At 45.8% G+C, this 72,089-nt stretch overlaps 1 protein-coding gene, 1 non-coding gene and 1 pseudogene across 2 annotated transcripts; 1 reads left to right on the plus strand and 2 right to left on the minus strand.

The window, feature by feature from the left end:
• The window catches only part of LOC141023366 (uncharacterized), a 4,265-nt pseudogene extending 1,824 nt beyond the window's left edge, over positions 1-2,441 (minus strand).
• Positions 2,442-25,752: 23,311 nt separating this feature from the next.
• LOC109737066 (bax inhibitor 1-like) lies at positions 25,753-34,300 on the plus strand. The gene is made up of 6 exons (XM_020296290.1): positions 25,753-25,863; positions 26,421-26,564; positions 26,990-27,081; positions 27,303-27,513; positions 33,991-34,146; positions 34,181-34,300. Exons 1-6 carry the CDS (start codon positions 25,753-25,755, stop codon positions 34,298-34,300), a joined length of 834 nt encoding a protein of 277 aa, XP_020151879.1.
• Positions 34,301-42,710: 8,410 nt separating this feature from the next.
• On the minus strand, positions 42,711-44,616 carry LOC109737064 (uncharacterized). Its single transcript, XR_012200164.1, has 4 exons — positions 44,235-44,616; positions 43,528-44,144; positions 43,199-43,258; positions 42,711-43,075 (listed from the first exon to the last, which is right to left on the minus strand). It is a non-coding gene; the product is annotated as an uncharacterized protein (transcript).
• Between the last annotated feature and the right edge of the window lie 27,473 nt (positions 44,617-72,089).

The following is a 72,089-nucleotide window of genomic DNA, read 5'->3' on the forward strand; positions in this document are numbered from 1 at the left end:
TTCCTTTTCAACCTTATAAATCCCGCTAAGATGCTTAGCCCATCCACGCAGGACACTCCTCAAGTGCCTGATCTTATTCTGCCAGCGCTGAAGCGCAGTGATTCCTCCTGAATCCTTAGCCCACTATCTAGCTACAAGATCAAAGAAGCCTTCACGTTCAAACCAAGCCATCTCAAAGGAGAACACATTCTTGTTCCCCAAATGGGAGGGCTGACCAGAGTCCACAAAAAGCGGCGTGTGATCAGAAATACCACGGGATAAGGCCTGGACTGTTACCAGAGGAAACTTCTGTTCCCAATCGACACTAGCCAACACACGGTCCAACTTCTCATACGTCGGATTTGGCAGCGCATTAGCCCAGGTGAATTTTCTGCCCGAGAGCTCAATTTCTCTCAGGTTCAAACTCTCAATGATAGTATTGAACATGAACGACCATCTGCCGTCGAAGTTATCATTGTTCTTATCCTCACGCCTTCTAATAATATTGAAATCACCCCCACCAGGTACGGCAACTGCTCGGAACCACACATCCGAACTAGATCAGCCAAGAAATCGGGCTTGAGCTCGGGCTGCGCAGCCCCATAAACCGCAACCAGAGCCCAATTAAACCCATCTTCCTTCGACCGCACCCGGAACTTGACTGCAAAGTCTCCCATAACCACACTGCGAACCTCAAGCGTCTCACACCTAACGCCGAGTAAGATTCCACCCGATCTCCCTCTCGGCGGCAAGCAATGCCAATCAAATTCAACACCCCCCGACAAAGAATTTAGAAACTGAGGCGCAAAATTATCTCTCCCCGTCTCCAAAAGAGCAATAAAATCTAAGTGATGCTCGACAGACGCCTCAGCAAGAAACCTTCTTTTAGCCAAGTCTCTCAGACCTCTGCTATTCCAAAAGATTCCTTTCATAGTTCATCGTAATTTTTTTTTTGCCGAACGCATCCTAGCACTCCTACGCACTGCGGACGACGGGTATACCTTCCGTTTCCACTTGCGCTTTGGGATAGCTTGACTCTGCAACTGGTCCTCATACCCAGCGTCAGAGGGGCTTGCCAAGCCTATCTCAGTAGAGACATCCTCTACCCCCGCCTCAGAACTAGAAGGCAAAAGATCCGCACAAAAATTATCAAGCGCCCTGACCCCAAGCGCATCAACCTCCGAATCACACATGGGTTTAACAGCTGCAATATTGCGAATCATCTCTAAGGCCCGCTCAGCCTCTAGGTCAAGTAGATCATTAATAGAATTAGAAATTCCAGTTTCATTACTACCAAGAGAAACCCCTAGTTGATTTGCATTATCAAGAATCTCATCATTTGAAAAATGCAAAATGGAATTGGAAAAATTGACCGACATACCAGTAGTGACCTCGACCTCACGAAGCTTGGCCGCCCTCATGGCGCACCGTTGCTGGATGTCGTCCACATCCGGATGTGCCTGGAGACGGTCACTCACCCGACGCCCCTCAGACGAGGGATCCTGGATCCCGCCAAATGCAATGACCTCCTCCCGAGAGATCGCGGATGGGGTACGGCCTCCTGCCTCACCCCAACCCGCCGTCCGAGCGACCTGCATGGGCCGCCCCACAGTGGCACCAGTAGGAAGGGACGCCTGGCGCGCCCCACCAGACGAGGCCATCACCGATGGTGGTGGAGACATAGCCAGGACCGCCCGTCCTGGCTCCCCAACCTGCACCGGAGAGGGCACCACCATAGGAGAAAGCTCCGAAGCCGCCTGCCCCGAGCCCACTCCCGAAGGCGAAACCGGCACCATCCGGGAAGAAGACACCACGGGAGAAGAAGCATCTGAGTCCTCCTGACCTGGACCTCCTCCCAGCGAAGAAGAGGACACGGGAGCCACCTGCCCCGCATCCCTGTCCTCAGCACAAAAAGAACCCGAGACCGCCTGGCCTATGTCTCCGCCCTGCACATGAGGCCCTGTAAGCTGCGGCGTCTCCTGAGGGGGAACCACGCGCTGACCAGACGAGGGAGTGGCCACCTGCCGACTCACCTCCTCCGCCCCCCTGACCGCAAGTGATGAATCCCCAGAACCCGAGTCCACAGCATCCAGAAAATCCAAAGCAGGCAAAGCGAGCTCAAAGGCCTCCTCGGACTCCACCCGATCGCTCCACAACCTCGGCGGTGCAGAAAAAGGTTCGAAGGACCCAAATCTCAACGACTTCGAAGGCACCAAGGAGGGCTGAGCAGCCCCATCCCCGGTCGTCGCGGTGTCGGACCCCGGCCCCATGGACAGCTGTCGTCCAGAGTCCTCGGCCGGCGGTTCCTGAACTCCCGCGCCACCGTCACCCTCATGCATATCAACATCAGACACGTGAGCCGGTGCAGACAACAGGCTCTCGTCCTCAAACTCAATAACCAGATTATAAATCCTGCCTCGATAAGCCCACTTAACCACTTCCGGCACATACTCAACATTCATTCAGAATACTGACCAAAACCCGAGCAATCCCTTGAGCTCTGGTGAAAGTCATGTCCACACGCTCAGGCTTCCCCACAAGAATGCCCAAACTGGCCACAACCCGAGCATCCTGCAGTGGGGAGGAAGGTGCCCCGGAAAAGCGTAGCCACGCTTGCGTAAGCGGTATGCCCTGAGGCTCAACAAGCTTCCACTCCTGAAACTCAAGGATACCATCAGTACCCGGGACCTTACACATCCCAAAACTCAGCAACCGCTGCAGATCCTCCACAGACGGGCACTCGACCCTGAACATCTTATCAGCAAGACCGACAAGGTCCCACTGGAAATCCCCAGGAGCCAGCTCTCGAAGCCTCTGCACTATCTGTGCCTCAGACACCTCCCCTGTAGGGGAACGCAGCAGACAACAAAAATTTCCGACCTACGCACCAGCCCAGGACCACTATGGAGACTGCATACATGGTTTGATCTTTTTCGTTACCGACTCGTAGCGCAGCGGGAAGTAGAGTCGATGACGATCGGCGGTGCAGATCCCCGCAGCTAGGATTTACAACCTCCCAACCGCGAGGATGTATACCCTCATCTGCTCCTCAGACAGCCCTCCAGGAGGCGGTCGAACAGCCCCCCGGACGGTGTCGCGGACAGCCCTTCAGGAGGACCTTCGAAACTCGAACGGTCACTCGGACAGCCCTTCGGGAGGACCTTCGAAACTCGGACGGTCACACGGACAGCCCTTCGGGAGGCACTCACGAACTAAGACCGAAACTACGATCTCTCTACAGAGTTGCACACATACGGTGTCATCTATCCGGCAGGGCTTCGCCGTCCAGAACTAGTTCCTGCCGGAACCCAGACAGCCTTACGGCTCTACGAAACTCTTTTCGTGGGAGGGAGAGAAGAAGCCAGATAATGCATGGCATGTGTATGAGAGCAAGGGATGAGTGTGGAGGGCTTCCCCTCCACCTCTATTTATAGGAAATCCCAAGGGGGTAGGGTAGTTTCACAAAAAACCCAAAATGCACATGAATGAAGTCCTTCCACAAGGACCTAGGAGTGAAACCAAGGAACAAGAGGGTCCCCAAGGGGGGATACCCCATGTGGCCGGCCACACCCCCATGAGGGGCCCAAAAAATGGCTCCTATCCATCCATGTCATCCCCAAGATCTTTTGGAGCAAAGCCCCAAAAGGTGGCTTTCCATAAAGTAACCATAAAGCTGATTTTCACTATTCACGACGACATTTTTCAGCGTCTGATCGAACTGAAAATATTTATGTGGGCTAAGAACATTTCCAGTACCCACTAAAATGATTTTCAACGCGTTCCGAAACAATTCCGGTTTTAGTGATTTTCATCTGCGAAACGCATCTGAAGTGGCTCTGGCAGCTCCGGAACATTTCCGGTTTTTATCTCAGAAATTTCCAAAAAGCTTCCAGAATGATTCTGGCATCCTCCAAGAATTATCAGGCATGTGCCGAAACCAATTTGACTTAATGGTGTATCCCGAAACAACTTTTCGGTATCATCGAAACTTATCCGATGACCTCTCTCTGCGGTACGATTCCGCTGTCCGAAACTTTTCGGTGTCCGAAACTTTTTCGGTGATTTTCTCTCAGACTCCCTGTCTAGTATTCAGCAGATAGATGACCCTTAAGCGTGTGACCCTATAGGTTCGGTGAAGTATAGACATGACCCGGAACCCCTTCCGATCAATGATCAACATCGGAGCCGTGGACACCCATATTGACCCCTATACCCACACGAATAAATATTCGAGTGAACCTCCAGTTGCCGTGTGCTATTCCTGTTGCTTCGCGATATGTTACAAATACCCGAGGTGAGACATGTTGGCATTCCCGTGGATCAACAACTTGTCCACTATGCTAGTTACCTCGCTACCGGTATTGTTCTCTTTTCTCGTTATCGTGTTCCGGCATCCCCGTGATCAAATCACAAAGTGTCTGGCCAGACGATGATGGATACCGTAACACCGAGAGGGCCCAGAGATATCTCTCCATCGTCAGAGGAGCAAATCCCAATCTTGAGCTATCAAGTTACTTGACACACTTTTCCATGAACCCGTAAGCCGCCGTAATAGCCACCCATTTACGGATGACATTTAACAAACCCCAAAGTTCATGAAGCAAGCATGAAGAAACTCGATACTCTCATGGTCTAAGGAATCATGCAAACGTTAACCATCTCTGTGTTATGTACCAATAAACTTGTGACGAATGAATCTCATAGCATAACATCATGCCGGGTCAATTCAACACAAATGTTCTCTTAACATTATGCCCTCAAGGTTGCTGACATAGACATGCCCATGATCAGGAAAACATAACCATCATGCAACACTTGAGCTAGTCTTAGAGGCCAGACTAGGAATACATTTTACCGTTTATTATTCCACACGTGCATATGAGTCTTCCTCCGAGCCTCGTGGTTATTGCAGACTCGAGAACCATAGCAGTTATAGCATGGAACATAAACATAATTATGAACTCGGAGATAAATAATATCATTTATTATTGCCTCTAGGGCATATCTCCTACAGACTCCCACTTGCACTAGAGTCAATAATCTAGTTAATGCTAATGCACTTTACACCTGTGGCACACCGGTGTAAATATGCTTCGCTTGTGGTATAGCCTGATGTCCAACGGATCTGACGACTTCAGTTCCGTGTGTATCTTTGCATGTCCTCGCGTTTTCACGTTTTCACAAAATTCATATTTTGTGTGGACTTGGCTTTGTATGTATGTGAATCACAGGTTGAACCTGGATTCCTCAGACTGAGTTATGGAGCAACTACCTGCAGTAGTGTCCCATTGTCAAAAGCCATCTTGGAACTATACTAAGTTTATGAATGAACTATATGATTCAACATCTTCTTTGTCGCTTCTAAAGCGTCAACATACTTAGCCCTTGTTATAAAATTCGCCACAGTAACTAGTTTGAACAAATTCCAACTAACTGTGCCACCACATTGTGTGTTACACAAAACCCTTAACTTAAATCGAAAATCGCACGGTGAAAAGATGAAGACTATCGATGTAACATTTTACAACGAACTCTTCATGATCTCCGCTTGCAAAAAAACATATCATCAGTACTTACTCTAGTACTCAATGACATCTTTCACTGTTGTCCCACGGTCAGTACTTTGATCACTTTAGTATCCATACTCGCAACACCTTGGGAGTATCGGACATATCTGGTTGTTTTACATACCATGGAATACATGATTAATCCAAACACAAAAGTGTGTGGAATCTGCATCATGTATTTTACTCATCAGTGTTTTGGGACACCGAGTCTTGCAAAAACTCCTTCCATGTGACTTTGGCAAGAATCACTCCTTGGCGTTTTAAATGCTAAAAGGTTTTAGCATCTTGTCAATATGTATTCATTGCTTAGCCCCATTAGGTAAATCTATCTCCATAGATCATCATGCCTAATATTGAGGCTATTTAGCCTAAGCACTTCATCGAAAAACTATTTTCAAATGAAGTCCTAATTCGTGTCAAGAAATTTATTTCCAATTACCAATGTGCCAAGCACATAAGGTTTTTAGAAATATTATTACGCTCCCACTTACTTTCTTGAATTACAAGCATCTTCGTTACCCATTGATGAAGTCAAAACCCCTTTGACCATTTCATCAAAACACGAAGATTCCAACTCCATTTTGCTCTCTTCTGTCCATTGCTGGAACTCTGAAGTCTGCATACCTACTAGCATCCTCTGGATCGACAAATTACTTTGGACTGTATCATATACAAGTCCTAGCTTTCATTTCCATCAGATGGAAATCCTTTTATCATCCATGTTTCATATCTCATGATTGAAATATGTATTAATTGCTAGTTCAACCCGAACCGACTTTAAGCATCGCTACGATGAAAACAACCTCATCGTAGTCAACTCTTGAACTTGTTAGTTCAACAAGTCGAGCTTTATGGATAAAACATTTTTATCCATATCAGTTTTAAGTTCCATAAATATTCGTTAGACTCTAAGTCTTCTGAAAGGTGTATCAAGGTTTTAATCTTGAATCACTTATATCGAAACTAACTTGGGTTGTATTTGCATTTAGCCAATTCCGGAGTCAGGGCCCATCAACGCTTCCTTGTGTATCGTAGGTATAATGTTGTCTAACAACAATATCTCGTTTGCGCACCTGAGAGGTTTGCACGAGCCTTGCCTACGTGGTTCAGCTGCAAGTTCGACCGAAGTTCATACATTTTATTGTAGAGACTTCCGTATCAGTCGCAGTAGGAAACTCTGGAATTACTTCCAAGGTCTCTTTCCTTTGATCTGATGACTTAGATACTGTTTATCTCGTCGAGTTGCACTATTCTCCCACTCACCTTTTTGAAAGAACCATTCTCTTTAAAAGCACACCGTTTCGCGGCAAAACTATTTGCCTCGGTATAGTGAGGGAGGAATACCCAACATTTTGGTATAACCTACAAAGTAGCACTTGTCTGATTTGGAATAGGTTTGTAACCTTTTACACAAGCCCCATATTCCAAATGTTAAGAAAAGATATAACATGGTTGGGCGTACCATACCATGGCTTCATTTCAACAGACCCGATGTAGCTCTTTTCAGTGTAAAAGCCGCAGTCTCTAAAGCATCACTTTAAAAAGGATAATGGCAAATTTATTTATGTCATCTTTGACCTTACCATGTCATAAATGGTTAGATTACATCTCCACGGACTTTTCACTTGCAGTGGTGTTCCGGGAGGTGCAAGTTATGAAACCCCTTTCACAACTCATCAGACATTCGCTAAACATGTAACTCAAATATTCCTTTGTGCAATCAAATTGCAGAAACATAATTTTCTTGTTACAATAACTTCTACTTCATTTTTGAAAACCTTTAGAATGATTTCAAAAGATCCAGACTTACGTCTCATCAAGTAAATATCCATATATCTACTTGAGTCATTTCTGAAGATAAATAAATCCACCACTAACAACACTTATCGGACTACACACATCAAATGTATGATCACTAATAAGTTTGTTGTTCGTTCCTTATTGCCTGTGAACGGTATTTTAGTCACTTCACTTTTCGGAGGAAAGTTGCAAGTGTCAGATGATTCAAAATCAAAAAGACTTCAAAATCCATCATAATGGAATTTTCCATGCGGGTTTCTCCAATGTGACCAAATGTAGTGCCACACTTGTGTGGTATTCTTTTAGTCTTGCGACATTTAGCGTCAGTGTTATGGATGTATCATATTACCCTCAATATTCATAACATACGTCCCATCTTGGATGGAAGCATGGCCCTTCATGTTATTCAGAATACTTAACAACAATTGTTGTTTTTATGAACAACTCTTTTGCAACAAACATTGTGCAATGGGCTAGAGTGTATGAAACTCTAAAATGAATTATGAAAGTAAACCCAGAGGTATTGTATTATTATCAATATTCATAACATACATCTCATTCATAATGAAAGTATGGCCCTTGTGTTATTCATAACATCGAACATAAAAGGTTCTCTTATGAACAACCTTCTTGCAAGATACCTTATGCAATGGGCTAGAGTTTGTAAAACTCTAAATGAATTATGAAAATAAATACAGACGGCAATACACCGATGGAAGGTATAGTAACATTTACTATGTTCCCTGTGTATACCTTAACCTCATTTCTGGCTAGTCTTTTTAGGCCACAGTAGCTCTTACAGTGATTCGCAATTGAATGCAATCGAGCGGGTATCTTTGTGATTAACTCACAATACCCAAGAATTAGTGATTAACATGTTTAACCATAATTCCCAAGAACTATATCTTTGACCAGCCTACTATACAACAAAAACTTGTATGACATTCATACATGAGCTGGATATTCCAGTCATCTTTCTTTCTGCCTTTTTACTTCTAACAATTTAACTTTTAGTATTTCTCCTACTCGCAAAAGAAGCACCCAACTTAAGAGTGGCGTTAGCCCCGGACTTCCTAGGCGTGTAAGTCATACTAACACCCTTTGGACACTTCCTTTCTCTTTAAGTTGTTGTTTTATTCACCTTTCATTATATGACAGGCGTTCTTCTGGATCCCTTTCCCAACAGTCAAATGCATAGTAAACACTTTTACTAATACTTGCAAACAAACATTGCTTTGTTTGTATCTGAAAATAATTTTCAGTTCCATGAATATCATATAACTATCCCAACTTTCGAAGTTTGGGTTTCATGGAAGCAAACATATTGCACTTGACTGAAACGGAATTATAGCTTTTGGATCGAAGGACGAGAGTCACATGATCCATAGCTTTAGCGGGAGGATACGGAAAGCATGCGATAGGACAAAGTCCTTCTCGGCACTTTTGAGGACAATCCTCATATTACATTACCAATCGTAAAGTTTTAACCAGATATTTAACAGTTATTCAATTTTAATAGGGAAGGTGGAAACGCGAGCCATTATTCTACAACTATTTTGCAAGAAACACTTAGACAGTGTTCATAATGAATTGCACTGAGAATTAAACATGTTAATTCAACAGTGCGCTCCCACTCAAATCAATATCTCTCACAATTAATTTTGAGTGATACAAGATCCAGACTTCAATTCATCGCCATAGAATCATCATCTCATAACGGGAATTTCAATCGGTAGGCCAACTTGCCGATCACATCTCTATGTGACTCTTGCTCATCTTTCGATGCGTGTGTTCCGAGCTCAGGACGATCCTGCCATGAACGTCAAGACAACCAAGTGATCTTGCTGCAAGGTCTGACCTCACCCGCCTCACACTTCTCTAATCGTTCGTACCCATGCATCCATGGCGCACCCCGAAAAGATAGGTGCCGTGACGGTGCTACACTTGGGAGAACACTAACTACTTGATATTTTAAGTGAGAGATCACCCTAATAAAAGCGACTACCGCGCAATCAAGAAGGGTGCATCATAAGGGATAAACATCTCAGGCAATTCATAATAGCATGATATGGTATAGCCCTTTCTGACGGAGAAGTATTTCATTTCTTCGTCTTCGGCATTCGCGTCGGTGGTCACCTTCACGAAGATTGCCACCACCTTGTCGATGCACCAGATAATATTGCTATCTCTATAGCTAACAAAATAATGCATTACAACAAGGTTGACACGCAGGTCATTAAAATGCAATCATATGGCTCCAGCCATCATGCCGAATCATGACACGCAGGTCATGTTAATCAAATTACATCATATAGTCATCTCATACATAATCGAATTAGTATGAGCACTGCTATACCACATCACATGCACATCCTGCAAAACCAAGTTAGACGCCTCTAATAGGTTTATGCAAAATTTTATTTTACGTGGCTTCTAAGGTTTTGACTTAAACCGCAGCTACCAACGTTTTATCATCAAGTATGATTATTCAGGTTGCTAGATTAACATCTCGGGGTGTATGAAACACGGGATAATTAAATCTCGAGCCCCATACTAAACTTCGTCATACGCATGACCCCCGTGCAGATCATATCTGCAATGCCCTTTCATCTGCGAATTTCATCTTTCTTTTGACTACGGCAGAACCCAAAGAACTGATAGCACTTCCATGATCAATCAGGATCACGGATTGCCAGAACTTTGTCAAATTCCACCATGCTGTCTCGAGATTGAGCAAACGCAAATTCTAGGGAAGCAACAAGAACCTCGGGTAACAGATTTCATCTTTCACCCGCATAAATAATTTTCAGCAATAGATCTCATCTACTACCTAATTATATTATGCAATACCCATACATCTCCATGTATTCTAGATCGAAACCTGCATCTACGCATAGCACGGCTCTTGATGCCACTGTAGGGGAACGCAGCAGACAACAAAAATTTCCGACCTACGCACCAGCCCAGGACCACTATGGAGAATGCATACATGGTTTGATCTTTTTCGTTACCGACTCGTAGCGCAGCGGGAAGTAGAGTCGATGACGATCGGCGGTGCAGATCCCCGCAGCTAGGATTTACAACCTCCCAACCGCGAGGATGTATACCCTCATCTGCTCCTCAGACAGCCCTCCAGGAGGCGGTCGAACAGCCCCCCGGACGGTGTCGCGGACAGCCCTTCAGGAGGACCTTCGAAACTCGAACGGTCACTCGGACAGCCCTTCGGGAGGACCTTCGAAACTCGGACGGTCACACGGACAGCCCTTCGGGAGGCACTCACGAACTAAGACCGAAACTACGATCTCTCTACAGAGTTGCACACATACGGTGTCATCTATCCGGCAGGGCTTCGCCGTCCAGAACTAGTTCCTGCCGGAACCCAGACAGCCTTACGGCTCTACGAAACTCTTTTCGTGGGAGGGAGAGAAGAAGCCAGATAATGCATGGCATGTGTATGAGAGCAAGGGATGAGTGTGGAGGGCTTCCCCTCCACCTCTATTTATAGGAAATCCCAAGGGGGTAGGGTAGTTTCACAAAAAACCCAAAATGCACATGAATGAAGTCCTTTCACAAGGACCTAGGAGTGAAACCAAGGAACAAGAGGGTCCCCAAAGGGGGATACCCCATGTGGCCGGCCACACCCCCATGAGGGGCCCAAAAAATGGCTCCTATCCATCCATGTCATCCCCAAGATCTTTTGGAGCAAAGCCCCAAAAGGTGGCTTTCCATAAAGTAACCATAAAGCTGATTTTCACTATTCACGACGACATTTTTCAGCGTCTGATCGAACTGAAAATATTTATGTGGGCTAAGAACATTTCCAGTACCCACTAAAATGATTTTCAACGCGTTCCGAAACAATTCCGGTTTTAGTGATTTTCATCTGCGAAACGCATCTGAAGTGGCTCTGGCAGCTCCGGAACATTTCCGGTTTTTATCTCAGAAATTTCCAAAAAGCTTCCAGAATGATTCTGGCATCCTCCAAGAATTATCAGGCATGTGCCGAAACCAATTTGACTTAATGGTGTATCCCGAAACAACTTTTCGGTATCATCGAAACTTATCCGATGACCTCTCTCTGCGGTACGATTCCGCTGTCCGAAACTTTTCGGTGTCCGAAACTTTTTCGGTGATTTTCTCTCAGACTCCCTGTCTAGTATTCAGCAGATAGATGACCCTTAAGCGTGTGACCCTATAGGTTCGGTGAAGTATAGACATGACCCGGAACCCCTTCCGATCAATGATCAACATCGGAGCCGTGGACACCCATATTGACCCCTATACCCACACGAATAAATATTCGAGTGAACCTCCAGTTGCCGTGTGCTATTCCTGTTGCTTCGCGATATGTTACAAATACCCGAGGTGAGACATGTTGGCATTCCCGTGGATCAACAACTTGTCCACTATGCTAGTTACCTCGCTACCGGTATTGTTCTCTTTTCTCGTTATCGTGTTCCGGCATCCCCGTGATCAAATCACAAAGTGTCTGGCCAGACGATGATGGATACCGTAACACCGAGAGGGCCCAGAGATATCTCTCCATCGTCAGAGGAGCAAATCCCAATCTTGAGCTATCAAGTTACTTGACACACTTTTCCATGAACCCGTAAGCCGCCGTAATAGCCACCCATTTACGGATGACGTTTAACAAACCCCAAAGTTCATGAAGCAAGCATGAAGAAACTCGATACTCTCATGGTCTAAGAAATCATGCAAACGTTAACCATCTCTGTGTTATGTACCAATAAACTTGTGACGAATGAATCTCATAGCATAACATCATGCCGGGTCAATTCAACACAAATGTTCTCTTAACATTATGCCCTCAAGGTTGCTGACATAGACATGCCCATGATCAGGAAAACATAACCATCATGCAACACTTGAGCTAGTCTTAGAGGCCAGACTAGGAATACATTTTACCGTTTATTATTCCACACGTGCATATGAGTCTTCCTCCGAGCCTCGTGGTTATTGCAGACTCGAGAACCATAACAGTTATAGCATGGAATATAAACATAATTATGAACTCGGAGATAAATAATATCATTTATTATTGCCTCTAGGGCATATCTCCTACATCCCCTCTGGTGACCTTGACAATCCCCGTGGTCTTACTCGGAGACTCGTCAGACACCTCGTGCTCAGTCGGAGACTCGAAAAAAGTGAGCTCAGCACAGTATACTCCATACATCTTGAGTGAAGGGGCCTGATCACGCAGTAACGGACATTCCCCAGATTCATGTGCCAGCTTACCACAGGTATCACACAAGCGTGCCACACACTCCGCAATGAAGTGACCCTTGTCTCCGCAACGATAGCAAAGAGTCTTTTCCTTCCTGCGTGCCCACTTGGACGCTCTATCAGACTTAGCCTTGTCCATCATCTCTGCGGACACATCAGGCAAAAACTCATTCTTAGGAACCGGAGCAGAAGCAAGAGCCGTCACTACCTCCATCGCGTGGTCGGGCAACACAGGCTCCTCTGCAGCCCCGCAATCAGTCATCTGCTCGACACCGACCGGTGGAGGCGGCGGTCGTGGACGGTACCGGCCCCCTCGCCCGCCCCGACCACCACGATGCCCACAGAAGCCACCACGCTGTCTAGCAGCCGGACCAGAAGCACCCTCATCAAAACCACCCTGGGGGCCCAGAAACGGTCGCTCGGCCGAACCGTCGCTCTGCCAAGCGTAGCCTCGGCCGCCACCCGTCGAAGACGAGCCACGGTGCACACCTGCCCCATACGCGTCAAAACCATCGTCTCCCCATTGTCCCCGAGGCGCGGCATGAGCACCAGCCACAGGTTTGGTGACGAAGTTAGGTGGCGGTGCTTGCCTAGGCAGATGCCCCACAGCCCCCGTCGCCCCTGTCGTTGGCGGCTTAGTCGCCGTGCCGCCCCGGCCCGCAGCCCCACTAGTCTGGCCAGCACGACCAGGCGCCGATCCTGAGGCCGCATTGACGGGTGCGCGAGCTCCGGCAGACACCGTAGCACCACGCCCGACGACCGCACCCGGCACCGTTCCGCCACGCCCTCCCGTAAGCGACACAGGGGGCACCGTACCCCCTCTATTTATATTTGCATATTAGCTTTGTCCTCAATCAAACCGTATGAAGTTTGACAAAGTTTATGAAAAACAATATGAAAATTTACAATAAGAACTATATATGATGCGATAATATATTTAATGACAAATCTAACGGTATTGATTTTATTTATTTGGTATGTTAGATGTTATCAAAATTTTCTATAAACATGGTAAAAGATTACTAAGTTTGATTAATAAATAAAAACGGAGGGAGTACATGCATGTTATAAAGATGATCTATTTTCTAGGAATACGTCAAAATGTAACAAAAAAAAACAAAACTGATTAAAATACCAGCCATAAAAGTCGGGCCACAAGTGGTAAAACCAATCCATAAAAGATTACCTAGTAGTTTAATTAGACAACATATCACATCGCAATGGCAAATTATAACTAGTCGCACGAATTAATGTAGACGACTTCCACTTAATATATATTGCTCTTGGAAGAGTCCGCTAGAAGAACCGTATACACTGCAAGTTTATTACATTTCCAAACTAAATTAAATCAAAGAGAAAATATAAACTTCAATTTAATGGACCCTCGAATCAACCGACATATAGCTGGAACAAAATTTAAGATGCCGACGGATAGCTAGTCGGTCCTCTGGCTGGATGATACCTTTGGCTATATATCTTCCTGTGTGCATACCTGGAAGTATTATTTTTCTACCACCCTAAACCACGCACCTTTTGTGAATGAGTACGGCTCGGTATCTAGGGTTTGCCATCCTAGGATGATGGCCTTTAGGCATGTCGAAAGTAATGAAAATAGCTAGCTAGATGCTGCGTTGTCGTTTTGATCATTTTTGTTTTCTCTCGCCTAGTACCAAACCTTTTTGTCCTGCTAACAGAATGGCTTATACTATATCCATACATTCCAAAACAGGGAGATAAGTAGTCTCCACCCAAAAATCGCTACCCAAATTCAGTCATTCGAAGACGTTGCCTTACATAACAGGGGTAGCGACTACTTACATTAGCGAATACACATTTCAGGTTCATTAAATCTTGATTTCTTGAATTGAATTGCAATAAAAAATTACTAGCTCGCCCCGGAACATCTTGGTTGAGTTGGATAAAACCAAGAAGGGCCATCCATCGATCTCGCCGGTGGGGGCGAGGCCAGGCCCAACATGTGGAGGTCGAGCTGGGACCATTTGTGGTACGAGCCCCCGTCGCTAGTCCGGTCCATGGGAATGGTCTTGGTGCCTAGTGCTTGTTGCATCATTTATCGATCTATGGAACTTGCATACATAGCCAAGATCGAGGTACCCTTGATAGCCAGATCGACCCGTTCACACTTCTCGTATAAGAAAATACATAGCATGTTTGTTTTACTCCACTATCTCACACTCTCAAAGCATGTGTATGTAGCACTACTTACTGAAATATATAGCTATACTACTCCAGGACTACATGCTTCCACATAAAGCTATATCTTGTTGACTTAATTACTACTATTTTGTTATTGAAGTAAAGAAGCTAGAGAGGCACTTTGTGATGGACTATATATACCAGCCAAACACTTTGTTAGATCATCCGATAGCTATGATGTAGTCACGAGTATATTACTCCAGCCACCCCTGCATGCTATTTGTTGAAGTGTACTGTATACCAGGGGCGGAGCTGGAGCAAATGTTACCCGATGCACCACTTTAATAAGGCGTAAAATTTTCAAACAACTTTGTATTGAATAAAGGTTTGTTTCGCAACTTCTAGCACATATTATAGGACATAATAAAGGCGATGTGTAAAAGCAAAATGTAGCAATCGAAATGCTGACTATAATGATAAAATGAGAGACGAAAATTACCTGAATAGGTTGTCTTGCATTTCCAAATTCCAGAATACATCATTGGCAACAAGTTTCAGTAACCTACAAGATAAAAATAGAATTGAACTTTCTAGTCCAACATAATAAAATGCCCATGAAAGTACTTAAATGACTAAAAACCCGAAAAATTACCTTTAGTACATCCTACACCTCCCGGCCACGAAATATTTAACAACTTGAGCATTGCTGACCTTTTTAATTCATTCTTTCAATTTTCTCTTGCCCGGATCATACTGAATCTCCTCTTCCCAAATTATGTTTTCCAAAACATCTTGTGATGGCGCTTTTCTTTTGAGAAGAAGAAACTTCTCAATAGTATCTGCATATAACAAATACAAATTACAAATGAGAGTGGATTTAATCTATCAGCTACAAGTTTATAACCCTAGAAAATGCTTCAGGTTTTGCCAATACAGAGGGATTTAATCTATCAGCTGCAAGTTTATACACGCAAGTGTTGCAACTTGCAATTCGTAGAAAGATTTAGAAAAGGAAGGGTAAGGACGCTACCAGAATTGGGGTTCCTTCCAACCTATATAGACAGAACGGCAGATCTCGGACAGGTCGCCGAATTGCAGAGAGCAGGACCAGCCGAAGACGAAATCGCGACGTGCGGCCGTCGTCGTTGCGCGGAACTCAGGTGTGGCGGCGGTGCTGCGGCCTGCGGCGTCCGACGTCTCTGTCGGCCAATCGCCGGTTCGCTGCCGCCTGTGTACACGAGGCGTATAGGTCGTATGGATTACAGACTGCAACTGCAACCTGGCTCACGGCCGCCTGGTACGCGCACGTACGTCTACATGGAAGACTGGTCGATCGATTGATTGATTAGGGCGTGCGTATGTGACTTGGGCTGGGAAACAAACAAGAGTGTGTGTGTGCGCGGCCTGTGTTGGCCCATTGCGGAGGCGTGCGTGAAGCCTGGACACGACCCTAATGCCGAAATCATTAATTAAGGAGTACTCGTTACAAATAGTTTGTCTAATTCACATCTAGATGTTTTTTAAGAATGTCACATCTAACCTCCCACAAATAACATAGCAACAAGAAACAAAAAAAAGCTGGGATAAGAAAAAAACAAACCAGTGAGTTTTCACTTTTTTCGTAGATCCGTTTATTCAAAACGTTTTATCTTTTAAACCGTGTGTTCAAATCTTGAACCTTTCACCATTGGATTCCTCGCGTCAAGATCTTCAAAACTAGATCCCATATTGATAGGTTTTGACTAACTTTTTTTTAACGAAAAAAATGACGAAAAAACCGAAACCGGGAGCACGTTTTTTTTCCCTTTTTGAAAGAGGCACGCCCATGCCTCGTGCCTCTTGTGGAAGCAAAACCGTGACTCTCGTGGAAGGAAAAAAACAGAAAACGCGTTTTTTTTCCGTTTCTGAGAGGCACGGCCGTGACTATCGCGAAAGCACAACCGTGCCTCTCACGGAAGCAAAACCGTGACTCTCGCGAAAGAAAAAAAACAGAAAATGCGTTTTGTTTTCCCTTTCCGAGAGGCACGGCCGTGACTCTCGCGAAAGTACAACCGTGCCTCTCGCGGAAGCAAAACCGTGACTCTCCGAAAGAAAAAAAAAACAGAAAACACGTTTTTTTCGTTTCCGAAAGGCACGGCCGTGACTCTCGCTAAAGCACAACCGTGCCTCTCGCAGAAAAAACCGTGACTTTCGCGAAAGAAAAAAAAAGAAAACACGTTTTTTTCATGCAAATTTTTTTTTTCTGAATTTTTTTTGATTGAAAAGCTAAGGAAAACCGGGGGAAAACCAATACATCGAAAAAACCCGGAAAAAACGTCTAAAAAAGCCGAAAACGCGTGCGGAAAAATAAAAAAACAAAATCTGAAGGGAGCGTCCAGAGCGCGACACGTGGCGAATGGCTGAGAGCGTGCCAAGTGGCGCTGATCATTGCGAGGCTTTCGAAGGAGCGGTCGTTAACTAGTTGCTCCCCCCTGATGCACTGATGTTGGGCCAACCTGTGATGCACAGGGCCTTTTTAGGTGGTAGGTAGCACTAAAAACTTTGATGGACCCGTATTCCTGTGCATCAGGGTCAGCCCAATGGGCTCCGCCCCAGTGTATACTGTATACTGTTTCTAGCTCTCTCAGCACGAAGAATGCATGCGTGCACAACATGCCTGACTTATACATTACCGAGGGAGGAGACAACCCAAATATATCTTCCCCAACCCTGTCCGAGCAAACACATGCATCAGGCTCATGTGGAATTTCCTTCTACCTCAATTTTTTTTGACAAAGGGTGAATTTTATTACTCGAAATGAAGCATTAAGAGGATACAACCAAATTGAGCACACACCCAACATTTGCATAGTTAGGATGCACACAGCCAACACTAACGCACACACAACAAAAAACATGCCGGCAAATAGCAAAGTCATATAAGACCAAAGCTATGCCTAAGCAAGCAAAAAAAAAACCGGAAGCGATCAAATTCACGATCAACAAATTACAACAATGACCATATCTGCACCAACCAAATTGTGACACCACAAGGACAACGAGATTCTTCAACAACAACGCCTTCAGGAAGGGAGCTACGTTCGAGCGCCACCGTCATCGGATCCGTCCACCAAAAGCCAAAGTTTAGGTTTTCACCCTGAAGAACCAGTCTGAGCATATCCGAGCAATGCCTTCAACAAGGTAAGGATGCAAAAAAACATCGCCATAGCCCGGTACAACCAACTCGGGCAGACCTAGGTTTTCACCTTGCAGATCGAGACTGAGTACTTGAGGAGCACCACCATCATAGTCAATCATGTGTTGTCGCCACCACTTTTCCCCGATCCTAGCAACTGCATGCTCTGGTCTTGAAAACCGACTGCCGCCGCTGCACAACCATACCCTCTGTGTCAAGTCATCTTCAATAGATTGCATCTCCCCATATATGGCAACCACAGGATAAAAGTAACCCTCGCAAAGATCTTTCGGTGGCTAATGCAATCCGCAGCAAGGTCGCCAACCCTGAGCACAAGCGCGCAGCTGTGGCCAAGCTCGCTCGACCGTCGGTCGGGCCCTCATAGATACTGGATCTGGCCGCGAACAATGCCAACCTGCCGATCTGGCTGAGTTCACGGTGGAAGTTTGAGGGAGCGCGGCCAAAGGATCCTCGTCCAAATCAACCTCAAATGAATGAATTTTTTTTTTGTGAAAGCCTCTCTGCTTGATGCAATCTTTGCTTAGCGAGGTCTTGGGCATCATATACCCATTGCATGCAAGATTATTTCTGAAGATTCAACCTAGGCGAGGTCTTGGGCATCAGATACCCATTGCATGCAAGATTATTTCTGAAGATTCAACCTAGGCGAGGTCTTGGGCATCAGATACCCATTGCATTCAATCTGTACACTTCCTCTTCCTTATCCGCTCTCTTCCTCTTAGCCACAATTGAGAGTCGTTCAAGAGTGTTACCCGGTGATGCACTAGAAAAGAGATGGGAAAGGTGCTCCATGATGTTGTGTAATTAGTAGTGCTTTACTAAAAAGAAATATCCCGGCTAATGGTATTTCCTAATGGCGTAGCAACAAGTAAAATGTGGGGTGTGCCAGTATGCAATCATATACAATAAATAAAAGGCACAACAACATATACTGAAATATTTCTTTACTAATCCTGTAGAGAATTATAAGGTACAATTTCCAATTGAGTTACAAATATAGCGCCTTCATAGATACCTGACCTGAATCGGCGATTGTATGGTTGCAATTTCCGGTGCCTCGTAAGGCAATCATGTTAATTACATTACATCCGCTGGTTTATCTTTGGAACAAAACCGATTAAGCTGCGCTGATGGTCATTGTCTTGAAACCTAAAATGTCCTCCAGATATGGGTGACTGGAACGGAAACCCTTCTCCAAGCCTGGAGTGCTATTTAAGGCCATCTCCAACATCGCTTGTGATTTTTCAAGCTCACTTTAAACATTTGTGGAAGCTTACCGTTGGATATCCTTCCCCGTTCTTCTAACAAACCATTTGACCTGCCAATTGAATGGGCAACATTTCTTCCACCAACTGGGAGGTGTACTCTTTGCGGCAAAATCACTACTCAAATCCGACCTTTCCAAAGTTAGCAAACTATAGACAGGTGGTTGATCCAACCTTAGAATATGATCATTGTATGAGACAATTAGACCACTATATTGATCTCAATGATTGATTCAATGTAAACTAGGGCCATTTGTTTTCTCTTTTGCATACCGTAAATGGTTTTATGGCAAGTGAATTACCTTTGCAAATATATACATTTATCCTCCCATTTGCATACTTTGAAATTTTCATTTTTTTTCGACTTCCCTCAATCACGTAGTCGTCTTCAAAAAATAAGTATAGCTCACTGCTGGACTCGACATTGGGAGCATGGACTTAACCAGTGGCAGTATATGACCCATCATCGCTAAGTCGGTGCATAGGCGCATCACTTGTTGATCGGTGTATCATTGCTGATTGATGGATTGAATGGTAGGAATGACACGATAGACTTCCTCCATAGCCGGATCAAATCTTTCAAACACTTGAATTGTTTGTTTCACTCCAACATCACATACATATCAATTGTTTTGCCGTCGTTCAAGCTCAGTATGCTTAAAAAATAGTGGTTTTGAGAACAACAATCATCAAATACTGGAATGTCTAGTAGTTTATGCCTACATGCTTCCATCAAGCTATAGCTAGCTGACTTTATACTACTACCGGCTACTTTGTGATGGACTATACATATATATAGCAAATGCCTAGCTAAGTCATGTGATAGCCATTTATGTAGTCATGAGTATATTGTTTCTCTTTCTCTTTACATGAAGACTTAACTCATGCGCAAGTACAACATGTGTGACTCCTAGGCAATCAAAATCTAGATAAGTTTCTTAATCTTGGCCAAACCGACAAGCAAGGCAGGGACATCACATACCCAACAGTCGCTGCAACCCCACCTGTGCATACGATCTTCAGTACTCCCTCGGATCCATATTAATTATCGCTGATTTAGTACAACTTGCTCAAAATTCATTACTTAGTACTCCAAAAAGAAGATAGCAGTCACTTTGATAACTAGGCTAGGCTATGCTGTAAATGTTGACACCATGGCCGAAATAGGGGCAAGCGGCCAATCGAAATAACCGTTTCAGAACGCCCAATTAGACTTCCGCAATATTTTTTATATTCTGATCCAACAAAGACTTGGCAGTCTTACAAAATTTGGTACAGTAAGAGGTGCTTTCAACTCCGCCAACAACGATGAAGGGGCACCGGGGTTTTGCACTGGGAATGGCTCGGTCAGTAGCACCGGGGGGTGCCTTGGCCAACGCCGTCATTGCTGAATGAATTTATGTTGCTGCCGTTAGTACCACAGTATAGTGTACCAGCAGCGCTACTGCCGTTATGATCGCTGCTGTAGTGACCCACTGACAACGAGCCCTCGCCATGGTAAACGAACTCCGTCCATCTCGATCACGTTGTCGTTGGATGGATCGACTCCGGCCGGCAAGATCATTTGTGATCTTCTTAATTTATATCCGGCCGATCGGTAGAGTGGTGTGCTAAGTTGAGTAGTAATGGCACATCGTGCATCTGTAAAAAATGCTCCCTGATCGTATCCTGCAATGCAACTCACCACCACCCGATTTGTTCCGCACTAGTGTCAGCCTATCCATACAACCAGCCACAAGCAGTAGTCCGGCCCATGACCTTGAAGCCGGCCGAATGCAACAATAGTAGGGGAAACAAACTCGATCGGAGTAGTAAGCCTGCATTATTCAACCAGCTAATCCTTGAACATCGTGTTCCAAACCTTATACACAAATACTGATGTTTCCTCGAGTCTGCTACATGTTGTATGTTTTTAGTACATCTGCTACATGTTGTATGTTTTTAGTGCATGCTCAATATGTGTGCGTGTAAGATCAATAGTGCCAATTAACTAAATAGGATATGGACGAGCATGGTGGAGCCGATAGAGGACCGACCTGGCACGGGGAGGTCGGGTGGTGATAAGTCGCAGTAGGACCCCTCGTTGCATCCTGGGCCCATGGACGCAGTGGACCTCCCGGCGCTTCGCACTACCACTGTTGATGGATGGATTCGGTAATAGGAATGACATGCCACTCTCCCTCCATGGCTGGATCTACCCTTTCAAACGTCTCATATCAGAAAACACCTGGCCTGATTGTTTTACTCCAACATCTCATAACAATTAACTGTATGTACATCGAAGAATGGTTTTGAGACTAGTAATAGTTACTGTATCAGAATATCTAGCTGCTAGTCCGTGACTACTTGCTTCCATCGAGCATAGCTATAGCTAGCTGACTTGCTATTACTATCTTTTAGTGGAGGAAGGAAGATGTACACTTTGAGATAGACATATATATCCACCAGGCAAATGCTACTAGGTAGATCATCCGATAGCTATGTATGTAGTCATGACTCATGAGTATATCACCGCACACCTAACTACCTGCAATCGTGTTCATGGTGTATAGCGTCTCTCTCTCTCTCTCTCTCTCTCTCTCTCTCTCTCTCTCTCTCTCTCTCTTCACATGAAGAATGCATGCATGCACAAACAAGTGTGACTCCTTTGGAAATAAGTTTTCTTAACGGTCACGGTGGGGACTGAATTCCCACCTGAATATTTTGATCCATTTTGCGTCTGAAGCCTTGCAACCTCCTACAAGATAGGTTGAAGTGAAACAAAGCACACATGGAGTACACGGGGAAAAGAGAACCAACCGAAAAAACACTCCTGCACAAACAAAGCGCGCGCGCGCGCACACACACAGAGAGAGAGATGAAACACTGTGGACTCCACCGATGAGTGGCAGCATGGCACCATCTCATCTGCCAGGACAGCGCAAGAACACCATCAAAAGGGAACTCCATAGCACACATCGCACCCTACGTACCAACGTCACCACACCACCGACCACAACTGTAGATTCGAATAGCACTAACCGCTCATCACTGACCTCCCTGTGCCAAGCGTAACTGATGATACTTAGCACCGACCGTACACTTCGGAGGTGTCCATGATAAGGATACTTGATGATACTTAACATCAAAAATTATATTTGGGCTCGGATTTTTTTATCGTTGGATACATGTCTTAGTAATTTTTTCCACAACATTTCCTAGAAACTAACTTCCACGAATTGTTCAACTCCTATCTTTCATACGGCCCCTCTTTATTCAGACCCTTTAGTCGTATCAATTGTGTAGAGACACAGTCTTTGCGACCAAACAATTTATTTGGAGAGAGTGCGTACTGTTTGTGTGAAAGTAGTCGATCTGTGTCATATTTTGGTGATATCTGTATGATGAAACAAGAGCATATGGTATTGTGTGGTTAATATCTGAGATAAGTAATATCAACTTTGTATTGTAATACCCCCGTCCTGATTTATTGGTTCCTTTTGCATTTGATGCTAAATTTTGATCTTAGATTTAACTAACAAAATGTTAATGCATGTAATAAAAAAATCATTCAAAACTATGTTCAAATACGAATCCAACGATATAATTTTTGATGACATGCATTATTATTACTTTTCGTTAAATCTATGGTCAAAGTTTGGCACAAAATACTAAGAGGACCTATAAATCACGATGAAGGTAGTATTTGTTAGTTGACCAAACTCTTAATCCAATCCACAGACCCACACAAAACTGAACTGTACCCAAATCAGGCCCAAAATTCCAATCACAAACCACCACTCAGGAATCAATATCGAGTGAAGTCGTCCCAACTTTAAAATTCAGATCAGCTCGTTTCCCAAAATCAAAAGTTTCCCAATAACTGGACATCTCTTGAGAGGAAACTTATCGGATTTGCTGCATAACATATTCACTACTCAGACTAGCTTCATGCCCGTGTGTTGCCACAGTGAAAAAAATCACAATGAGGAAAAAATCACAATAATCGTCGTTTTTGCATGTGATTGCCATCCACTAAGAGCATGGTTAATAATATAGCCAGCTGCTGGCTATATAGACATGCCATGTCATTAAGAGTTAGCAATATTAATTACTCATACAATAGAGTTGGTTATAAGGCTAGCTATAAGCCCACAACTTTTTTCACTTTCTCTCTATCTCTTTCTTCTCATTAAATGTCTTGACCTAGGGGCACGTATAGAGCTTGGCTCTTGCATGAGAGCCTACTCCTTTACTTTTTCCATGTCTCTCTTTTCCACATTGGCAAAAGTGCCATGTAAGCAGGTTTATAGCCCACTATTGTACTTGCTCTATGAGACAAACTGATGGCATGTGGCAAGTGGTTTCTTTTCCCCTCAACAATTTTCATTTATTCTTAATTAACTGTACTAGGGGCCAAGCCATCCTCGTTCCTCCCCGCGTGCACGTCCAAGACCTGCTCCGCGTCACCGAGCAGCACGAGTCTCCTATCACTCCCGCGCAGGAGTAGGGATCCCGGCTGGAAAACAAGGAGCCGCCTCCCCACGTGCAGATCGGTGACGAACTCGCACAGGATCGCACGCCATCCACCGGGTGAATATAGGGGCGAGTTTGGTTGCCTGCATCGAGCCCAACCAGGCCCGTGCGGTGCAACATCTTTTTGGACCCTAGGTGTTTGGTTGCTTGCATACACTGTTTAGCCTGCATAGCACGATTCTTAAAGCACCCCTGGGCCTGGCCTGTTGGGAACGGCCGAATGACAATTTCCCGAGAGCCAGGCCCGAGCGATGCTTCGAGGCGCACGTGGGTGGCTCTCAGGAGACGTGTGTCTCCAGTTAATCCCCCCCTCTCTCTCTCCCCCTAATCCTCAATCCCCTCTCTCTCCCTCCGCCGCAGGCGCCGCCCAGCTTCCACTTGCCTCAGCACCAGCATCACCACCGGAGAAGGGTGGACAGGGAGAGGGAGAAGGAGAGGACGGTGGAGGCGCCTGGGGAGATCCCGCAGCCGCAGCACCAGCAGCGCCATCAGGAGCCGGCAAGAAATGGCGTTCTTGGTGGTGGCGCCATGCCTCCCCCGCCGCCTATGCTTGCCATCGTGACCGGCGGCGCCACAAGGACGGCAGGCGAGCACGGCGGCGCCTCGGGGCCGGATCCGCTACCTTGGAGACGGCGCGGAGGAAGAACTCGACGGGGAAGGCGGCGGCGGCCGGCGTGGGGAGCACGCGGGCCTCGAGGCGCGCCAGCTTGAGCTCCAGCTCGGCTAGGGACTGCTTTAGCCGCGAGGTCTCCTCCACTGCGTCGTCCCGCGTCGGCGTGGCCGCGGCGAGCCGTCGACGGGGGAGCCGAACAGCAAGCAGATAACGGCTCCTGGTGACGCCGGCGCCAGGGCGCGCTGCTTGAAGCGGCAGTCGGAGCAAGACATCGCGGCGACATACGCCTGGTCGGGCGTCGCGGGGCTCGTGTCTGGCGCCTGCAGCATGGCCATCAGCGAGTTCGTGTCCGTGTACGCAGTCGGGAGGTGGCCCAGATCAAGCGCACCCGCGACGTCGACGGGGGCAGCAGCGACAGGAGCAACCTGCCGAGCCCGACGCTGGCGGCGGGCGCGTCGGCCCTGGCGTTCGCGGCGGGCGCCGCGCTACCGCTTCTGAGCACGAGGAACGGCTCCGTGGGCACCGAGAGCGCGAAGCAGCCCGTGCCGGTGAACGCATACCGCGGGATGCCGAGCTCAGCGACGGCGGTGGCGGCCCACGGGAGGACACCGTCGAACAAGACGGCGTCAGTGGGGTGGCGGCGCGGGAGGTCGGCGAAGAGCGGCGCGGCGAACGGACTCCGTGGGCGACGCGAGGAGTAGAGGAAGCTCCGACGCACTCAACGTGTTCAACGAAATGAGAAGCCAAACCAAGTGACTATTAAATTTTGTTGTTAACTCCTAATCATATGCATGTATGCAACCAAACGCCGGATCAAAATTGCATCTCGATGACAAGACCTCCTAATGCAGGCAACCAATCAAGTTGACATCTACATTTGTCACCTCGTTTTCCCTCAACCAGGACTTGCTCTGCCTGGCTCGTTTTTCCTCTCTGAGCCAGGCCCAGCAGCGAAAGTAACCAAACACGCCCTAGGTGACCGACGGCCTGTGAGTTATCATTCTGTGTGGATTGCACAGGGATTGTATAAAAAAAATCATCGGACGCACATGTTTTCCGTCCTGTGTGGGGAGGCGGCTGATGCATGTGCGTTATCAGGCGGTGGACCAGAAGAGTTTTCCGACTACAATTTTCTCAAGAAAACATGTTGAAAAGAAGACATGGCGTATACTCCGCACCAGCACCGGACCGCGCAACCCAGGAACACTTCCTCCGTGGGACCACGGTTTAGGAGTCATGTCCGATACGGACTAGGAGCAATCACCGATTCATATTTACTCCTAGAAGAGTAGGCTAGGTTAGCTTCATTATATATCTCTTTACCTTGCCCTCTCATGTAAATCGTAGTACCAGATCAATCATCAAATCAAAATCAATAAAGTACCAGATCAAGGACGGCAGTCGGCACGGACGATGGACGCCTTCTACTCGACCTCATCGGCAGCGGCGGCGGCCGATTGGTGTTACGACTCACACAACAAGTTCCGCGAGATCTCCCCCGCCGTGCGATCGCACCTCAAGCTCGTACGCGCCCCTCCTCCTCCTCCTCCTCCTCCTCCTCCTCTCTCTCTCTCTCTCTCTCTCTCTCTCTCTCTCTCTCTTCAACGAGGATTTATTTTCTTTAGGGTTTCACGTACGGGATGCGACGGCATTGATTTACGCGATTGCAATTTGGTCGCTGCCGCCGGCTGGTTTCGCTCCCCGCTGACTTGATGGTTTAGGGCTCGGCTCAGCGCCGGATTGGAGCTTACCTGTTGAAACTCTGTTGGTTGATTCGTTAGCTGGGACTGTGAGTGTGAGCTCGCTGTGCTGATTAACCAGATCACTCTCTCCAGAAAATACGGTCTTGAATGCTTGATTATCAACACTTCTCTCCATTACCTTCCTTCTGCTTATCTCTCAAGTGTTATGCACTTATGCTTGGCATGGACAGCAGTCATTTTCGCTTATACGTTCCTGCTATCATGTGTGGCGTTTTCAGCTTGGATATCAATTTTTTTTGTCACTATTAGAGTGCTTGAATGAGGTTTCTGTATTTCTACTATGCTCCGTAAGCGACTCAATCCTACTGGTTTCTGCAGGTTTACCGGGCCGTATGTTTTGCCCTGGTCTCGTCCGCTGTGGGTGCTTACCTGCACGTTGCCCTCAACATCGGCGGGATGCTGACAATGCTCGCGTGCATGGGAAACATTGTCTTGTTTTCATTGACGCCAGTCTATGAGGAGGTTTGTCCAGCTTTCTTCTCCTGACCTTGATAAATTGTTTCGGGTGGAATTTTTTTCAGCTTAAAGGAAATATGAAGGAATTTTGGCAGTTTAGTTTCCGGTGGATTTTTTTTCCTTTAGAGGTGTTCGGAGCAAAGGAAATTAAGCAGGGTAACAGTTCTTAGGAAAGAAATCTGAAATAAAACGCCCGCTCATTTTTTGCTTATGCCCCAACCCCAATGGGGGTTAGGGCGAGATTAGCTGCATGTGTCGTTTGCTTTTGTGGTTGTAGCTGAATGAAAACAAATGCAAATAAAGTTGCAGCATTGGTCCATCATAAAAAGAAATAGAACAGTACTGTTTGCATGGCTAGTTTCCTGTCTCCTCCTGGACATGTCAATCACATGATGCGCTGACTTTGTTGATGTGTATTTCCCTGTGAACAGAGGAAGAGGTTTGTGCTGCTGATGGCTGCTGCCATCCTGCAAGGGGCAACGATTTGCCCTCTGATTCACCTTCCCATGGACTTTGACCCAAGGTAAAGATGAATTTGTTTTTGCTGCTGTCTCAAATGTCTTGCACATAACAAATAGTTTAGGAGTAAACACTGCGGTAATTTGTTTTTGCTGCTGTCTCAAATGTCTTGCACGTAATGATTGTTTGTCAATTGGGCTTGACTTTAGTTTCTTGCTTTTCATTGCTCTAATTTATGTTGGCTGACAGGGCTGCCATAATATGGGTGTTGCTCTGCGCAACCAGCATCCTTGCAACAGGGTTTGTTGGAATTGCCATCGCATTAGGGTGCTTCTCTTGCGTCACCAACATTGCCAAGCGCAGTGTCACCAGCATTGCCAAGCGTAGTGAGTACATGTACCTCCTTGTTCTGCTCTCTTCTGACATGTCGATCCTGCTCTGGCTCCAGTTGGCCACATCCATCTTTGTCCTCTTGACCGGCAGCTTCATGGTTGAGGTAGGATACATACTGTGAAGCCACCACCCAGCATTATGTTGGAATATTAGGCAAGTTCATGATTAATTCCAGTAAATAATTCATGACTAGAAGAGATACTAGCATGCAATAATCTAGCAAACTAGAAGAACAGCAAGACATGCATAACAGCAGCAAACACGTAACAATAGCTGTAGAAACAGACATGAATAGAGGATGTTGGACGTACTGATCGTCAGCTATTATGGGTGCGACAGTGTTGATGACGATGTTGGCGACGATCTGCTGCTGACGGCGATGAATACGACGATGAGTAGCACCGCCCGACTTGGACGGAAGACGACCCGTGATGACGAATTTGAGCAGTCGCGCACAGCGCTTCCCAAAAACCTAATTCGTCCTCTCCCGGTGCAGGATCGCAAAGACGAACGGTTCCGGAGACCTGCTCTCCCACGCGCCGATGCATGCCGGCGTTTGGGATGGAGTAGACTACGATGGCGGCGCAAGTTGTGAGATGTGGCAAAACCCTAGGTGTTTTTTGGTGTGTATCTGGCCGCAGCCGGTAGCTGTATATATATTAGAACCAGAGGCGGTATTGTGTCGCGACCACAATCCCAAACCGACTCGGTTTCTAATTCGTATACTTACCGGACAAGAAATCAAAAACTTGTCTGCCAAGACATAAAAATAAAACGGCAAAAGGAAGCTGCGCTCCTGCAAGGAGACGGACCGGATTTCGGCGGACCATTCACGCGCATGTCGCATGTACGCGCCGCCTCGCCAGGCCAGGCCAGGCGAGGCGAGGCGAGCGAGCGCGCGCGTGTGGTTTTCCCTTTCTCTTCTCACACACCACTTAGAGTGGTGGAGAGAACCCACCCACTATATAAAGAGGTCCAACTCTTCTTCAACTTCCGGGGTGGGACTAAACTTAGCACCACCACTTGCCATTTTACACGTGGGCTTTGAGATTTCAGAAATTGCTATGGGCCTAGCCCATTAATTCTAACAATCCCCCACCAGATCTCAAATACCCATTTAGAGATTTGCCTTCTCTCACCACTTGTTTAATATACCAGTGTTTCAGCAGAGACTGTTAAGTTGAACTTCTGCCTAGAACTTTAAGCTACATTCATTCACAACTTGACAATGGACTATGCCTTGAATTGCTAGTTTTGTGTGAACAGGTTTCACTCAAAGTCTTAACCAGTACCTGACCGCCAGTAGGCTACCCCGCGGTTTGGAGCTTATACGTCATACTCCCTGGTCTCTTCGTGAGCTTACTAGAGATCACCCAAATCTCATAGACTGCGACGTTTACAGTCAGAACTCATATAGGTGTGTTCTTTCAAGACTGCTCTGTAGGACAGCATCTTTGCTAATTATAGCCAATAGAACCACATTAAGGCATGTTGGCAACCTGCCTTACAGATCTGAGCCTTACAGCTCTGAGAGTTTTGCATCTTCACTTGGCGACGATCATAAGTTATTACTCTCCTCAGTTAACCAATAGCTTGTTCTTCCCAGATCCTAATTCACGGGATCTCCGATCACAAAGGTTGGGTTACTACTATGGTGTAACATCTATGGGTCTCATACCCATCTCCCTCGATGCAATATCTATCACATTTCGTGATAGTCCCTTTGTAAAGGGATCTGCCAGGTTTTTGTCTGTTTGTATATACGTAACAGTTATTACTCCGGAGTTTCTCAACTTCCTGACAGACTTCAAACGTCTTTTCACGTGTCTTGATGACTTTGCATTATCTTTAGAATTGTTCACTTTAGCGATAACCGTTTGGTTATCACAATTCATAAGAATAGCCGGTACAGGTTTTTCAACAATCGGCAAGTCCATCAAGAGCTCACGCAGCCATTCTGCCTCAACAGTAGCTGTGTCCAAAGCAGTTAATTCTGCTTCCATAGTTGACCTCGTCAATATGGTTTGCTTGCAAGACCTCCATGACACTGCGCCACCACCATGAGTAAATACATACCCACTTGTTGCGTAAAGTACATCAACATCGGAGATCCAATTTGAATCACTATATCCTTCTAGCACAACAGGATGCCCTGAATAAGTAATTCCGTAACTCATAGTACCTCTCAGATAGCGCAAGACCCTTTCTAGTGCATGCCAATGATCATCACCCGGGTTGGACATGAACCTACTCAGTTTGCTCACAGCAAAAGAGATATCTGGTCTTGTAGCGCTAGCTAAGTACATGAGTGAACCGACAATTTGAGAGTATCTTAATTGATCTCTCGTTTCTTTCTTGTTCTTTCTGAGTGTCACGCTGGGATCATAAGGTGTTGGAGAAGGCTTGCTATCCATAAAACCGAATCGGTTCAAGACCTTCTCAACATAGTGAGATTGCGTTAATGTAATCCCACTCTCATCCTTAATAAGTTTGATGTTTAGAATTACATCGGCTTCTCCCAGATCTTTCATGTCAAAACTTTTTGATAGAAAAGACTTGACCTCATTAATTGCATTAATGTTTGTACCAAAGATCAGATGTCGTCCACATACAAACATAATATGACACTATTGCCCCCACCATGGCGATAGTAAACACACCTATCAGCCTCGTTAATGACGAATCCTGCAGAAGTCAGAGTTCTTTCAAACTTCTCATGCCATTGCTTAGGTGCCTGTTTCAGACCATACAAAGATTTTAACAACTTGCACACCTTTCTCTCTTCACCCTTTACCACAAACCCGTCAGGCTGATCCATATAGATCTCCTCTTCCAACTCTCCATTGAGAAAAGCTGTCTCTACATCCATTTGATGAATGATAAGACCATAAGAGGCAGCCAAGGAAAGTAACACTCGAATGGTGGTCATTCTAGCAACGGGTGAATAGGTGTCAAAGTAATCTTCGCCTTCTTTCTGAGTGTAGCCCTTGGCCACTAGCTGCGCCTTGTACTTATCAATAGTACCATCAGGCTTTAGCTTCTTTTTGAACACCCACTTACAGCCCACAGGTTTACAACCATATGGTCTATCAGTTAGTTCCCAAGTTCCATTAGAAAGAATTGAGTCCATCTCATTATGAACAACTTCTTTCCAATCATCTACATCCGGAGATGCATATACTTCTGCAATCGTCTTGGGTGTGTCGTCCACAAGGTATACAATGAAATCATCACCAAAGGATTTTGCAATCCTTTGTCTCTTGTTCCTTCTAGGAACTTCATTGTTATCCTTCTCAAGGACTTCCTCATGTGATTGTTCGAAATATTCATCAGTTGTACTAGATTCAGGAATTATCTCAGAAGAAAATCTAGCAATGCTATGCATATCTTTCATAGGAAATATGTTCTCAAAAAATGTTGCATCACGAGATTCCATTATAGTATCAACATGCATATCAGGTACTTCAGATTTTACCACTAAAAACCTATAAGCAATGCTCCGTTGAGCATACCCTAGAAAGACACAATCCACTGTCTTTGGTCCAAGTTTGCGTTTCTTAGGAATAGGAATATTGACCTTTGCCAAACATCCCCAAGTGCGCAAATAAGAAAGTGATGGTTTTCTCCCAACCCACTCCTCATAAGGGGGTTTTCTCCTTATTATTGTTGGGAACTCTATTCAGGACATGACATGAAGTCAATAGAGCCTCCCCCCACCATGCCTTAGATAAACCAGCAGTGTCTAACATGACATTCACCAAGTCAGTCAATGTGCGATTTTCCCTCTCGGCCACTCCATTTGATTTAGGTGAATAGGGAGGCGTCCTCTCATGAATAATACCATGTTCCTCACAAAATTCATAAAAAACTTTTGGAAAATACTCTCCACCACGATCGGACCTAAGACGCTTGATCTTTCTCTCTAGTTGATTTTCAACTTCAGCTTTATAATTTTAAAGTAGTCTAATGCTTCATCTTTAGTTTGCAACAAATAAACATAGCAAAATCTAGTCGCATCATCAATCAAAGTCATGAAATATCTCTTTCCACCTTTTGTCAACACACCATTCATCTCACAAAGATCAGAATGTATGAGTTCTAGAGGTGCCAAGTTTCTCTCCTCGGCAGCCTTATGAGGCTTTCGAGGTTGCTTAGATTGCACACAACTATGGCACTTAGAACCTTTGGCAACTGTGAAGTTCGAAATTAAACTCATGCTGGATAGCCGAGACATTAAAACAAAATTAATATGACATAAACGAGAGTGCCAAATACTTGCATCATCATTAACACTAGCACAAATTTGGTTTATTGACTTATTGCAATAATCTGAAAGAGAAAAGTGGAACAAGCCTCCGCACTCATAGCCTTTTCCTATAAATTGTCCAAATCTTGACACGATTACTTTATTGGACTCTAAAACTACCTTAAATCCATCTCGACATAGAAGGGAGCCGCTAACTAGATTCTTGTTCATAGTAGGGACATGCTGCACGTTCCTTAGTTGCACGATCTTTCCCGAAGTAAACTTCAGATCCACCTTGCCAATGCCACGAACAGAAGCATGTGACCCATTCCCCATTAGGACGAAAGAATCCCTTGCGACCTGGTAAGAAGTAAATAGGGAGATGTCAGCACACACATGAACGTTAGCACCCGAATCAATCCACCACGAAGATGATTGAAATACTGAAAGCACAATAGGTAAATTACCATACCCATCAGTATTGCTAGCGGTCACCATGTTGACAGTCTTGGAGCTTGTTTTCCCTCTGCGGTCTGCACGTTCAGGGCATTCCTTGGAAAAGTGTCCAGGCTTCCCACAGGCGTAGCACTCTAGCTCAGCCTTGTTGAACTTCTTCTTCTTGAAGGTAGTAGTCTTGGTAGGCTTGTTGAAAACAGGTTTGTTCTTCCCTTTGTTCTTGTTCTGTGGGTACCTTTGCACCATGTTAGCAGTAGGCTGAACCTCACCTCCTTTTTCAGTAGTATCTTTAGCCCGAACTTTTTCTTCAACATCAAGAGATGCAATCAGATTTTCAACTGATATCTCCTGTCTCTTATGCTTCAGAGTTGTGGCGAAATTCCTCCATGAAGGAGGCAACTTTGCAATCATGCACCCAACCACGAATTTGTCGGGTAGAACACATTTAAGGAGTTCAAGTTCCTTCACAATGCATTGTATCTCATGAGCTTGTTCAACCACAGAACGGTTATTCACCATCTTGTAGTCATGAAAACTCTCCATGATGTACAGTTCACTGCCTGCATCTATTGCACCGAATTTTGCATTCAGTGCATCCCACAGAATCTTTCCGTCATTTATGTGCATGTACACATCACACAGACGGTCAGCAAGAACACTCAGAATGCATCCCACAAACATAGTATTGGCTTCCTGGAATTTTCTCCGATCTTCGTCGGTCATTCCCTCTGGAGCACCAACACTAGCATGGAAAATTTTCAGAGCAGTAAGCCAGAGCGTGGTCTTCACCTGCCACCTCTTAAAGTGCACACCGGTAAACTTATCCGGCCTCAGTGCATCAGCGAATCCAGCCATAGTTAACTCAGGAAATTGCCTATAATTAGGTTTTTGGATTGTTGGAATATTAGGCAAGTTCATGATTAATTCCAGTAAATAATTCATGACTAGAAGAGATACTAGCATGCAATAATCTAGCAAACTAGAAGAACAGCAAGACATGCATAACAGCAGCAAACACGTAACAATAGCTGTAGAAACAGACATGAATAGAGGATGTTGGACGTATTGATCGTTAGCTATTATGGGTGCGACAGTGTTGATGACGATGTTGGCGACGATCTGCTGCTGACGGCGATGAATACGACGATGAGTAGCACCGCCCGACTTGGACGGAAGACGGCCCGTGATGACAAATTTGAGCAGTCGCGCACAACGCTTCCCAAAAACCTAATTCGTCCTCTCCCGGTGCAGGATCGCAAAGACGAACGGTTCCGGAGACCTGCTCTCCCACGCGCCGATGCATGCCGGCGGGATGGAGTAGACTACGATGGCGGCGCAAGTTGTGAGATGAGGCAAAACCCTAGGTGTTTTTGGTGTGTATCTGGCCGCAGCCGGTAGCTGTATATATATTAGGACCAGAGGCGGTATTGTGTCGCGACCACAATCCCAAACCGACTCGGTTTCTAATTCGTATACTTACCGGACAAGAAATCAAAAACTTGTCTGCCAAGACATAAAAATAAAACGGCAAAAGGAAGCTGCGCTCCTGCAAGGAGACGGACCGGATTTCGGCGGACCATTCACGCGCATGTCGCATGTACGCCTCGCCAGGCGAGGCGAGGCGAGCGAGCGCGCGCGTGTGGTTTTCCCTTTCTCTTCTCACACACCACTTAGAGTGGTGGAGAGAACCCACCCACTATATAAAGAGGTCCAACTCTTCTTCAACTTCCGGGGTGGGACTAAACTTAGCACCACCACTTGCCATTTTACACGTGGGCTTTGAGATTTCAGAAATTGCTATGGGCCTAGTCCATTAATTCTAACACATTATCCATCTTGGCTGAATGAACATGATACAAATGCTTCCGTGCCCTGCAGGTCTACTCTGGCATCTTGATCTTCGTGGGATACATGGTGTACGACATGCATCAGATCGTTGAGAGGGCACACCGCGGTGACATGGACTACATCGGACACGCGCTCACCCTCTTCACCGACATCACCGCCGTCCTTGACCGGATCTTTATCATAATGGTGAGGGTGGTGATATGTTCCACTCCAGCTCAAGAACGCAGGAGACAAGTCCGAGGACAAGAAGAAGAAGAGGAGCATGTTGCAGCCCAACAATGCATGCATGTCGGCAAGGAGTTGTGATTTTGCTAGACATAGTTCTAGTGAGTTGTATTGAGCTGTTTTTTCAGTCCAACAGGAGAGCTGTTGGTATTCATTGATAGGAGAGCACACTGTACATGGGACGTTATAGGGTTGAACAGAGGGGAGCCAGTAAATTAAGATACACACCTACTCTCACGACACAAGCTGCACAACACCCCGCAAAGATCCACAGTTGTAGATCATCTAAAACCGTATGTGCGTTTACACTAGGCAGTCGATCAGCCCGCTGAAAAACGCTTCAATTCCACTCCTCAAAACTTCCCAGAGAGTGTCCATATATAGCGATCTGGGTGGCTTGTCTGCATCACAAGGCTCGAAGAAGCTGGTGCGCTCTTCCAACCGCATCAACGACCTCGCTCGAGCGCTGCCATGATCCACATGCAAGGGCAAGGGTAGTTCAATGCATACTCACAATGTCCTTCTCGCATGAAGAGGAGGAAAAGACGTAGTGGCTGAACAGGAGGATGGGCATCATGAGTTTCTTGGCACAAAGCACACAAAGGTAGTTGTTGTGTATGTTGTATCATTCATGTCGATCCACCGCCGAGAGACACCGATAGAGGAGCAACCAAACAATACGCCACCTACTGGGGGGCAGACCTTCCAAACAATACGGAGGGTTGATGGCGTGATTCCTTGAAACTGCTTTAGGTGAGGGAGAGTACCATCTGAACTGGTACGGGACGAGAGTGACCGCGAGACCGCAGGCACGTAGGTTAACAAAATCCTAGAGCAAAGGCGAAGTGACCTATCCATGAAGGTAGTGAGCCCAGACGCTAGACGCCTTCATGCAAAGCATCCTTCAGGCTCCGATTCTTTCTACGGGAGAGAGCGTGAAGCACCGACCCAACCTAGCAAGTTGTGGCGCACCACCCCAGGCACTAGACCAAAAATGCGGAAGGGCACCATTCCCCATGGTAATCTGAGTAGCTTGCGCGAAGAATTTAAAGTCAGGAGGAGACCAAGGGGTTCCGGGATGGATGCGATGTCTAGATCATTGCAGTGGATCGGAATCGGCAGACTCTTCGACAGATTGATAGTTGCATGCAATATTAATGGCAAAAGCAAAGTTAAGCATGAAACTAACAATATCGATGTTGGGCCACTTCACCGTGGCCTAGTTTTATCCATGTCCACCAGAATCTAGGCATCTAGTTATGTTATATTCCATCAATAACAGAATTGAGGAAAAGTAAGAGCTACAGACAACTCCATGTGCACCTCGTTTTCCGAGCGACTTCGGTAGACACTGAGCAAAGAGAGTGCCATGTGGCACCACCATTACCGTGGCCGGCCGTCATACACCTTAATGTAGCCGAGAACCCCGAGTTTGTACGAGAAAACGTACTCATCTTACGTCGCATTGCTGAAATGGTGTAAGACGAGTCGTCGTTGCCAAGTATTTAGCCTTAAACGAGTATTTATCATACTCAACAACGTTAGTTTTCCTGTAGGGGCTGCTCCGTTTCCTTTAGATGTAGGGTGGTCCTTAATTTAGCAAAAAATCGACGAAAGAAAAAACACAGTTTTAGTACATGTATCTCCAAACCCTAATGAAACAGCAAAATCATTGAAGTGTACCCAAATAACATGTTGGAACATCTTGGATACTAAACTAAGTTATCAACTAAAAATCTAACAATTCGAAGGGCTTCTACTTGTATAAAAATGACAATCTTATACAATATGTTGGAAAAACTCAACTTAAAAATAGAAATGAACAAATAAATGAGAGCAAATGGGAGCAAGTTTGATACGGCATATTTCAGTGACACAAGTGCGTAGTGAACTGAAACTGTAAGAGGGTAACTGACATAGAGCGCATGAAATAAGAAAGAAAGATAGTCTTTATTAGTATTCACTAGTTAATTGCATGTGCATTGCTACGGGTGATAATGTAGCTAAATGACAAATAGATGTCTAAATGACATAGATAAGTTCAACTAAACTTTAAGAGTGTGGCACCAGTCTTGTTAATCAATAGTCTAGTTTCACTACCACGGCAACATTTTTCTCCCGCGCTTAACCTGGTGCCGCCCCTATTTGCTCAAACAATATCTTTCTAGAGCGTAAGTATCAAAATATTTTTACTAGCAAAAAGTTGGAAACAATCATCCCAAGCACAAATTAAGATGGGTAGCGTTGGTGGAATGGACCATCAAGCTCATGATTGCCCCCTCCTTCGCTCGCTTGTTTTTTTTCTTCACACGCTTGTTTACATTTTTCTTTGGCTTGGTTCACTTTTGTTTTTCACTCTATCCTGTTCATGAAAAGCAGTATATCTGTTTTTTTGAATAAAATAATAAAATTAAAAATGTTGTGAATTAAAACTGTCTACAAATGTTAATAATGGATATGTCAACTCAAAAAAATCATGAATTGGAAAAAAATCATGAAGTTTACAAATGCTCTGAAATCATTAAAATTTTTGTGAATTAAAAATCATGGATATAAAAAGATAGTAAAGCGATGGAATCAACTAAAGCCATAAGGAGGGTTCCCGAAACCAGACCAAAAACCCTCCCGATCACTTCCCCTATGAGCTAGTGGGCGAGCGCTATCATAAGGTTGTGGTGGGCGACACGTATCTTTTCCAGGCAACAGGCGGGTATTGTTCGTTGGCCACCGCTGGCTGTGGACTTAACCGACGAACGCGGAAGAGGCTGCCTAGCTGGGTGTTTCCTATTTGTGAATATTTTATCAAATAATCACCAATTCGCATGGAGCTAGTGCCAAAGACAATTGTTGTTACCTCTTTCTACATAATTTCGGATTCTGATATTAAGGAGTTTCGAGCTTTATTTTTTTGGTTCTGGTCTAGGTTTTTCTGGGTTTCATTTTTCATGTTGTTTCAATTTCCTTTTTTCTATTTTTTTCTTTCGGCTGTTCTATTACTTTTCTATAAATGTTCAATTTTTTAAGCCAAAGTTTGTTCAGAATTTTAAAATATGGCTCATGAATTTAACAAATGCTCAAATTTTCCATTTTTTTATTTTAATAAAATTATTACATTTAAAATTCATGTAATTTAGAAAAATAAGAAATTCCAAAATAAATTGCATTTTTAAATAGTGTTCATAAACATTTTAAAATGTGTTCTAGAAGTGTAAAAAATGTTCAATTTTCCTAAATAGCAACGAATTTTTGTAAAAATATTTTTTCAAAAAATGAATGAAACAAAAAATTCTTAGAAATTTTTTGACTGCTAGAGTACCCGGAGGTCTAGTCGTCATTTGACAGACTTGCTACTTGGATGTCCCAAGTAAGACGGCGTGCTGTGCGTGTGAAGCGTCTAATAGGGGCTCCGGCTAACCGTCACAGCCGGCTAGGACGAGGTTAAGACACATAAGGGATGGCGAGGGAAGGAGTGGAGGGCTGCGCAATGGCTCAGCGCTCTCTTTTCTCCTACACTCTTTCCGATCACCCCCTCAACCCATGTCAGGTCAATGATAACCTCGTTTGTTCAGCCCCATATGTCATTCATGAAGACACAACCTCCAAATCTTTAGAGCTTTGTTGTAGTCTACAATTGTTGCATGCATGCGGCACTTGGAGCTTGCAGGATCTGGTTGTACGTAGCTCTACTCTATTGCATCCAAAAAATAGTAGATTTTTTAACACAATACAAACGCAAACGCTAATATATTCGTGCATACACTCACATTTATGGGGCTGAGAGACTGAGTCTGCATATCATCTTTAGATTTTACGGAATCACCATAGACGCCTCGTAGTCGGCGGAACATCTCCTCCCACTGAACGCGCACGTCGAAAATTCTAAAATAAATTCAGAATAAATGCGAGCACCAGGACATGTGGGTTGGGGATACCACTATCCACCTAACCATTCAATCACAGGTTGATTCGATAAGAGCAAGTACAATTGTGGGATTATAGCCCGCTTACATGGCGATTTTGCCTAGCTATACGTGTGCTCCTAAACAAAAACAATAAATATGAAGAAAGAGATAGAGAAAAGGTGAACAAAATAGTACTCTAATGGTCAGCCTTATAGCTAACTTTATTGTATAAGTAATTATAAATGATGACTATAGGTGACATGACAACATCACATAGCCAGCAGTTGGCTATAATATTAATCATACTCTAAATAGTAGTATTCTACTATGGCATGCATGCAACACTTGCAGGATTCGGCCGTTAGATGCACAATGTTAGACGCACAGTTAAAAGAAGGCATCGGTGTGTGCTCTTGGACGGGGTTGCATGCAACAACGACTGGTCTTAGATGATGAGGTGGGTGAGTAAAGCAATTAATGACCATGACAACTCCAAGAACTAAAATGTTAGCCATGAGGTTGTTGCAGAAAAGTTCCAGTAATAGTCGATATTTTACTAATTTTCAATTTTGCAAAGTTCAATACACGTGCACTCATGTCTACTACTCCCTCCGTCTCGGTGCATTAGGCATGTAACGAAAATCAAATAATCCCAAAAAACTAAGACGCGAAACAGCAGTACCAGTTGCATGCATATTAATTAGACTCCATCTATTAATTGGAGTATCAATGCTTGCAATTTGTGCAGCACGCTCTTTGGATTTGAAAAGGACTCCTAACTAGTAGCACGTTTTTAGTTGAGAAAGGAACGACGTGTTTGGCTTCTTCTACGATTCAAGTTTTCTCCCAGCCCAATCTCTCTTCGCGCCTAGTTTCCGGTGCACCTTCTAAGATGCTTAATGCATCTAGACGGAGGGAGTATGTATTTTTGATTGAGTTTTGTGGGTGGTGGTAAATTTCGCTCTTGTAATATCTCGTTGCAGTAATGGGACGACATTAAGTAGAGTACGTGGGGCACATCACGTGTTGTGCATGCCGACAGCCAACAACTGGTGAAGGTCCAGGGTGCATGATGAAAAGTGGGCACCCTCACCTCGTGTAACACGGGTCGACAGCCTGCATTTGGTGCCACTGCCAACATGTCATTGAAATCAAGGAGGAGGCCAGACGGAGAGGTCCAGGCAGTACTACAAATCGCACTACCGTATAGTTTTTCCTGTTACTTTGTCCTTGGACCGTGAAGTAAGAGCAACCAAGCTGAGTTACAATATGGGTAGCCTCCGTAACGAACGTGAAGTGCATTCCATATGCATTTGGAGGCTGGCTAGGCGATGTGCAAACTCAGAATTGCCGTAGATATAATCTTCATAACTTTTTCCTATGTGGGATCCATTTGTCATTGGCTATAAGACCTCTTTCTTCCCAACGTCTACAATGGAGGATTTTTTGAACTACATACTAACATGGATTTCAACAAGATTTTGACTTGAATTTCGACTTCAACAAGGATTGCTACTAGGATTTTAACGATCATTTAAACTATGATTCTCTACTACAATTTAAATCGTGGGCTTTTCCTTCCTTTGGAAGAGACCTTGCAGGCGGGGAGGATTCGACTTTCACGGTCACGCGGTCGACAAGCGCATGTGTGTCCTGGACGCGGGATAAGGACACAATTCCGAAGGCCGATGTGAGCGCGTCGCCGATTTCGGCCTAGGCGGCCGTCAACATCCAGTCAAAATAGGCGATGGCGGAGGGGAGGTGGGCACAACCGACAGCTGATTCACCCTTACTGTGTGTGTCCCCCTCGACCCACTGGGAGTACTCCCACTCCCTCTACTCTCTCTCATCGCTGTGTTGTTCGGTCTCGTCGGGAAAAGGTCTGCGGGGAGGGCATGGCTAGGTGATGGGGGTTTATATACCCATGAAAGGGCGCGATCTGGCAGGAAACAGGGGTAGAATTGGCGCATGTGTGTGGGAATCTGGTACAAACACCACGACGACCATTAATGTGCACTCTTCCCGGTGGAATAGCGACTATGCCATTGGAAGCGACAAAAGAGGCAACCATACATACGACATCGCCATTGACCGGGCTATGTACGTGCGAGAGGAAGAGATCGGGCTCAAACTTTCCTCCCTCCGGAGTAGTTGGGGAGTGAGACCACTCCATATGAGCGCCCCCACCAGCCTCCAAATATGGTGGCTAGGACGCTCGGTTGGTAGAGCGCTCCAAAAATTATGCAGGCCGAGCAGTGTATGATGACTCTTCTAGAGCGGCCTTTTCTGCCGCGATCGCTATACTGCGGGTTTGTTTGGCAGTGGGACTAATATGGCGACTCTGTTAGAGATGCTCTAAGAGCATCTCCAACGCGGATGCCCAAACCTCCACTATATGTTCACACCGAATGGCCCACACACTCTTAGAACTTCAATGTGGCTAAGGATGACAATTTTACCCATGGTACAGTACCCGCATGTTCAGGGTATGGGCAGAATTTTATACCCATGGGTAGTACCATACCCTACCCATTAAGTCATGTGTAGGGCACAAGTATAGCCTTTTATCCATGGATATACCTATACCCTACCCATTTATACTGTCATGTGGACCTTACCCATGACTCACAAGTTTACCTATGTTAAAGTTGTGTCATGAGCTTGTGAACCTATGTTAAATTTGTCGGCTATTGTCAATTTGAATTGAGATAATTGTCATGTACTCATCTATGATTTGAGATTAATGTAAAATTGTGAATAACTTGTGTACTGTTTGACCTACCCATTGGGTACCCGTCGGGTATTGGTACGGGTAAAGTTTCATACCCATGGGTACGGGGTATGGGTAGAACTTTATATCCATTTACTAAATAGGTATGGGTATGGTATTGCTCTACCCGCCCCATACCCTACCCATTGTCGTCCTTATGTAGCCAACCATTTCGGGGTGGGCCGGTACAAATGTCTGAAAAACCTTAGTCGGGCTGCAAATCGGTTGGGGTGGGGTGGGGGGCTCTAGGTGAGTCCGGCCACTTGCCACATCATTGTCCGACAACCCAGAACCACACAAAACCCAATCGAAACCTGCACAATTTCACAATCTGACCTCTCTCCTTTTCGCGCCCATTACCGACACTCGACCGATGACTCTGCCCCACTATGCAGTCGCCCACGCCCTCTCCTCTCTTATCCACCACCGTGATTAATCCGCTATATCTCACCACCATGTTTGTCATACCGCCTAACCCATCTGCGTTCGCATTGCCGAATATAGACACTATGAAATGCCAAGACCGATTCATGAGGTCAAGCGAGAGGAAGAAGGTACAGGCGGCCGTTGAGGCCGCGAAGGCTCAAGCCCCTCCTGCAGTGCGTACCATTGTACCATTGCCGCCTGCCCACCGAATACAAAGTGTCATACTACATCGCTGCCCTGCAATCCCATCAGTCAGGCATGCAACAATCGTCGCAATATTTTTCCGCATCGTCCACCAGCGGTGGGTCTCTAGCATGCACCTCAACCTCAGAAACGACTATGTCTTCACCGAGTTGTCGATGCTTGACAGTTGAGGTTCTGTCCGAGGAGCTACCCAAGCGCGTCAACGGCGGGTGAGGAGGTGATGATGATTATGATCCACAACCATTGTAGCCACGAAAATGGACAACTAGATGACACTCCTAGTTGTCGCCGGTTTCGCAACAGCCATTGCTCGATGACGACACAAAGAAAAATATGAGTTTGTCCTACTCAAACAAGGAGGACAAATTATTGTGTTTGGTGTTGTTGGATGGCGTGGATCAAAATGCCTCAACATTTTGGAAGAGGATTCATGATTTCTGCAAGAAAGGAAATATCCATAATCGTAATCCAAGCTCGATAAGTCATCAATGGCACATCATTCAAGAGATCATCAAAATAGTTTTGTGGTGCATATGCACAAACGCAAAATAGGTGGCCAAGTGGCGTCGGACTCCATGAGCTCATATGTTTTTCTCTACATTGCACTGTTTTGAACATGTGATTGTATTGCTTTGCTATCCCGGATGCGCCTCCGCTTTGTATCACAAGAACGAGGAAACTAATTCACGATGCTCCATTGTTGGTGAAAGTTGAGCGGGAAATGCAAGTGTAATTACATTGTCAATTCCTTCAAGACCAGCTATGCCGAAGGGGATGGCGTCGATGATCCATTCATTGTGATGAGGTCGAGGGGGTAGAAATGGGGTGCCGGACAATTTAGAGGACATATTGGCGAAGGAGGAGGCATGAGCCAAACACAACAAGCTCGAGGAAAATAAGGTGGAGATATTTAACATGTTCATGGAAATACCAAAGCAGAAAATGGAGCTCGGTGAGAGGAAGCTCCCGATCAGGAAAGCATGCGACGAGCACAAAGTTGCCAACGTCTAAATAGATGCGAGTTGACAAAGTTGACGATCAAAATGGAGCAAAAGCTTTGCATCCACCAAGTTTATTGACACCTGTAGACATGACTGAAACACTAACTGACGGTCCATGATCTGATAATTTGTAAGTCAAAAGACCCTTGCCAACCACAAGATGGCTTACCTTGTTAAAAAGAAAAAGAAAAAACAAGGGCTCGCTAGAATGAAACACTATAATAATATGCAATTTAAACAAGATTTCATTAAAAGCATGAAGTCATCATGCCGTACGCCAAGGATACAACATAAACATTTAACATGATGAACACTAAACATCCTCGCAGAAGATGCATTGTACATCTCATGATATTATTGGAAGTACTAAAATTGAAACGCAAGTAACATTTGACATCTACACGTTCCGGATGTGATATCCAATTATTGAAGGCAGCATCAAAACTCTTTCGCAGGCTTTTGAGATGCAGCTCCTTGGCTAACTCGTTAAGCGTCACGGACTGTTGCAACTTCGGCGTTATTCCTGGTGCATAGATCGTGGCATCCACCGGTGCATCGTTCCATTGCATCGTCGGTACCTCCAGCAACTGATCAAGAAAATAATTTAATCAGGTGATTCATGCGAGTAAGGAGTTAATAGGTGCGACTTTTACTACAGTATGAGCCTTTTTTTGGTGATTGACCAAGTAGCAAGCGAGTGAGAATCTTACCAGATGTGGTTAATTTGTTGCACAAGGAAGCCCTGCACCCCAGCTTGCAGTAGTTGACGGCTGTTTCCCGGTAGGCAGCAGCGTATATGCATGTAAATCAGTAAATGTAACCAAGCAAAAATTAAACATATATCGATCCATCTGTTGCACTACAAATATTCAACTGGAGTTCACAAGCTAGTACTTAAGAACAAGTTCCATCGATCTCTTCTTCCTACCATGCACGATATAGCTAGGCAGATATATTTTAACTGGAGTTGCAAGCAATTGTTTATGTGAAACAGAATTAATACGTACGACGAAAAGGAAGGGTCAGTCATTTCACATACCTTGCAGTGCTGTCTCTATATCTATATAACCGGACTTGCATTCAAATCCAGCGTCGTCTGATATGTAGCCAGCAGAAACACCGCAGCACTCTGAGACGGTGCTATCAGATTTGGCGCGGCAGTCAAAATAGGTAGGGACTGAGTCTAGATGACAACAGCAATGGGAAGCTTGCACTTGCTGGGTTTGCTCTATGGCCACAAGACCCACAACTACGAGTATCAACGCCAAGGTCTTGACATTGTTGCCCCTCATCATGACCATGTCCAACTTCTTAATTGTTGGTAGCCGAACACAGATTTAAGGGGCAGGATTGAAGGAAGGGGTTCGAAGTGACTTATATGAGATGATGAACCAACGCTTCCCTAGCCACTATTTATAGGAGGTCTAGGGCGAGCTAGTTACCTCCTCCGCTCAATTATTTCACATGCGAGTGAAAAGTGAGATTTACAGAGGGAGCATCTTCAGTGCTGCTGACCCCTCCTTTGTGGGCACCGTACAGACATTGTCAAGCAACGACATGTCTTTCGGCATCTTCGAATCACATATGCATGTCTTTTTTCTCCTGGATGGAGCGAAAATCACATATGCATGTCTTCAAATCAGATGCCCTGCCTTTCTGAACAAAAAGGAAAATTAACCCCTTAGATAGTCCGAAAAGAAATCCTTTTTTTCATAGCTTATGGCAGAAGACAGGTATAGTACTAACATTCAGGGTCCATCTATTTGGAGCAGGTTATAGATAGATAGTGAAGCCAAATACAACATTGATGTTCATGGTTTTGGGACTTATATGCCCCCAATAGTGCAGGAGGAGACTGTCAAATGTGTTGTTGCAGACCCCGGACGAGCTCGCCGCTCATCTTCTCTCACTCGCTCGGACGAAGGTGAAAAAAGGAGCACACTGGATTTTTTGGCGTACAAACGCCCCGCCGCACGAACGGCGCCTCGGCCGCACAAACGGCCTCACTTTACTAGGCACATACCCGGGCACGGCAACGCACCGCAGCCTACTCAGAGGAGCTCTCTCACAGCCGACTGGGCGCGTACCACGGTTCCGGTGGAGACTACCTCATCTCTGGCTCCTAGGCTCGGCTCATACCGGCACGATTCGATCAGTACATGGAGAGAAGTATTTATACCCAGGCTAGCAGGCGCATGAACACCTGCCACTCTTGGCCACCCACGCACACGTTCAACACTACCTGGCCTAACCTCACGCAACGGCCACACACGAGCTAACCAGCTAACAACCATGCATGCACACGGTCTCATCCAGTCCTATGCATGTGCTAACTGACTAACTACACGCACAACGTCCGCCGGTCGTGCTAGTTCTCCACAACGGCACAACCACGTCCGCCAACGCACGCGCTAAGTCAAGATTAATGTCAGTCATCCCCTAACTTGGGAATTTCTGTTTCACTGCCTCTGTAAAGAAATATAATAGTGTTAGAAACATCGGCGGAACAAAGGAGGGTCCCCCCTCCCTGCATGAAAAATATTGCAATCTTCCGGCTAATTCTAAACCCCCTGCTAATCTTCCGGCTTCTCTAATCTCTCTAGCCTTTCTGCCCCTCCTTCAGTTTGGTTCAGGCTCCGCCACTGTGTTTACAGGTATAAAGTCTAAACCAAAGTTGTGGTTGTCACTCATTTGGAATGACAGACTTGTCAAACGAGATATGTACGAGAAGATAGATAAGATAGATAGCCGCATGGTAGTTTAAATTCTATATTCGGTTGTAACTACTTATCTCCTGTACTTCTTCTCCCTCAAGTCATGTATCTCCAACAGAATTGTACGCGTATCAGGGACTCGCAATCCCCTATATAACACGTACCACGTCCCCCTCGAAGGGTAAGACGTTTCTGCTCCGCACATGGTATACAGAGCCTCCTCTTCCAATCTCATCTAGCCTAGCTCATCGCCATTAGTGCCCTAGCCATGTCTTCCTCCGGCTCCTCCCACCCAAACCTCAACCAACAGGTCACGGAGAAGCTTACCCGCACGAACTATGTTCTGTGGCGCGCCCAGATCGTGCCGCAGTTGCGGGGCGCCGGTGTCTTTGGCTATGCCGACGACACCACACCGGAGCCGGCCCGACTCCTCGTCACCAAGGACAAAGACGGGAAGGAGTCCTTGACGCCCAACCCTCTCCACCCAATCTGGGTACGGGAGGACTAGCAGGTACTTGGTTATCTGCTCAACAATCTGTCCAAGGAGGTTCTCGTGTAGGTGACCGTGATCACCACGTCGCCCGCCCTCTGGGCTGCTCTGGCGGGCATGTTTTCGTCGCAGTCCCTCAGCCGGGTGAACAACATCTGCACGGCCCTCATCAATGCGCAGAAGGGGAACTAGTCCGTTGCCACCTACTTCGCCCACATGCGCGGCCTCGCGGACGAACTCGCCGCGGCCGGCAAGCCTCTGCAAGATGACGAGTTTGTCTCCTACATCCTCCATGGGCTGGACATGGACTACCAGCCCCTGGTGTCCGCCCTCGATGCCCGCATCGTGCCTGTCTCCCTCGACGAACTCTTCTCCATGATGAGCAACTTCGACCAGCGCGTGGCGCTCTTCCAGTCCTCTGGCGGCTTCAAGTCGTCGGCCAACGCCGCCTTCCGCGGCCGCGGCGGCGGCTCCTCTCATCAGCGCGGATCACCTCGCAACAGGGGCAAGACCTCGGGCGGGAGACACGGCAACAGCAACTCCAGCACTCGCGGCGGCGGACGGCCCTCTTCTGGCAACAACAGGGGCCGTCGCGTTGGCTCCACGAGGTCACGGCCAGATGCACCTCGCTGCTAGATCTGTGGTAAGCTAGGGCATATGGCCAAAGACTGCTGGTATCGCTACGACGACGACGGCGACTCCTCCCAAGACGAGGACAAACTTGCTGCTGCTGCAGATGGCTCCTATGGGATCGTCACCAAATGGTACGTCGACAGTGGCGCCACCAACCACATCACCAACGAACTTGAAAAGGTGACAATGAAGGAGAAATATCGTGGCAAGGATCAAATCCACACAGCTAGTGGTGAAGGTATGAGGATTAACCACATTGGTCACTCAATTTTTCATAGCCCCCTAAGAAAAATTCATCTTAAGAAAATCTTGCATGTTCCTAGTGCCAATAAAAGCCTTCTTTCTGTTCATAGAATTGCTCTTGACAATCACGTTTTTCTCGAATTTCATCCATATTTCTTTTTGATCAAGGATCAGGCCCCGAAGACAATCCTCTATCGAGGTAGATGTGTTCGAGGGCTTTACCCGTTGATTCCGGAGCGCACAAGATTCAATAAACAGGCTTTTGGTGTTGTCAAACTCTCGTCAACACGATGGCACGATCGTTTAGGACATGTTTCTTTTGCTTTAGTTGAAAAACTTCTTAGGAAAAATAAGCTCCCGTATGTTGGTGAGCGTAATGTTGAAACTATTTGTGATTCCTGTCAGCGAGCTAAGAGTCATCAGCTCCCCTATCCAATTTCTACTAGTGTGTCTACTCAACCATTGCAATTGATTTTTTCTGATGTTTGGGGACCGGCCCCTAGCTCTGTTGGTCGGCACACTTACTACATAAGCTTTATCGATGACTATAGCAAGTTTTCGTGGATCTATCTTCTTAAGAAAAGATCCGACGTTTTCCAAGTGTTTAAAAACTTTCAAGCACTTGTTGAGCGTAAATTTGATTCCAAAATCATCGCTGTCCAATCCGATTGGGGAGGGGAATACGAGAAGTTGAACTCCTTCTTCCAAACCCTTGGCATCTCACACCATGTGTCAGGCCCCCACGCTCACCAATAAAACGGCTCAGCTGAGCGCAAACACCGTCACATTGTTGAAGTTGGCCTTGCTCTCTTAGCTCATGCGTCCATGCCATTGAAGTTTTGGGACGAAGCGTTTCTTACTGCTGTTCACATTATCAACATGCTCCCTAGTCGTGTCATAAATAATGTAACTCCAGTAGAACGCCTTCTTCATGTCAAACCTGACTATTCCACTCTTCGTGTGTTTGGGTGTGCGTGCTGGCCTAACCTACGCCCATACAACAAACGCAAGCTCATGTTTCGGTCGATCCAATGTGCTTTTCTTGGATACAGTGCCCAACACAAAGGTGTAAAGTGCCTTGACATCTCCACTGGTCGAGTCTATATATCATGTGACGTGGTTTTTGATGAGACCAAATTCCCTTTTTCTGATCTTCATCCAAACGCTGGTGCTCTACTTCAAAAAGAAATTCTTTTGCTTCCTCTAAATCTCTCTGGTTATGATCAAGGGGGTGTTGATAATTGTTGTGACCATATGTCGGCTAACCCTCTTGCGCATGAGTCATCTGATGATGTTACAGGAGCACCACACTATGGAAACAGAGAAGAAAATGGCGAAGAAATCAACCCAAACGGTGAAGAAATCCATCCAGATGGGCCTCATCACATGTGTCGCGGCGAGGGGAGCATATCCCCCTCGGGATCGGAGCTGCAGATGCCCAGGCAATCGCCTCTGGGATCCGTGCCAACGACCAGCCGCACGCCCATGCCAGACGCACCAGGCGCGGCCGGTCGCGTGGGCGCCAGCAGCCCGCTGCATGACGCGCGGCCCCCTCCGACAGGGCGAGACGCGCCCTCCAGCCCGCGCCGGTCTCACGCCGCCACGCGGCAGCGTGACAGTGGCCTGGACTGCACGCGCTTCGCAGACCAGCCAGTCTGCTACAAGCGGCGCGACCTCACGCGTCAGGCGGATGCTGGGTCAGCCCCTGATTCAGACGGGCCCGCGCAATCACGAGCTCATGATGAGCCGGTTGGCGCCCGCGGATCGTCTGCGGCTCCTGCGGCGTCTCCCCCACCATCGCCTCGGGCCACAGCCACAGAAAATCCAGTGCATCCGGAACCGACAGTGGCGGGCGGATCTTCCTCGGGTTCTGCTGCTGATCTGGCTCCTGCGGGATCTTCTATGGCTGCAGATCCTGCTGGTTCACCAAAACGCCGCACAAGACTGCAGCAAGGTTTGATTCAACCGAAAAATTACAAACACATAACCAAATATGGTCTAGTTTGTTCCACAGGTGAACCAGGTGAGCCCAACACCATTGAAGAGGCTCTCGGTGATGAAAAGTGGAAAAAGGCAATGGTAGAAGAATATAAGGCACTTGAAAGAAATAAAACGTGGCACTTGGTTCCCTCAAAGCAAGGTAAAAACCTCATTGACTGCAAGTGGGTATTCAGAATTAAGAGAAAGTCTGACGGAACCATTGATCGCTATAAGGCTAGACTAGTTGCAAAAGGCTTCAAACAACGATATGGCATAGACTACGAGGATACTTTTAGTCCAGTTGTAAAAGCTGCTACCATTCATCTCGTATTGTCTATTGCTGTTTCCAGGGGATGGAGCCTTCGACAATTAGACGTACAGAACGCGTTTCTTCACGGTGTTCTGGAAGAGGAAGTGTACATGAAACCACCTCCTGGGTTTGAAAGCAAACATACACCCTCCTATGTGTGCAAGCTAGATAAAGCATTATATGGACTGAAACAAGCTCCAAGGGCATGGTATTCCCGTCTCAGTAAAAAGATGCAGACACTTGGCTTTGTTCCTTCCAAATCTGACACCTCCTTGTTCATTTATAACAAGTTCAACACCTCCATGTTTGTTCTCATATATATTGATGATATTATTGTCACACGCTCATCTAATGAGGCAATATCAGGACTCTTGAAGGATTTAGGTGCTGAATTTGCTCTCAAGGATCTAGAAGAATTGCATTACTTCCTAGGAATTGAGGTGAAGCAGCACAAGGATGGGCTACATCTCTCTCAAGAAAAATATGCAACAGATTTGGTAAGGAAGGCAGGTTTGCAAGGTTGTAAACCCACACCCACTCCTCTCTCTAGTATAGAAAAATTATCTCTTACAGAGGGAACACTTTTGGGTCCAGAGGTTTGTACAAAATACAGAAGTCTTGTAGGTGCACTTCAGTACTTAACATTGACCAGGCCAGACATTTCTTTTGCTGTCAACAAAGTATGTCAGTTCCTACATGCACCCACCACAGTTCACTTGACTGCAGCCAAGCGCATTGTCAGATATGTCAAGTATACTTTGAATGTTGGTCTAAATTTCAGCAAGTCACCCTCTACTCTTGTCAGTGCCTTTTCTGATTCAGATTGGGCAGGATGCTTGGATGACAGACGCTCCACTGGTGGCTTTGCAGTATTTTTTGGACCCAACCTTATAGCATGGTGTGCCAGAAAACAAGCCACAGTGTCCAGGTCAAGCACTGAAGCAGAATACAAGGCCTTGGCCAATGCAACAGCAGAAATCATTTGGGTACAGTCTATCTTGAAGGAGTTAGGTGTGAAAAGCTCTCAAGCTCCATGCTTATGGTGTGATAACCTTGATGCCACCTATTTGTCTGCAAACCCAGTATTTCATGCCAGAACAAAGCACATTGAAATAGATTTCCATTTTGTCAGAGAAAGAGTTGCTGATAAACTCTTGAACATTCGTTTCATTCATTCACGGGATCAAGTGGCAGATGGGTTTACAAAAGCTTTGCCTACAAGGAGTTTCGAAGATTTCAAGCATAATCTCAACTTGATGAAGTTGTGATTAAGGGAGGGTGTCAAACGAGATATGTACGAGGAGATAGATAAGATAGATAGCCGCATGGTAGTTTAAATTCTGTATTCAGTTGTAACTATACTTCTTATCTCCTGTACTTCTTCTCCCTCAAGTCATGTACCTCCAACAGAATTGTACGCGTATCAGGGACTCACAATCCCCTATATAACACGTACCACCGCCCCCCTCGAAGGGTAAGACGTTTCTGCTCCGCACAAGACTATGCACTTGTACGCAGATTAATGGTAAATTTCGGGAGACAAAACTCAATGGTAGTCAACGAAACAAACTAAGCTCTATGTATGCAGACCAGTGAGAAACTTATTATATAGTGATTACCTACTCAATTAATCCAAGAAAATTAGCACGCTCCCTCCCTTAGAAATACATCCTCGAGAAAAGTTAGAGCAGAGAGCAGTCCGCTCTATCTAAATCATCAGCTCAAGGTACAAGAACTAATGAAGAACAAGAGAGGGTAATATCACAATGTCCGTGGATGTACCTTGAAAATTTGAGCCAAAGCACAATCTTGACTCATGGATAATTTTGTTACACTGTATACACGTAGCCTCTGTACACGTATTGTAACATTATATTGTACCCCTTGGTACCTCTATATAATGAGATAGCCACATCCCGTTTAGGGAGTCGAGCAGTTTCCCAAATCATATGTTTTAGATGGTATCAGTTTGGGTTACGATGTCTTCCGCTGCCCCCGCTGCCGCCGCCGCCGTTGCGCCGGTCCTCGCCCCTACGTCGCCGTTCCTCGCCTCCCGGCCCCTCGCGGCGGTCTATGGAGCCCTGCTGCTGCCAGGGTCCCCGATTGGATCGGGCGCCTCGGGGGATCCCTCTGCTTCGACCGAGATCGCCGCGCCGCCCTATGGCGTTGCCGCGCCGCCGCCCTACGGCGTTGCCGCGCCGCTGCCTTACGGCGTCGCCCCTACCTCGTACGGCGCTTCTTCGGTGGCCCATGGCTCACTGCCGCCGCCGTCGTCTTCATGGCCGGTGGCGTCCTACGGGGCGCCGCCCCCTCATCAACCCTACGCGGCGCCCACGCGGCATCCCTACGGGCCGCCGCCGGCGCAGCCCTACTCGGCGCCGCCACTGCAACCCTATGCGGCGCTGCCGCGCCAACCCTACCCCGCACCGGTCGGGTCCGCGGCCACTCCGCCGCAGCTGTCCTACGGGGCCGCGGCCACTTCGTCGCAGCAACCCTACGGGGCCACGAACTACGGCGCCCTAGCTGCTGGTCCTCCTGGCTTGTACTCGCCATACTCGGCGGTTGCTGCTCATCCCGAGAAGTCGATGGGCCTCTATGCACCACCGACGCATGCTCACGCTGATCAGGCCGCGGGGCCGTCGCCGTTTTACTTCTCGCACCTGCTGCCGGTGAAACTCGCGCCGGACAACTACTTGTCCTGGCGTGCTCAGGTGTTGCCTCTTCTGTGGAGCCGCTACTTGGAGGGCTATGTTGACGGATCCATCCCGTACGTGTTCGCCCCCTCATCATCCGGCGTACCACACATGGGTGGCCCAGAATCAGGCCATCCTCTCCGCCATCCAGTCTTCGCTCACTCCGAGCGTCTCGTCGATGTTCATCTTCGCCGCTACGTCCCGGGAGGCGTGGACGGCGCTTCACACCAACTTCGCCTCCCAGTCTCAAGCGCGTGCTCATTCTATACGCACCGAGCTGGGTGAGACCAAGCTTGGTGACCTCAGCATCAAGATCTACCATTCCCACACCACCAGTGCCCGTGTCTATACCTTCGCTTGATCAATTTGTGGATGTTGCATATGCCCCTGCGTTGCTTCCTAATCATGCTGCAGGTATTGGACGCGGCGCTCGCCTTGAGCTCCTTGATGAACAGGCCACGGACGTGGCTCACGATCAGGACGTGCACGCGCCATGCATGTCGGGTGGCACCCGCCAACCCGCCACCGCCTCGTCCGTGGAGGCTGCCCCGTCGGTGCCGGTCTCGCCCGGCTCGACGCTGGCCTCGCCAGGCCCACGGGCGCCAGCCTCGCCCGGCTCCACGCTGGCCTCGCCCGGCTCGACGGCTGCCGCCTCGCCCGGCTCGACGGCTGCCGCCTCGCCCGGTCTGGTGCCGGCCTCGCCCGACCTGCCGGTCCCTTCGCCTGGGCCAGCTGTCGCCTCGATTAGCCCAGGGGTGCAGTCGCCTGCCCTGGCCAGCCCCGTCTCGGCCTCCAGTGAGCCGGCCAGCCCTGTCTCGGCCTCCCGTGGGCTGGACTCGCCTGGCTCAACGTCGCCAGTTTCTCTGGCGCCGGCCTCGTCACCGTCACCTGCTGCATCGGTGTTGCCAGCACAGCCTGCTGTCACCCTTCGTCCTTGAACACGGAGCCAATCCGGTATTTTTCGTGTGATGGAACGCAAGGATGGGACTGTTGCATGGCTTGCTGCGTGCATGGCTCATACTGCTGCCGATCCTGCTGCAGAGCCTCGTCACTTTCAGGCTGCACTGAGTATTCCTCACTGGCGTGCTGCAATGGAACAGGAGTTTCAGGCTCTACAAAAGAATGACACTTGGCAACTTGTTCCTCCAGTGTCTGGCGTCAACGTCATTGATTCCAAGTGGGTTTCTAAAGTCAAGAGACATGCTGATGGTTCTATAGAACGCTACATGGCACAGCTAGTCGCCAAGGGCTTCAAACAGAGGTATGGTCTTGATTATGAAGACACGTTCAGTCCAGTCATCAAGCCTACTACCGTTCGTTTGCTGCTGTCTCTTGCTGTGACTCGCGGATGGTTTCTTCGTCAGCTCGATGTGCAGAATGCTTTCCTACATAGAATTCTGGAGGAGGAGATTCATATGCGTCAGCCGCCTGGTTTTGTTGATCCTGCACGTCCTCATCATCTCTGTCGTCTGGTTAAGGCGCTGTATGGACTCAAACAGGCTCCTCATGCGTGGCATGCTCGCCTTGGATCTGTTCTTCGGGCTCTTGGGTTTACTCCCTCCAATGCTGACACGTCACTATTTCTCCTACAGCGTCCCGAGGTTACGATGTATCTCCTGGTTTATGTTGATGACATCATTCTCATCAGTTCCTCTGATGCTGCTACAGATCGTCTTGTGACTACACTCAGTGGTGATTTTGCTGTCAAGGATTTAGGTGCTCTGCATTTTTTCCTTGGTCTGGAGGTTTCACGGTCTTCAGTTGGGTTGACTCTTACTCAGAAGAAGTACTCCTTGGACTTGTTGCGGCGTGCTGGAATGCTCAAATGCAAACATGCTATCACTCTGATGTCTACAACTGATCGGTTGTCTGCTCTTGATGGAGACTCTCTCTCTTCTGATGATGCTACTGAGTATCACAGTCTCGTTGGTGGCCTGCAATACCTTACTATTACCAGGCCTGATATCTCCTATGCAGTCAACCGTGTGTGTCAATTCCTGCATGCACCCAGGACATCTCATTGGTCAGCTGTGAAGCATATTTTGCGTTATGTCTGTCTTACTTCCTCCAATGGTTTGCTTCTTCAGCCTGCACCGTCGTGTGAGCTCTCAGCTTTTTCAGATGCAGATTGGGCTGGTAGCCCTGATGACAGGCGATCCACGGGGGGTTATGCGGTATTCCTGGGTTCTAACTTGATCGCCTGGAATGCTCGCAAGCAAGCAACAGTGTCTTGCAGTAGTACTGAAGCTGAGTACAAAGCAGTTGCTGATGTGACTGCTGAGATCATATGGGTACAGTCTTTATTGAGAGAGTTGAGAGTCCCTCAAGCTCGTCCTCCAGTTCTGTGGGGTGACAACATCGGTGCTACATATCTTTCATCTAATCCGGTGTCTCATGCTCGGACAAAGCACATTGAGGTTGACTATCATTTTGTTCGGGAACGTGTTGCATAGAAGCTACTTCGTATCAAGTTCATCTCGTCAAAGGATCAACTTGCTGATTCCTTCACGAAGCCTCTTCCACAACCACAGTTTGTAGGCTGTAGGCGCAATCTTAACTTGCTTTGTACTTCAGGCCATAGTTAAGATTGAGGGAGGGTGTTAGACTGTATATACGTAGCCTTGTACACATATTGTAACATTGTATTGTACCCCCTGGTACCTCTTTACAATGAGATAGCCACACCCCGTTTAGGGTGTCGTGCAGTTTCCCAAATCATATGTTTTACAAATTTGAGGGAGGGCAGAAAACCAGTTGGTCACTGAAAAGTGAACTGATTAAGGGAACTCTCCTGTTCATCATCACTGTCCTCTCGGCAAAACAATTAATGTATGATTCACCAACAATTTCACAGCTGCGGTGACCCCTGCTTCCCCAGAAATCATGTAACGGCGGGCTGAGTGCTGCTGGCCCCTCCTTTCTGGGCCCTGCTACTGTCAAGCCCCATTTTCCTTCAGTAACTCGAAATCACAAAAAGACACTGGAAGGTACTGAAAATTCATGTAAATTAGTACAGGCAGAACAACAGACATCATGACTCCAAACTGAGATGTCCTAATCCATGCAGAACAAAAGGGTAAAATAATGTAGTAGTCAGGGTAAAACCTTGTAGTACTAACAGTCAGGGCTCGCTATCTGTTCGTTGCAGGTTAGAAGTTCAAACCAAAAGGCTTATTCATATTATTGCCAAAAAAATCAGGGTTGTTTTTCATAACCCATTTATGATCTTTGGCTAATGTAGATGCTCAAAACTTGGGTGTGCTACCCAAGAGCACAACAGGTGAGAAATAACAGTGATGACAAATGAACTATGTCAGGCAATGAAAACTATTTTAACTCTGCTGCTCATAAACAAAGTTAGCAAACCCTAACTAAGTTGCATCAGTCGGAACTCTTAACTCTGTTCTCTGTTGCTCACAAAGTTGCTTCAGGAATGACTAGCAAACCTACCTAGCCACGAAAGCAATGAAAGAAAGCTGAACTAAAAGAAGAGGAAAGGAACCAGAATCGAGGTGATAACGGAAAACTAATAAGCTTGGTTAACCAAATCGCCAGGGGAAATAAAGGCGTACTTGCTAGCTCCACTTTGAGCTCCAAGAATGAAATTATACAACGTACAAACTGGAAACAGAGAAGCCTACTTGCAGACTGGAACAGAGAAGTTCACACGCTTTGCACAAGGCAGAAGCAGAGAACACCTTGTTAGTTTTGGTTTATAATAGAGGCTACATGAGCAGAAGAATCAATTTCATTTTCATACAATGCTGATCATGAAACCTTGGCTTTTCAACATTAAATAAGAAACAAGTATGTGTTGTTGCTGAAGAAAGTGTGGCAGTTCATATTCATAAACATATCCAATGCATAGGAGTACTTATCATGAGTTACCAAGGAGACTTAGCTAGAGAATTCGTTTACTACTTCAAATTTTGAACCAAGATCCAAATATATCTCTGAAACATGCCACATATAAAGCTGACGCCATTTGAAGTATCACAGCTAGCTTAGCTAGTGAGTGTACACTTACAACAGCTAAAGGGAGTGGCCATATAAATTGCGATGAAAATAGATGCCTAAGAATTATCAAATCACAACAAAATGGCAATGCAGATGTCTTCGATTACTTGACAGTCATTACAATACAACATAAATGTACAGGCGAGAATGACATGTAGTATACAGATCACAAAGCACACACGAACAACAGTGCGTAGTTGAAAGAAGTGGTACGAAATTAAAGTCTGAGCCATATCAAACCACAATCCAATGGCAGTCTTACCATAAGTACCATGTTATTATTAAAAAGCCATACAAAACACGCTTCACAAGCAGTAGTACTTGGTTATTTTCGTAAACAGAAAGTAGCAGGATGATAAGCGAACCACGTTGGAACATGAGATGCAGCATATATAGTCATCCAATCATTGTCAAGAGGAGCTGGTTGCTTGCTTCCTTCCAGCGACCTACATATATAGCCAACAGCTCAGCATCAACACATTTTTAAGCTAGTAACTGAAATGCACGTGGGAGGTACCAGTGCAAATAGATAAATAAATAAATAAATAAATAAATAAATAAATAAATATGGAAGCTTAGTGACTTACATGCATACACATTCTGGGGATCAGCAAGCAGCAGTCTGTGAAACAAGGAGATGAGAGATTGGATTGACACACCTAATGCGGTGGTCGCAGGATCAATATATAGGGCGCCTCTAGGGCTGCCGCTAGGGTTACAAAGAGATAAGTACAGGGTTGTTACAAGAGATAACTACAACCCTAGATACTAACCACATTAGATGTCTATACAGTTTAACATTCCCCCTCAATCCGAACTTCCTACACAAAGATTCAGATTGTGCCTATTTGAAACAAACGGCACCTCGGCGAGAGGATTTGTGAATATATCAGCGACTTGTTCCTTGGAAGAGATAAATCGAACATCAAGTGCCTTGGCTGCAACTCGTTCACGAACAAAATGGAAGTTCACTTCTATATGCTTGGTTCTGGCATGGAATACCGGATTTGTAGATAGGTAAGTGGCTCCTAGGTTATCACACCACAAAACAGGAGGCCGAGACATGAAGACCCCAAGTTCACCAAGGACTGACTGTATCCAGATTACCTCAGCCGTTCCATTTGCAAGCGCCTTATATTCAGACTCCGTGCTTGACCGAGAAACCGTAGCTTGTTTTCTTGAACTCCAAGAGACAAGATTAGGTCCAAGAAAAACTACAAAGCCACATGTGGATCGGCGGTCATCACTGCATCCAGCCCAGTCTGCATCTGAAAAACAGGTTAGTAGCATTAAAGATGACTTTTGAATAGAAAGACCCATACTATGAGTATACTTCAAGTATCTCAAAATCATTTTGGCTGCTGAAAAATGTGCAGTCGTAGGTGCATGAAGAAACTGACAGACACGATTAACTGCAAAAGAAATGTCTGGCCTCGTGAGTGTCAGATACTGAAGAGCTCCAACCAAGCTGCGATATTTGGTACTGTCATCCTGAGAAAGTGGTGATCCACTGTCCTTGCTGATTTTCTCACTGGAGGACATGGGCATGGTAGAGATCTTACAATTATCCATGTTAGCACGATGGAGAATATCGCTGATATACTTCTGTTGAGACAGAATGATTCCCCCTGGCGATGACTGCCCATGTACTCCAAGAAAATAATGCAAGGAGCCGAGATCCTTAAGAGCAAAGGAGGCCTGGAGATCGGCAAGCAACTTGGTAGTAGCAGTAGGAGAGGAGCTGGCCACAATGATGTTGTCCACATACACAAGCATGAAAATGGTAACACCACTACGGTTGTAGACAAAGAGAGATGTGTCAGCTTTGGATGCTATAAAACCAAGTTGTTGGAGCCGAGACTCAGCCAAGAATACCACGCCCGAGGAGCCTGTTTGAGTCCATAGAGAGCCTTGCGAAGCTTGCACAAATGATGAGGGGCCGAGGGGTTCACAAAACCAGGAGGCTGGCGCATGTATACCTCTTCTTGAAGAATGCCATGAAGGAAGGCATTTTGGACATCCAACTGTCGCAAACACCAGCCATGAGAAATAGCAATGGAAAGAACCAGCCGCAATGTGACAGGTTTAACGACCGGGCTGAACGTATCATCATTATCCAAACCATAGCGTTGTTTAAACCCCTTGGCTACCAGGCGTGCCTTGTAACGATCAACAGACCCATCAGATTTGTGCTTGATCTTGAACACCCACTTACAATCAATTATGTTGACATGAGGTGGAGGAGGCACCAGAGTCCAGGTACCGTTCTGATGGAGAGCGTCAAGCTCAAGTTGCATTGCCATACGCCACTCTCAAGAAGAGACCGCTTCACGATGATCAACAGGTTCCCGCCAGGCCAGGAACGCATGACGGGACGGATCATACGTGACAGTACTATCAGTGCGCTGCAGCGGTTTGTGAGTGTTATCACGTGTGCGCGTCGTCTTAGTATGCGTTGGTGGAGCAGGAGATCCAGGTGCCGCAGAAGATCCGGGCGGGGCACATGCAGCCTGACTCGCAGGCGAATCCCCCAGGATCCCGTGTCGAGCGAGGGCGAAGACACGGGCGCCAGATCCATCTGGGATCCAGCGCCGCTGGTGGAAGCAGCGGTCGGGCCCGCAGCAACGGCCCGGTCCACAGGAGCCAGGTGGACCGCAGCCCGTGGCGAGGTGGGAGATGTGGCACCCCCTCAGGGGTGGGCCCCGCCACAACAGAGGACGGGCGCACACATGCAGAAGACGACGCGGGTGGCGCCCCGGATCGCCCGTCCGCGAAGGCCACGTGGTTGGCGGGGAGCGGAGACACGGCCCGAGCGCGGTCGCCTGGCGCACGGTTGCCTGCCACGGGAGATGCCGCGTCGCTGTCCCCAGGCAGCACGTGATCCGAGGCTGATTCTGTGTCGGATCCCGTGGCAGGATCCGCCTGGGATTCGGTAGGGGTGATCTTCTACGCCGAAGCTGATCCTGCATCCATATTAGTTCGCGAAACAGATGTGCCATAGATCATGTGGTCATGTGGAAATAAAAGAATGGCATGTTCAGCAACTCGAGGTGGAATTGGAGAGGTTTGGTCATTGGCAAAGGGAAAAATTTGTTCGTCAAAAACAACATCACGTGATATATAGATACGAGCCGTAGGCACGTGAAGACATTTATAGCCTTTGTGATGGATACTATACCCAACAAACACACATTGTTGTGAACTAAACGCAAGTTTATGAGTGTTGTAGGGGCGCAAGTTGGGCCAACACGTGCACCCGAACGTGGGAAGAGATGTATTGTCAGGTTTCGTGGAAAACAACTTTTCCATGGGACTAAGATTGCCAATGACATGGCTTGGTAGTCGGTTCATAAGGTAGCATGCGGACAAGTACGCCTCATCCCAAAAATGAAGGGGCATGGACACAATAGAGAGAGTCCCATGTCAACAATGTGACGGTGTTTCCTTTGGGCCGAGCCGTTCTGTTAGTGTGTGTGTGTGGACAAGAGATGTGGTGGGCAATGCCAAGTTGCCGAAAGAAGGTGTTGCTAAGTTTTCGTATTCCCCACCCCAGTTGGGTTGAACACACAAGATTTTACGAGATAATAGGCGTTCAACATGGGCAAGAAAATCACGAAAAATATCAAACACATCACACTTTCTCTTGAGAAGATAAATCCAAAAAAACTTACTATAATCATCAATAAATGAAACATAGTACTGGAACCCACCAGAGGAGGTTTTGGCAGGTCCCCACACATCCGAAAAAATAAGTTCCAAAGGAAAAGAGGAAACACTCGAAGATCTAGGGAAAGGTAGCTGATGTGCTTTGCCTTGTTGACAAGCATTACACACATGGGTCAAAGACCGACTGGAAGACGCTAATTTATTGGACGCCAGAACATGCTGAACAACTTGTGTGGATGGGTGGCCGAGCCTAGCATGCCAATCTTCAGCAGAGAGCCTGACCGAAGACAAGGCATGAGATCGTGAAGGCCGATGGGATAGAGCCCATTTTCACATCTTCCTTGAAGAAGAACCCTCTTGGTGGTCAAATCCTTCATAAGAAAATGAGTGGGATAATTTTTAGATAAGCAATATTGGTAATGGCAAGGCGATTAACTAAAAGGAGGTTCTTGTCGGCATTGGGAACATGTAATATGTTGCGGAGCTTAAGATTGGCAGAGGGTGTGGGAAGGAGAGCATGACCACGAAGAGCTATGTGCAAACCTGATTCGTCGGCAGTATGGCTGCGGTCCCTCCCTGGATACATCTCCCTCACGGTGAGGCGGTCAAGATCCGGCATGATGTGATCGGTGGCCCCCGTGTCGGCGAACCAGGTGGGATCGCCGAGGATGGATGGTGGTGAAGCAGCGGCCAGACCCGCCATCTTGGAGTGTTGGGGTTGAACGGCGTGGTTGTAGCGTTGAGCACACTCCCAGGCATAGTGCCCAGGGCCACGACAGAGTTGGCACTAAACACGTGCATCCCCGCCACCACCGTGGCCACCGCGGTCACGACCACGGTTTCCACCATAGTCGCCGTTCTGGCGATTGCCACCACCACCACGGTCACCGCGATACCCGCCGTGGTTGTTGTTGTTGTAGTCACCACGACCAGAGTTGCCGCGACCCTTGCCGCGGTAGTTGCCCTTTCCACGGTTGTTGGTGTTGCCGTTCTTGTCACGAGCCACATAGTTGACGGAGGAGCCGCCCGTATGGAATTGAAGACGAGCCGCATGGTATTCGCGGCGGCGCTCGAAGGAGATGGCATGGGAGTAGAGTTCTCCCAGCGGGTCGTGACAGCAGTGATGAGGGGCTCGTATTCGCTGTCGAGACCGGTGATGACGGCGGTGATGATGTCCTCCTCTCGCATGGGATGACCAGCAGCAGCGAGCTGATCGGCATTGGAGAGGATATTGGCGAAGTAGTCCACCATGGAGAGGTTGACCTTGCGGAAGTTCATCATGTCCAGCTTGATCTGCATCACGCTGGCGCGGCAATGGGTGACATACATCTCCTCGAGGTGCACCCAGATGGCGCGGGAGGTGTTGAAGAGGTGTACCTGCTGAAGCACATCATCGGTGAGCGAGGCGAGCAGGTAGCTCAGGATGATCTGGTCCTGACGAAACCAGGCGTCATACGCCGGATTTGGAGCGCGCTCCCCCTTGTCATCAGCTAGGAGGAGACGAGGAGGAGTGGGAAGGGTGCCGTTGACATAGCCGGTGACACCGGCGATGCGAAGGGGAGGGAGAATCTGGGCTTTCCAGAGGGGGAAGTTGGAGGAGGTGAGATTAGCGGTGATGAGGCTAGCAGAGGGTTGGGGAACAACGGAAGACGATGGCGCCAAGAACGAGGCCGGCATAGGCAGAGAGGCCAAGGTCGAGGAAGTCATGGCGCCGGAGGAAGGAGAACCCATCGAGCAGTTATGCGGGATGACCTGATACCATGTGAAACAAGGAGATGAGAGATTGGATCGACACACCTAATACGGTGGTCGCAGGATCAATATATAGGGTGCCTCTAGGGTTGCCGCTAGGGTTACAAAGAGATAAGTACAAGGTTGTTACAAGCGATAACTACAACCCTAGATACAAACCACATTAGATATATATCTATACAGTTTAACACAGTCAAGCTCTTAGAGTATACCAGAACCGGCGCATACCACCAATTCTGGGACATCTATGCAAGAAGGTAAGAAATTTCGGGGCGGTTTCTTGAAAGTCTAGATGCTGCAGGGTTTCGAAGAACTTAATGCCTGGTGGGTATTTGATACTGGTTCTGTTGTTAATATTTGCAACTCGAAACAGGGGCTACGGATTAAGCGAAGATTGGCTAAGGACGAGGTGATGATGCGCGTGGGAAATGGTTCCAAAGTCGATGTGATCGCCGTCGGCACGCTACCTCTACATCTACCTTCAGGATTAGTATTAGACCTAAATAATTGTTATTTGGTGCCAGCGTTGAGCATGAACATTATATCTGGATCTTATTTGATGCGAGACGGTTATTCATTTAAATCAGAGAATAATGGTTGTTCTATTTATATGAATAATATCTTTTATGGTCATGCACCCTTGAAGAGTGGTCTATTTCTAATGAATCTCGCTAGTAGTGACACACATATTCATAATGTCGAAGCCAAAAAATGCAGAGTTGATAATGACAGTGCAACTTATTTGTGGCACTGCCGTTTAGGTCATATCGGTGTAAAGCGCATGAAGAAACTCCATACTGATGGACTTTTGGAATCACTTGATTATGAATCACTTGGTACTTGCGAACCGTGCCTCATGGGCAAGATGACTAAAACACCGTTCTCCGAAACTATGGAGAGAGCAACAGATTTATTGGAAATCATACATACAGATGTATGTGGTCCGATGAATATTGAGGCTCATGGCGGATATCGTTATTTTCTCACCTTCACAGATGATTTGAGCAGATATGGGTATATCTACTTAATGAAACATAAGTCTGAAACATTTGAAAAGTTCAAAGAATTTCAGAATGAAGTTGAAAATCATCGTAACAAGAAAATAAAATTTCTACGATATGATCGTGGAGGAGAATATTTGAGTTACGAGTTTGGCCTACATTTGAAACAATGCGGAATAGTTTCGCAACTCACGCCACCCGGAACACCACAGCGTAATGGTGTGTCCGAATGTCGTAATGGTACTTTACTAGATATGGTGCGATCTATGATGTCTCTTACTGATTTACCGCTATCGTTTTGGGGTTATGCTTTAGAGACGGCTGCATTCACTCTAAATAGGGCACCATCGAAATCCGTTGAAACAACACCTTATGAACTATGGTTTGGCAAGAAACCAAAGTTGTCGTATCTTAAAGTTTGGGGTTGCGATGCTTATGTGAAGAAACTTCAACCTGATAAGCTCGAACCTAAATCGGAGAAATGTGTCTTCATAGGATACCCGAAGGAGACTGTTGGGTACACTTTCTATCACAGATCCGAAGGCAAGACATTCGTTGATAAGAATGGATCCTTTCTAGAGAAGGAGTTTCTCTCGAAAGAAGTGAGTGGGAGGAAAGTAGAACTTGATGAGGTAACTGTACCTGCTCCCTTATTGGAAAGTAGATCATCACAGAAACCAGTTTCTGCGACACCTACACCAATTAGTGGGGAAGTTAATGATAATGATCATGAAACTTCAGATCAAGTTATTACAGAACCTCGTAGGTCAACCAGATTATGATCCGCACCAGAGTGGTACAATAATCCTGTTCTGGAGGTTATGTTACTAGACCATGACGAACCTATGAACTATGAAGAAGCGATGGTGAGCCCAGATTCCGCAAAATGGCTTGAGGCCATGAAATCTGAGATGGGATCCATGTATGAGAACAAAGTATGGACTTTGGTTGACTTGCCCGATGGTCGGCAAGCCATTGAAAATAAATGGATCTTCAAGAAGAAGACTGACGCTGATGGTAATGTTACTGTCTATAAAGCTCGACTTGTTGCGAAAGGTTTTCAACAAGTTCAAGGGATTGACTACGATGAGACCTTCTCACCCGTAGCGATGCTTAAGTCTGTCCGAATCATGTTAGCAATTGCCGCATTTTATGATTATGAAATTTGGCAAATGGATGTAAAAACTGCATTCCTGAATGGATTTCTGGAAGAAGAGTTGTATATGATGCAACCGGAAGGTTTTATCGATCCAAAGGGAGCTAACAAAGTGTGCAAGCTCCAGCGATCCATTTATAGACTGGTGCAAGCCTCTCGGAGTTGGAATAAACGCTTTGATAGTGTGATCAAAGCATTTGGTTTTATACAGACTTTTGGAGAAGCCTGTATTTACAAGAAAGTGAGTGGGAGCTCAGTAGCATTTCTGATATTATATGTGGATGACATATTGCTGATTGGAAATGATATAGAATTTCTGGATAGCATAAAGGGATACTTGAATAAGAGTTTTTCAATGAAAGACCTCGGTGAAGCTGCATATATATTAGGCATTAAGATCTATAGAGATAGATCAAGACGCTTAATTGGACTTTCACAAAGCACATACCTTGACAAAGTTTTGAAGAAGTTCAAAATGGATCAAGCAAAGAAAGGGTTCTTGCCTGTACTACAAGGTGTGAGATTGAGTAAGACTCAATGCCCGACCACTGCAGAAGATAGAGAGAAGATGAAAGATGTTCCCTATGCTTCAGCCATAGGCTCTATCATGTATACAATGCTGTGTACCAGACCTGAAGTGTGCCTTGCTATAAGTTTAGCAGGGAGGTACCAAAGTAATCCAGGAGTGGATCACTGGACAGTGGTCAAGAACATCCTGAAATACCTGAAAAGGACTAAGGATATGTTTCTCGTTTATGGAGGTGGCAAAGAGCTCATCGTAAATGGTTACGTTGATGCAAGCTTTGACACTGATCCGGGCGATTCTAAATCGCAAACCGGATACGTATTTACATTGAACGGTGGAGCTGTCAGTTGGTGCAGTTCTAAGCAAAGTGTCGTGGCGGGATCTACGTGTGAAGCGGAGTACATAGCTGCTTCGGAAGCAGCAAATGAAGGAGTCTGGATGAAGGAGTTCATATCCGATCTAGGTGTCATACCTAGTGCATCGGGACCAATGAAAATCTTTTGTGACAATACTGGTGCAATTGCCTTAGCAAAGGAATCCAGATTTCACAAGAGAACCAAGCACATCAAAAGACGCTTCAATTCCATCCGGGATTTAGTCCAGGTGGGAGACATAGAAATTTGCAAGATACATACGGATCTGAATGTTGCAGACCCGTTGACTAAGCCTCTTCCACGAGCAAATCATGATTAGCACCAAGACTCCATGGGTGTAAGAATCATTACTGTGTAATCTAGATTATTGACTCTAGTGCAAGTGGGAGACTGAAGGAAATATGCCCTAGAGGCAATAATAAAGTATTATTTATTTCCTTATATCATGATAAATGTTTATTATTCATGCTAGAATTGTATTAACCGGAAACATAATACATGTGTGAATACATAGACAAACAGAGTGTCACTAGTATGCCTCTACTTGACTAGCTCGTTAATCAAAGATGGTTATGTGTCCTAGCCATAGACATGAGTTGTCATTTGATTAACGGGATCACCTCATTAGGAGAATGACGTGATTGACTTGACCCATTCCGTTAGCTTAGCACTCGATCGTTTAGTATGTTGCTATTGCTTTCTTCATGACTTATACATGTTCCTATGACTATGAGATTATGCAACTCCCGTTTACCGGAGGAACACTTTGTGTGTTACCAAACGTCACAACGTAACTGGGTGATTATAAAGGTGCTCTACAGGTGTCTCCAAAGGTACTTGTTGGGTTGGCGTATTTCGAGATTAGGATTTGTCACTCCGATTGTCGAAGAGGTGTCTCTGGGCCCACTCGATAATGCACATCACTATAAGCCTTGCAAGCATTGTAACTAATGAGTTAGTTGCGGGATGATGTATTACGGAACGAGTAAAGAGACTTGCCGGTAACGAGATTGAACTAGGTATGATACCGACGATCGAATCTCGGGCAAGTAACATACCGATGACAAAGGGAACAACGTATGTTGTTATGCGGTCTGACCGATAAAGATCTTCGTAGAATATGTGGGAACCAATATGAGCATCCAGGTTCCGCTATTGGTTATTGACCGGAGAGGTGTCTTGGTCATGTCTACATAGTTCTCGAACCCGTAGGGTCCGCACGCTTAAAGTTACGATGACAGTTATATTATGAGTTTATATGTTTTGATGTACCGAAGGTTGTTCGGAGTCCCGGATGTGATCACGGACATGACGAGGAGTCTCGAAATGGCCGAGACATAAAGATTGATATATTGGAAGCCTATGTTTGGACGTCGGAAGTGTTCCGGGTGAAATTGGGATTTTTCCGGAGTACCGGGAGGTTACCGGAACCCCCCGGTAACTTAATGGGCCTAGGTGGAAGAGAGGAGAGGAGGCTAGGGCTGGGCCGCGCCCCCCTTCCCCCCAGTCCGAATAGGACAAGGAGTGGGGGGGCGGCGCCCCCCCTTCCTTCCTCCTCTCCACCTCTTCCCCTCCTCCACTCCTAGTCCAACATGGAAAGGGGGGGAGTCCTACTCCCGGTAGGAGTAGGACTCCTCCTGGCGCGCCTCTACCTCCTAGGTCGGCGGCCTCCCCCTTGCTCCTTTATATACGGGGGCAGGGGGGCACCTCTAGACACACAATTGATATATGATATTTTAGCCGTGTGCGGTGCCCCCCTCCACCATATTACACCTCGATAATATCGTTGTGGAGCTTAGGCGAAGCCCTGCGTCGGTAGAACATCATCATCGTCACCACGCCGTCGTGCTGACGAAACACTCCCTCAACACTCGGCTGGATCGGAGTTCGAGGGACGTCATCGAGCTGAACGTGTGCTGAACTCGGAGGTGCCGTGCGTTCGGTACTTGATCGGTCGGATCGTGAAGACGTACGACTACATCAACCACGTTGTGTTAACGCTTCCGCTTTCGGTCTATGAGGGTACGTGGACAACACTCTCCCCTCTCGTTGCTATGCATCACCATGATCTTGCGTTTGCGTAGGAATTTTTTTTGAAATTACTACGTTCCCCAACAGCCTATATATATGATCATACCTAGATATTCTCATAACTATGCTCAATTCTATCAATTGCTCAACAGTAATTTGTTCACCCACCATAGTACTTATGCTCTTGAGGGAAGCCACTAGTGAAACCTATGGCCCGCGGGTCTATTTTCCATCATATTAATCTTCCAACACTTAGTTATTTTTGTTTCCTTTTATTTTACTTTGCATCTTTATCATAAAAATACCAAAAATATTATCTTATCATATCTATCAGATCTCACTCTCGTGAGTGACTGTGTAGGGATTGACAACCCCTTATCGCGTTGGTTGCGAGGATTTATTTGTTTGTGTAGGTGTGAGGGACTCGTGTGTGGCCTCCTACTGGATTGATACCTTGGTTCTCAAAAACTGAGGGAAATACTTAAGCTGCTTTACTGCATCACCCTTTCCTCTTCAAGGGAAAACCAACGCAGTGCTCAAGAGGTAGCAAGAAGGATTTCGGGCGCCGTTGCCGGGGATGCCTACACCAAGTCAAGTCAAGATTTCACTCCCGACAACGAGCCATGTCTGGCGCCGTTGCCGGGGAGTCTATGCAAAAGTCAACATACCAAGTACCCATCACAAACCCTTATCTCCCGCATTACATTATTTGCCATTTGCCTCTCTTTTTCCTCTCCCCACTTCACCCTTGCCGTTTTATTCGCCCTTTTTTCGCCTTCTTCCCGTATGTCTTTTTGTTTGTGTTTCCATGTGCCTTCTATTTGCTTGCATCTTTGCTTGCTAAAAATCTATTGATATGGATCCACTTAAAGTGTTCTACTTGGATCATCTTCGATCCTTATGCGCTCGTGCTAAAACCCCAACTAGCCTAGTTGATGGGAAATCTTTAGATGAGCATGCTCGTTTTGTGCGTCACCGTTTGTCTGAAAAAGGGAGACTCTTATGGAACCAAATAAACAGATTGTTGTGTTATGCTTGGAATCTTTGTGAAATTTATGATTTTACTTGTTGCTCTAAGAACCCTAAAAAACACCTTCCTTACCTATGTGAGTTTCATGAAAATGAAATCTTATCTTCTTATGCAAAGGGTGTTTATAGTTACTATGATATCGAACAAATTGAAGAATTTGTTGCTTATAAAGGTGCTTATGAAGTTGCTTCTTTGATTGAAAAGTATGATATTACTCTTTACGAATCAGAAAATTTTGACATACTTAAATATTGCTATGAAAATTATGCTCATAATGTCTATGTCAAAGAATTTATTGACAGAATGACCGTTGCTTTGGAAGAAAATAATGATATGCATGAATCTATAGAAAATGATGATTCCGATGATTTGATTGAAATATCCCTTGATGAACATGATGCTTGCTATCCTTGTGGCCATGATGCCAATATTTATGAAGATGAATTTGCTATAGTTCCTTACGTTAAACATGAGATCATTGCTAATGCACCCATACTTGGTAGTTCCTTTGACGAAAAGCATGATTGCAATAATTTTACTACAAATTTTCTTAATGTCAATTGTGCTAATAATATGCAAAACCCTAAGCTTGGGGATGCTAGTTTTGCTATGTCTACTACTTGTTGCAATGATCATGATTGGGGTGATTCTTCTTTTGATCTTGAAAATTTATTTAAGCTCCATGATGAATATGAGATTGATAAAAGTGTTTGCAATATTATTGAAAGTGGGTTTGGAAGAGTGTCAACTTTAGATCCCACATATTTGGAGAATATACAATCTAATGAAATTTTTGATAAAAGTGGGTTTGGAGAGGTCATGACTTTAGTTAATTTTAATCCCACTATTTCGGGACAGTGTCAACTTTGCATGCATGTGGATCATGTAGACAAAATTTTATGTGATAGCTATATTGTTGAATTTGCTTTTGATCCTACATGTAATTATTATGAGAGAGGAAAATATGGTTGTAGGAATTTGCATGTTACTAAATTACCTCTCGTCATGTTGAGATTGCTATCATCTCTTTCTTCTTCCTTGCATATGCTAATTTTTGCTTGCTATGATAATTTGTTTGCTTATAAAATGCCTATGCATAGGAAGTATGTTAGACTTAGATGTGTTTGTCACGTGTTTTATGATGCTCTCTTTGCGCTTCAATTCTTGTTTTTCATTTGAGCATCATTAAAATTATCAATGCCTAGCTAGGGGCGTTAAACGATAGCGCTTGTTGGGAGGCAACCCAATTTTATTTTTAGTTTTTTGCTTTTTGCTTCTGTTTAGGAATAAATATTTGATCTAGCCTCTGGTTAGATGTGTTTTTATGTTTTAATTAGTGTTTGTGCCAAGTTTAACCTATAGGATCTTCTTGGATGATAGTCATTTGATCTTGCTGAAAATTCCAGAAACTTTCTGTTCACGAAAATAATTGTTAAAAATCACCAGAACGTGATAAAATATTGATTCCAATTGCTGCTGATCAATAAACAAAGTTTCTAGGTTGTCCTATTTTGGTAGATATTTTGGAGTTCCAGAAGTTTGCGTTAGTTACAGATTACTACAGACTGTTCTGTTTTTGACAGATTCTGTTTTTCGTGTGTTGTTTGCTTATTTTGATGAATCTATGGCTAGTAAAAGAGTTTATAAACCATAGAGAAGTTGGAATACAGTAGGTTTAACACCAATATAAATAAAGAATGAGTTCATTACAGTACCTTGAAGTGGTCTTTTGTTTTCTTTCGCTAACGGAGCTCACGAGATTTTCTGCTGAGTTTTGTTTTGTGAAGTTTTCAAGTTTTGGGTGAAAGATTTGATGGATTATGGAACAAGGAGTGGCAAGATCCTAAGCTTGGGGATGCCCATGGAACCCCAAGGTAATCTAAGGACACCTTTAAGCCAAAGCTTGGGGATGCCCCGGAAGGAATCCCCTCTTTCGTCTACTTCCATCGGTAACTTTACTTGGAGCTATATTTTTATTCACCACATGATATGTGTTTTGCTTGGAGCGTCTTGTATGATTTGAGTCTTTGATTTTTAGTTTACCACAATCATCCTTGCTGTACACACCTTTTGAGAGAGACACACGTGATTCGGAAATCATTAGAATACTCTATGTGCTTCACTTATATCTTTTGAGTTATATAGTTTTTGCTCTAGTACTTCACTTATATCTTTTAGAGCACAACGGTGGTTTTGTTTTATAGAAACTATTATTCTCTCATGCTTCACTTAGATTATTTTGAGAGTCTTAAACAGCATGGTAATTTGCTTAAATAATCCTAATATGCTAGGTATTCAAGACTAGTAAAAACTTTCTTATGAGTGTGTTGAATACTAAGAGAAGTTTGATGCTTGATGATTGTTTTGAGACATGGAGGTAGTGATATCAAAGTTGTGCTAGTTGAGTAGTTGTGAATTTGAGAAATACTTGTGTTGAAGTTTGCAAGTCCCGTAGCATGCACGTATGGTAAACGTTATGTAACAAATTTGAAACATGAGGTGTTCTTTGATTGTCCTCCTTATGAGTGGCGGTCGGGGACGAGCGATGATCTTTTCCTACCAATCTATCCCCCTAGGAGCATGCGCGTAGTGCTTGGTTTTTGATGACTTGTAGATTTTTTCAATAAGTATGTGAGTTCTTTATGACTAATGTTTAGTCCATGGATTATACGCACTCTCAGCTTTCCATCATTGCTAGCCTCTTCGGTGTCCATTGCTCACATTGAGAGTTGGTGCAAACTTGCCGGTGCATCCAAACCCCGTGATATGATACACTCTTTCACACATAAACCTACTTATATCTTCCTCAAAACAGCCACCATACCTACCTATTATGGCATTGCCATAGCCATTCCGAGATATATTGCCATGCAACTTTCCACCGTTCTGTTTATCATGACACGTTCATCATTGTCATATTGCTTTGCATGATCATGTAGTTGACATAGCATTTGTGGCAAAGCCACCATTCATAATTCTTTCATACATGTCACTCTTAGGTTCATTGCACATCCCGGTACACCGCCGGAGGCATTCATATAGAGTCATACTTTGTTCTAGTATCGAGTTGTAATCATTGAGTTGTAAATAAATAGACGTGTGATGATCATCATTTTCTAGAGCATTGTCCCAAGTGAGGAAAAAAAATAAAAAAAGGAGAAAGGCCATAAAAAATAAGAAGGCCCAAAAAATGAGAGAAAAAGAAAGAAGGGACAATGTTACTATCCTTTTTACCACACTTGTGCTTCAAAGTAGCACCATAATCTTCATGACAGAGAGTCTCTTGTTTTGTCACTTTCATATACTAGTGGGAATTTTTCATTATAGAACTTGGCTTGTATAATCCAACAATGGGCTTCCTCAAGTGCCCTAGGTCTTCGTGAGCAAGCAAGTTGGATGCACACCCACTTAGTTTCTTTTGTTGAGCCTTCATATATTTATAGCTCTAGTGCATCCGTTGCATGGCAATCCCTACTCCTTGCATTAACATCAATCGATGGGCATCTCCATAGCTCATTGATTAGCCTCGTTGATGTGATTGTCTTCTCCACATAACCCCCATCATTATATCCTATTCCACCCATACTGCTATATCCATGGCTCACGCTCATGTATTGCGTGAAAGTTGAAAAAGTTTGAGACTACTAAAGTATGAAACAATTGCTTGGCTTGTCATATGGGTTGTGCATGATGAGAGCATTCTTGTGTGACGAAAATGGAGCATGACTAAACTATATGAGTTTGTAGGGACGAACTTTCTTTGGCCATGTTATTTTGAGAGGACATAATTGCTTAGTTAGTATGCTTGAAGTATTATTATTTTTATGTCAATATTGAACTTTTATCTTGAATCTTTCGGATCTTAATATTCATACCACAATTAAGAATAATTACATTGAAATTATGCCAAGTAGCATTCCACATCAAAAATTCTATTTTTATCATTTACCTACTCGAGGACGAGCAGGAATTAAGCTTGGGGATGCTTGATACGTCTCCAACGTATCTATAATTTTTGATTGTTCCATGCTATATTATATTCTATTTTGGACATTATTGGGCTTTATTATACACTTTTATATTATCTTTTTGGGACTAACCTATTAACCGGAGGCCCAGCCCAGAATTGCTGTTTTTTGCCTATTTCAGAGTTTCGCAGAAAAAGAATATCAAACGGAGTCCAAACGGAATGAAACCTTCGGGAACGTGATTTTCGGAACGAACGTGATCCAGAGGACTTGGACCCTACGTCAAGACATCAACCAGGAGGGAACGAGGTAGGGGGCGCGCCTACCCCCCAGGCGCCCCCTCCACCCTCGTGGGCCCCACGTTGCTCCACCGACGTACTCCTTCCTCCTATATATACCTACGTACCCCCAAACTACCAGATATGGAGCCAAAAACCTCATTCCACCGCCACAACCTTCTGTACCCGTGAGATCCCATCTTGGGGCCTTTTCTGGAGCTCCGCCGAAGGGGGCATCGATCACGGAGGGCTTCTACATCAACACCATAGCCTCTCCGATGATGTGTGAGTAGTTTACCTCAGACCTTCGGGTCCATAGTTATTAGCTAGATGGCTTCTTCTCTCTTTTTGGATCTCAATACAATGTTCTCCCCCTCTCTCGTGGAGATCTATTCGATGTAATCTTCTTTTGCGGTGTGTTTGTTGAGACCGATGAATTGTGGGTTTATGATCAAGTTTATCTATGAACAATATTTGAATCTTCTCTGAATTCTTTTATGTAGGATTGGTTATCTTTGCAAGTCTCTTCGAATTATCAGTTTGGTTTGGCCTACTAGATTGATCTTTCTTGCAATGGGAGAAGTGCTTAGCTTTGGGTTCAATCTTGCGGTGTCCTTTCCTAGTGACAGTAGGGGCAACAAGGCACGTATTGTATTGTTGCCATCGAGGATAATAAGATGGGGTTTATATCATATTGCATGAGTTTATCCCTCTACATCATGTCGTCTTGCTTAAAGCG

The sequence above is a fragment of the Aegilops tauschii genome, chromosome 1 (genome assembly GCF_002575655.3).
Source record: "Aegilops tauschii subsp. strangulata cultivar AL8/78 chromosome 1, Aet v6.0, whole genome shotgun sequence".
Taxonomy (NCBI): Eukaryota; Viridiplantae; Streptophyta; class Magnoliopsida; order Poales; family Poaceae; genus Aegilops; species Aegilops tauschii.

Coding starts and splice junctions, on each gene's coding strand:
- LOC109737066 (XM_020296290.1), top strand. CDS start 25,753: ATGGACGCCTTCTACTCGACCTCATCGGCAGCGGCGGCGGCCGATTGG. Junction 26,565..26,989: donor TGACGCCAGTCTATGAGGAG/GTTTGTCCAGCT, acceptor CCCTGTGAACAG/AGGAAGAGGTTTGTGCTGCT. Junction 27,514..33,990: donor CCGGCAGCTTCATGGTTGAG/GTAGGATACATA, acceptor CGTGCCCTGCAG/GTCTACTCTGGCATCTTGAT.